The sequence below is a fragment of the Hyaena hyaena genome, unplaced genomic scaffold, assembly GCF_003009895.1.
Source record: "Hyaena hyaena isolate Hyena2069 unplaced genomic scaffold, ASM300989v1 scaffold_536, whole genome shotgun sequence".
Taxonomy (NCBI): Eukaryota; Metazoa; Chordata; class Mammalia; order Carnivora; family Hyaenidae; genus Hyaena; species Hyaena hyaena.
The window spans coordinates 377,324-448,308 of NW_024081168.1; the positions used below are offsets into that span (position 1 = coordinate 377,324).

The 70,985-nt window shown below is 48.9% G+C and overlaps 1 protein-coding gene and 1 pseudogene across 1 annotated transcript; one reads left to right on the forward strand and one right to left on the reverse strand.

The window, feature by feature from the left end:
- Positions 1–17,281: 17,281 nt before the first annotated feature.
- On the reverse strand, positions 17,282–18,475 carry LOC120247628 (annotated as a pseudogene).
- Positions 18,476–20,397: 1,922 nt separating this feature from the next.
- On the forward strand, positions 20,398–33,363 carry EFNB1 (ephrin B1). Its single transcript, XM_039255641.1, has 5 exons — positions 20,398–21,261; positions 29,946–30,223; positions 30,992–31,084; positions 31,273–31,401; positions 31,537–33,363. Exons 1-5 carry the CDS (start codon positions 21,134–21,136, stop codon positions 31,947–31,949), a joined length of 1,041 nt encoding a protein of 346 aa, XP_039111572.1. The 5' UTR covers positions 20,398–21,133; the 3' UTR covers positions 31,950–33,363.
- The last annotated feature ends 37,622 nt before the right edge of the window (positions 33,364–70,985 follow it).

The window sequence follows — 70,985 nt, forward strand, 5'->3', positions numbered from 1 at the left end:
ACATTCCATGCTCATGGGTCAGAAGAATAAATATAGTTATAATGTCATTACTATCCAAAGCAATCTACACATTCAATGCAATCTCAATCAAAATTGCACCAGCATTCTTCTCAACACTAGAACAAACTATCCTAAAATTTGTATAGAACCACAAAAGACCCCGAAGAGCCAAAGTAATATTGAAGAAGAAATGCAAAACGGGAGGCATCACCATCCCAAACTTTAGCCTCTACTACAAAGCTATAGTCATCAAGACAGTATGTTATTGGCACAAAAACAGACACATACACCAATGGAATAGAATTGGGAACTCAGAATTGGACCCAAAAGTATACAGCCAACTAATCTTTGACAAAGCAGGAAAAAGTATCCAATGGAAAAAAGACAGCCTCTGTAACAGAGGGTGATGGGAGAACTGGACAGCAACATGCAGAAGAATGAAACTAGATCATTTTCTCACACCATTCACAAAAATAAACTCAAAATGGATAAAGGACCTGAATGTGAGGCAGGAAACCATCAAAACCCTAGAGGAGAAAGTAGGAAACAACCTCCTTGACCTCCACCGCAGCAATTTACTTGACACATCCCCAAAGGCAAGGGAATCCAGAGCAAAAATGAACTACTGGGACCTCATCAAGATGAAAAGTTTCTGCACGGCAAAGGAAACAATCCATAAAACTAATAGGCAACCGACAGAATGGGAAAAGATAGTTGCAAATTACATTACAGATAAAGAGTTAGTGTCCAAAATCTATAAGGAACTCACCAAACTCCACACCCACAAAATAAACAATCCAGTGAAGAAATGGGCAGAAGATATGAACAGACACTTCTTCAAAGAGGACATCCAGATGGCCAACAGACACATGAAATGATGCTCAGCATCCCTCCTCATCAGGGCAATACACATCAAAACCACACTGAGATACCACCTCACGCCGGTCAGAGTGACTAAAATGAGCAAATCAGAGGACTCTAGATGCTGGTGAGGATATGGAGAAACGGGCACCCTCCTACACTGTTGTAAACTGGTGCAGCCCCTCTGGAAAACAGTGTGGAGATTCCTCAAAAAATTAACACTAGAACTCCCCTATGACCCAGCAATAGCACTGCTAGGAATTCACCCAAGGGATACAGGAGTGCTGATGCATAGGGGCACATGGACCCCAATGTTCTTAGCAGCACTCTCAACAATAGCCAAAACATGGAAAGAGCCTAAGTGTCCATCAAAGGACGAATGGATCAGGAAGATGTGGTTTATGTATACAACGGAATACTACATGGCAATGAGAAAGAATGAAGTCTGGCCATGTGGAGCAACATGGATGGACCTTGAGGGTGTTATGCTGAGCGAAATAAGTCAGGCAGAGAAGGACAAATACCATATGTTTGCACGTATAGGAGGATTGGGAGGAACTTAACGGAGGACCATGGGGGAGAAGAAGGGGGGAAATAGTGGGGGAGAGGGACGGAGGAAAGCCGTGAGAAACTCGTGAATGCTGAGAACAACCTGAGGGCAGCTGGGGGGAAGGGAAAGGGGGTGATGGCCATGGAGGAGGGCACTTGTGGGGATGAGCACTGGGTGTTATATGGAAATCAACTTGACAATAAACTATTTAAAAAATTAAGCAGAAAACTTAAAACAATGTTCATAAAGGAAGTTTAGAGGAGCGCCTGGCTGGCTCAGTCCATGGTGCATGTGACTCCTGATCTCAAGGTTTGAGTTCGAGCCCCATGTTGGGTGTAGAGATTACTTAAAGATAAAATGTTGAAAAACATTTTTCTTCTTAAAGTTTAGAGGTTGAATTTATATATTACTCCACCAAAAATGTGTAATTTAGTTGTTATCTAGCTATGAAAAGGTTTATACCAATTAGAGAAAAATAGAAGTGAAAAGGAAAAAAAAAAAAAAAAAGAGGCTTTGAAAGCCTGGAGTGATTTACATTAAAAGGAGTAGAGAATGGTCAGAGGAAGCAAAAAAGGCTCTGGGGAAAGATCAGAAAATGACCGAGAAAGAGAAGAGGTGAATGCAGGGGAAATGCACCTTGTGTGTAGAACAGTGGACTGAAATCTGTGTGCCTGGTTTTTTAAAAAAAGTAATTCTGATCTTAGCTCAGACATGGCCTCTTCATAGTCCCCCTGATGGCCACCTCTAAAGGAACTCCACCCATCTCTGTCTCCATTTTCCTTTCCATAGTTCTGATTACTATCTGAAAGGATCCTGTCTCCTCTCACTGTGATGTGAATGCCATTCCACAGCCAGGGCCTCCTCTGGCTTATTCACTGCTCTACTGCAAGGTTGAGAACCAGGTATGTTAACACGGTATTGTTCAGAAAATGAGAACTGCTGTTGCTGTTGTCATTCATTAATTCCTCTCTCTTCATTTATCTCCACTTTTTCAAATGCTATTCATCCTTCAAAGCCTCACTCAAGACCCAACGGTTCTGAGAACTCATACCTGCTGGTGGGAAGTAAGCTCCTGATCTTGGCACATGAGCCCTCAATTACTCTTACACCTGTATCATAAGACTTTGGTCCTAGGGTCCATTTCTTATACATCACAGCAACAAATTTTACTGAGTTTTTGTGTATGTGCATGCCAGGAAGTAAGCACATAAGGAAAATGGTAACTTCAGACTGTGGTAACTGTTAAAAAGAAAATAAAACAAGATAGTGGCCTAGGCAATGACTAGGGTTGGGGCACTGACACTAATTTAGTCTGGATGGCTGGAGAAATTTCTCCAAGGAGGTGGCAATTGAGCTGAGACTTGATTGATTAGAACTAGATATCTTTCTGTACCTCCTACAATTCCTTGCTCAGGGGTGGAAGGTTCCTAAAGGTTATTTAGACAAGGTCCAATCCTACATGGGTTTTATCTTCCAACAGTAGGTTACAGATCCCAGGTAGAATAACCTGCCTCAAGTTCCCCAAAGCTTCACACTAAAGTTGTTTTTCAAGAGTCCCTCATGGATAGCTGTAGAACCAACATTTTCTAGGCATGTGCTGTGTGCCAGGCACGTGTATACCCAGTATCTTACCTAACTCTTATCTTGTAGTACTATTATTATGCCCATTTGAAAGATGGAGCAGAATTAAAGAGTTTATAAACCTGCCCAAGGCCACACTGCCAGCAAGCGTGCAGTGAATGTGTTGACTTTAAAGATGGTTCATACTGCTACCATTCCTTGCCCCCCAAATTCTGAAGTTTAAACCATCCTGTTCAGGCTAGAACTTCTTTGAGATTCCTAACCTCAGAACAGGCTTTATTTCATCAGATCATTCTCACTACAGCTATCAGCTTAACTTTTTCCACATGTTAACCCTATAGAGACATGAAGCTTTACTGTCTTTATTTTTTTAAATTATAACATGAAGACTATGATTTTAGTATAACTCAAAACGCTCCTGGCTGGTCATTCTCATGCCTCACTCATGCTCCCCTTCATAAATCTGGGACTCCCTAATAATTTCTCTGTGTGTGTCCGTGTGTGTGTCCGTGTGTCCGTGTGTGTGTGTGTGTGTGTGTGTGTGTGTAATAGACTAATGTTTACCTGCCTAACCTGGAGGCTAAGAGGTAATTTCAAGCCCCTGTATTGTGACCTCTTTCTCCCTGCCTCAACCTGCAAACGTTCTGAGCCAGTTCTACTATCCCTTTTACTCCATTCAGTTGGTCATTATAAGGTATCTTTTGTGCACCAGAGAAGATCCTGTTAATCCCCTATCCCTCCTCTCTCCCTCCAACAGCCTCCTTCTCAGTCACTGGGCCTGGGCCTGCTGCCCTAGAGGTGGAAACAAGGGTGCCAGAGCCTGAGGCTTCTCTGCGAGTCTCTGAGCCAGCCTGTTGTGAGGAGCACACGCCCTCGTGTGTTCACCTAATGTAAATTCAGGCTGATATGACAACCTGTAGCCCTCCTGTCAGTCTCCAGAGCCTAGCCAAAGATCCTAGCTTTTCTCTGCCTGCTTGTACTGTTGCCTTCCTGGCGTTTGAATCAGCCTAGGTCTTGGAGACTCCATCTGGTGTCACTCCAAATGTAAGACCTCCTGGTCATTTCCTCCTCTGTCTTTCTTTCTCTCAAACCTGTAACTATACCACAATAATAACAGCCACTATTTGCTAAGCCTATAGTACATGCCAGGATATTTATATACATACCTCATTCGATCTGCACAGCTTACTGATAGGTAAGTGTTATTTTCTTGGCACATGGTGGGCATTTAATGAATGAGTAAATGATTTCTCCCTAGTTTATCATAGGGCCAACAGAAGCTCAGGGAGATCACATAAGTAATAAGGGACAGAGAAAGAATGGAAACTCAAGTCTACTCAACCTCAGAGCCCAGGCTCCCCAAAATCATATGAAGATGCTTCTAAAACCATGGCCAGTGCATTCAATGCAAATCCCCAGGCCTGTCTGAGGGGGAAGCTGGACGTTGTGGTTAGAGATACTGGATTTGAAGTCAGACGGCTAGTAAGCAGGCACACCTTTTCTTGGCTATGTGAATGTGGTCAAGTTGTTTAACTCCTCTGTACCACAGCTTCCTCCTTGGCAAATGGGGATAATAAAAGTAACAACTCAGAGGGTTGGGCCACTTTAATGAGATAATGTACATAAAGGACTTAGCATGGAGCTTGGTACATGGTAATCACACAATAAATGTTTGTGAAGGTGATGATGGTGCCTGAGATAAACACAACGTAACAGTCCCTTCCTATACCTTCTCTGAACCTTGCTCTTTACCCCATTACCTCCATACCTTTATCCACTGTACTGGCCTGAATGGTAGCCACCAAAAATATAGGCCGATGCCCTAATTCTATTTAAACTACAAATGTTACCTTATTTGGAAAAAGAATCTATCTCTGCAAGTATGATCAAGTTAATGAGGTTGAGATTAAGAGATCATCTTGGATCATCTGGGTGCACTCTACATTCAATGGCAAGAGATAGACAGAGGAAGATTTGAGTTTCAGTATTATAATTTTACATCATATTATTTAACTTATGTGAATATCATGAGGAGAGTAAATATCACTCAAGGACTTTACCCCCTCATCTGGGAAAGGTGTTAGTGTGCTTTTGGTTGTAGGCAGGATAATTGTATTGTGCTGGTGGAATTGTCAATAACCTCACTATTGTCTTTATTTGGAGTTTAAATATTGTTTAAGAAGATGGATATGGGTGCCAAGTTGATAATTTTATGTGCCAGCTTTATTGGGTCATGGAGTGCCTAGATATTTAGTCAAACATTATTCTGGGAATGTCTGTGAAAGTGTTTTTGGATGAGATTAACATTTAAATCAGTAGACTGAGTAAAGCAGATTGCCTTCCATAATATGGATGGACCTCATCAAATCACTTGAAGGCCTGAATAGACTAAAGAGCTTATCTCCCCAATCTTACTTGATTTTATCCCCAATAAAGGAATTTTCCTACCTGCCAGGTTTCAAACTGGAACATCATCACTTCCTGCTTGAAGGCCTTTGAACTTGGACATCAGCTCTTCCTGGTTCTACAGCAGTTGCCGGCCTCCTGACTTGAACTGGGACACCAACTCTGCAGATTTTGGACCTGCCAGCCTCCATGACTGCATAAGTGAATAAGCCAATTCATAAATATATAATATTGGCTCTATTTCTTTGGAGAATCCTACTACAAAGAGGGAATACTTTTCAACTTACTCAGTGAAATAAATGTTACTAATATTAAAAGTAGACAAAGATATTATAAGAAAACAATGGACCAAACCATATCCAGTAACATATAAATAAAAATGATTAAGCACTATGAACCAGTGGAATTTATCCCTGGAATAAAAGGTTTATTTAACATCCATATTAATTAAGGACATAGACCACATGATCTTCTCCATACATACATAAGAAGTGCTTGATAAATTTATTATCCTTTCATAAAAAATAAAATCCCCCGAACTCAACAAACTAGGATGAGAAGGGAACTTTTTTCAACCAGATAAAGAGCATCTACCAAAAAACTCACAATTAATATCTAAATTAATGGTGAAAGACTGAGTTCTTCCCAGAGTTCAGGAACAAGACAAGGAAGTCTGCTTTTGCCACTTCTTTTCAACATCTTGCTGGAGGCTCTAGCCAAGGAAATATGGCAAGAAACATAAATAAAAGGTATCTAGATAACAAAAGAAAAAGTAAATATTTATCTCTATTTACAGAGTACATAATCTTATGTATAAAAAAGCATAACAAATCTACTAAAACTCTATAAAGTAACAAATGAATTAAGCAAAGTTGCAGGATACAAGATCAATGCACAAAAATGTGTATTTCTATATGCTAGCAATGAATAATCTGAAATAAAATTTTAAACATATCATTTATGATAACATCAAAAGAATAAAATAGTTAGGAAGAAAGTTAAGAAAAGAAGTGAAAGACTTATAATCTGAAAACCACAAAGTGCTATTGTCAGAAATTAAAGAAGACCTAAATATGTGGAAAGTCATACTCTGTGTTTATGAAATGGAAAACTTAATATTTTAAATTTAATTCTTAAATTGATAGACAGTTTCAAAGCAATCCCCATGAAAATCCCAGCTGGCTTTGTTTTGCAAATTTGACAAGCAGATCCTAAAATCCATATGGAATGCCAGTGACCCTGAATAGGCAAAAACGATATTGAAAGATAGAAACAAAGAAGATTCACACTTTCCAATTTCAAAACTTACTGCAAAATCTATAGTAATCCAGACAGTATCATATGGGCACAAGAATAGGCATAGAGATCAATGGAATATGACAAAATAAATATTCACATGTGTGGTCAATTGATTTTCAGCAAGGGTGCCAGGACAAGTGAATGGCAAAAGAAAATCATGTATTTATTTATTTTTTTATTTTTAATAGTTTATTTTTGAGACAGAGACAGAGCATGAGCAGGGGAGGGGCAGAAAGAGAGGGAGACATGAAATCTGAAAGAGGCTCCAGGCTCTGAGCTGCCAGCACAGAACCCAGCGCGGGGCTCGAACCCATGAATCGTGAGATCAGGATCTGAGCCAAAGTCGGACGCTCAACTGACTAAGCCACCCAGGGGCCGCAAGAAAAGTCTTTTCAAGATGCTCAACATCACTTATCATCAGAGAAATACAAATCAAAATCACAATGAGATACCATTTCACACCTGTCCGAATGGCTAAAATGAACAACTCAGGAAACAGCAGATGTTGGCAAGGATGTGGAGAAAAGGGAACCCTATTGCACTGTTGGTGGGAATGCAAACTGCTCCAGCCACTCTGGAAAGCAGTATGGAGGTTTCTCAAAAATTTAAAAGTAGCACTATGCTACGACCCAGCAATTGCACTACTAGGTACTTATCCAAAGCACAAAAAAATGCTGATTTGAAGGGGCACATGCACTCCAATGTTTATAGCAGTGCTATCAACAATAGCCAAATTATGGAAAGAGCCCAAATGTCCATCGACTGATGAATGGATAAAGATGAAGTGAATATATACATATATATGTGAATATTACTTAATGATCACAAACAATGAAAGTTTGCTATTTGCAACAACATGGTTAGAACTAGAGTGTATTATGCTAAGTGAAATAAATCAGTCAGAGAAAGACAAATACATGATTTCACTCGTATGTGGAGTTTAAGAAACAAAATAGGTGAACATCAGGAAGGTAAGGAAAAATAAAATAAGGTAAAAACAGAGAGGGAAACAAACCATAAGAGACTCTTAAATACAGAGAACAAACTGAAGGTTGGGAAGGGAGGTGGGTGGGATGGGCTTAGTGAGTGATGGGCATTGAGGATGGCACTTGTTGGGATGGGCACTGGGTGTTATATGCAAGTAATGAATCACTACATTCTACCTCTGAAACAAATACTACACTATATATTAACCAAATTCAATCTGAATAAAAATAAATAAATAAAAATCTTTTCAACAAAAGTGCTAGGATACCTGAATATAAAAAGAAAAAAAAAAAAGAAAGTGGACCCCTAACACATACCAGATACTAAAATAAACTCCAAATGGATCAAAAGATCTAAATGTAAGAGCTAAAACTACAAAACTCTTAGAAGTAATTTAGGAGTAAATCTTTGAGACCTTGGGTCATGCGGTGGTTTCTTGATGTGATGCCAAAAACATAAGCAACAAAATTTTAAAAATGATAAATTATACTTCATCAAAATAAAAAATGTGCTTTAAAGGACAATATAAAGTAAGTGAAATGACAACCCACAGAATAGGAGAAATTATTTTCAAATTATATACCTGATAAGGGACTTGTACCCATAATATATAAATATACTCAGAAGTCAAGAGTGAAAATACACAAAATCCCAAGTAAAAATGAGTAATTTACTCATAAAGTAGTGAGTAAAAACATTTCTCCAAAGAAGATATACAAACATCTTATAAGTACATGAAAATGTCCTCAACATTACCAGTCATCAGAGAAATCAAAACCACAGTGAGAGACCCACTAGGATAACTATAATCACAAAGAATGGAAATAATTGTTGGGGAGGATGTGAAGAAATTGAAACCTTTATATATTGCTGGTGAGAATGTAAAATAGTACAGTTGCTTTGGAAAACACTATGGCAGTTCCTAAAACAGTTAAAGATAGAATTACCACATGACTCAGCAATTCCACTCCCAGGTATATGTAACCAAGAAAAAAAAGTGTAAGTACATATCCACACAAAATTTTGTGCATGAATGTTCATAAAAGCATTATTCATAATATCTAAAAAGTAGAAACAACCTAAATGTTTATCAACTGATGAATGCCCAAAAATTGTGTGGTATATCCATCCATGCAATGAACTATTATGTGGCAATGCACTACAACATCGACACACCTCAGAAACATTATGCTACATGAAAGAAGCCAGTCACAAAAGATGGCATGTTGTATGATTCCATTTATATGGAATGTTTGGAATAGGCAAATCCACCAAGACAGAGAATAGATTAGTAGTTGTCAGGGGCTGGGAGGAGAAAGGAAGGGGAATGGGGAGTGGGTGCTAATGGTTATGGTATTAGGGGAATGATGAAATGTTGTGAAATTAGATAATAATGATGTTCATACAACTATACAAATATACTAAAATATACTGATTTATACATTTTAAAGGGGTGAATTTTATGGTAAGTAAATTATATCTCAACAAAGCTATAATAAGGAATAATCTAAAAAGCAAAAACATAATAAAAATAATTTGGGCTCCAAGTCCAAGAGAGTTTCAGCAAATAATTGATATTCTTTTTTAAAGTTTATTTATTTATTTTGAGAGAAGGAGAGAAAGGGGGGGAGAGAGAGAGAGAGAGAGAGAGAGAGGGAAGGAGGAAGGAAGGGAGGGAGGGAGACAGAGAGAGAGAGAAGTGGGGGAGGGGCAGAGAGAAGGAAAGACAGACTCTTAAGCTGGCTCTGTGCCATCAGCCCAAAGCCCGACGCTGGAAGCTGGGGGCTCAAACTCGTGAACTGTGAGATCATGACCTGAGCTAAGATCAAGAGTCAGAGGCTCAACCGGCTGCACCACCCAGGTGCCCTAAATAATTAGTATTCTTAACAGATAAATTGTTCTCACAAGTTAATAAGAAGAAAACCACAAAGGCAAAGGAGAAGAATATGTAAAGCTGAGAAGAAATACAAATTGGTTAATAAATATTTGAAGAGGGCAAAAAGACAATAAGGGCTAACACATTCATGGTGCATGCTGTATAAATGCTTCACATATATTACCCATTTAACCTGCACAACAGCTCTATGAATTAGTCTCCCATTCCCTCATGGTAAACGCCATCAAACCACCCAATACTGTGTGACACTGCCGCCCCATCTATGGTGGTCTGCTGACTTATGTGTGGTGTTGTGTACCCCCACAATTCCCATTTGAGCACCACCGACCCCAGGGATCTGATTTCATCCCTGGGATCATTTAGGGTGTCAGGATAGATTGCTGGACTGCGTGCCTTCATTCAAGGTTCCTGGAGTCCTTATTTCTGGCAGTATAAGTTTTGCTATGTGCTATGTGGCAGTGTGTCAGTCCAACTTCCCTAATGAGCTCCTGGAGTGCAAATATTCTGTGTGGTGGGGTACGTGCACACCCATAAGTCTTAGCAATCAGCTAGGCTGGGGGTGAGGTTATTTGCTGCTGATGGAAGATGGGTTGCTCGGTGAGGGCATGTACGCTTCTAGAGGACAAACACAGCGTTTCTGCCCAGCAGTGGCCCTGGGAGGCCCTGCTAGCAGGGATGAGATTTCCTACAGGAAGCAGTTGTGTTTTGCACAAATGTGAGGGGGAAAAACTGATTTCAGAGTCAGAGGCCTGTGCTTTATTGCCTGGCTCTGGTCATTTCAGACTGGACATTTTTAAAAGCAAGTGTTACCATTCATCTACTTTGGCCATAAAATCCCTTAATAAACTATCCTTTAATAAAAAGTCCAGCCTGAAACCTGCAAGCTCTGCCCCTTGCAGAGTGTGCCTGGGAAACTAAGCTTCCTGCTCTCCAGCATTGTCAACTCAAAGCCACAGCCTCGTTAGAACCCTAGTAATAGGGGCAGGCAAGGGAGGGGGAGCTTTAACCACCTCTGACCTCCTACAATGGTCTTTTTTCCTTTCCAACTCAAGCAGGTACTCTTTGCACCAAAGACTACTAAAAATGTAGTGACTGAAAGAGTCTCAGATGAAGAGTTTACTTGGGGAAAGAGAGAGGGCAAGAGTGGGTTTCCTCTAAGGTCACCAGGCTGGAGAAAGGCAAATGGTTCAAGTTCAGATCAGTGGGTGCTCTACTCAATAGTGCTTCTTGAGGACTGTTAGCTAGGTGGGCACAGCATGGAGAGAGGGGAAGTAAGTCACATCTCTCTCTCATTTCTTTAAACCTCAGATTCCAGCACCTGCCAGGCTCCCAGAGAAGTCCCAGAAATGTTTTTGAACTTAACAGACCCATGTTGTTCTTGGGAGGGTCTAGGTATTCTACTGATAGCAATCTCTGATGGACTTTTCCTCTGTGCTGCTGGATTCTTGACTTAGTCAAGCCCTCGCTGTCTGTAGAAGTCTCCTAGGTGGCCCTAGTCTCCTTGTATGATGGGACCTGGGAGATTTCCCATCTGGGCTTGGCAATCTGTTCTGTCAAATGAGTAAACTAGAGAAAAATTGGAAAGATGTAGAGCTAGTTCTTCCATGCTCTGTGGAGCATATTGTCTTTGCTGTGGCCCACATCATGCCATGTTGTCAGGGACTGAATCATAGTCATCCCCATAACCCTCCCAGGGATAAAGACAGTGTATGGCATGTAGGAGATGGAGATACCTATAACTTGGAGCCAGAGAGACCTGCATCAAGCCTTGGAGACTGCCACTTACTAGATGTGAGGCATTATTTAGGTCAATTGGCTTCTCATAATGCCAGTTTCCTGGTCTGTATATAAAATTACTTTTGAATGAGAAAATGAATACAAAGTACATGGAATGTAGTAGGTACTCAGTAGATGGTAACTGTCACCAATATCACCACATCACCACCACCATCATCATTATCAACATCATCACCGTTAATACTGATTGCACACCTCTTGTATGTCCAACCTTACGCTTGCCTTCACTTAGAAGATAAAGGAGAAGCAGTCAGTGATTTCTGCCCCAGGTTAGTATGTATTGGGAGAGCTAGGAGGCATCCAAATAATGACAATTCAAGTGCCAATCATAGGAAGTACAGTCATGATATGGAGCTCAAAGGAAGAAACAGACCTGTTTTCTAGGGCCTTCCAGGAAAGCTGCCCAGAGGAGGTGGGTGCTGATATAGGCCTGGATAGATTGGATTTACAGTACTGAGAGGGAAGATGAGGAGGAGAAGGAAGGATGTTCTTGGCTTAGCTCAGCCCAGGCCAGCACCCAAACCTGGCAGTGTCCCCTACTTCCTGTTGGGCTGTAGATGGCCAGGTTAAGTGCCAGGTTTGGAATGCAAATACTGGGCTGGCCACTGGGGGTCGACAGAGATTGAGGAATAGAGAGGCTACCAGGGAGAGGGAAGTATTTCCTTGGGGGACTCTATCCCTTTGATTCAACGACCTATCTAATGCCTCATTTCCCCACAATTGAAATCCCATCTCCTCCCTCCCTTGTCTTTAAAGCCCTAATCCCCTATGGCACTCTTAGTTCAGAAGCACCCAGCTTCCTGACTTCCCCTCCTCTTCCTGGGAAACCAGCCCAAGGAGGAAAATTCCTCTTGAGGGTAGGGGCTGATATAGGGTCTACTTTGTGTCCTAGAGAGGGTCTGTAAAAGAAAAACAAACCAGGCAAAGGAAATTCATGTTCCCCTGAGAAGCTGGCTTCCTGTAAGGAAGATGCTGGGTAGTTCTGCAATTGAGGTTTAACCCCAACCCCAAGTTAGGCAGCCCTCTGGGGAGGTGGAGGCATGGTGGGGGCAGGATAGGGGAGGCTAGGTGCAGACTAACGGCTTAGAAGGAAACTGGGCCCTCACTGGGAGGTACCCTCAGCCCAGGCACTGGGGCCCTCCTGACTGTAGGTAGGAAGGTCTCTAAGCCAAGCCTGGGCTAAGTTGTGAGTGGGGAGGGGAGGTTTCAACGTCAGAAATACTGGCTGGGTTGGCTAAGGGGCAGCTGGACGCTGGTGGGCCTGGGTGTCATATATATGCCAGTCATTATTTGGGCAGCTGGATTCAGCTCCTTATCTATCCTCAGGATGCCCCCAGGGGCACATGGCCTCTCTACCAGTAGGTCTGCGTTTATCAGTCAAGAAAGTCCAGGACCTGATCCTTTAGCCTTCATGGTAGGGTAGGATATAGGAAGTTAGCTCATAGGCTGGTGAGAGGTCAAAGCTAGGACTGGAGAGATGAGGAAGCAGCTACCCTTCCCTGTGCTCCTTGGATCGCTCAAATGTTTGCTCTGCTTGGGATGTTCCTCCAAGGGAACTTTATTCCCTGTGTTTAAGGGGCCTGGGGTGTCCAATGTGTTCTCTAAGGAGCCAGGAGCAGGACTGGGCAAAGATGCTATTTCTCCAGCCAGTATCCCCTTCCTCCAGGCCTACTGGCCATCTGAGATGGGAAGCTAGGCTAGGTCAGTGACAGGTGGGGACAGCTACTGCCTCTCCTACTCCAAATTCCTGAGACCTCGACAGTGATGAATGGCCCAGCCTCACTTTGCATAGTCTATAGGTTAACAGGAGTGAGAGAATAACAGGAAGGCTGGGTTGGAGTGTTGTGGGATTTCCCCCCTAAACTGCACCCTGCTGGGCTAGAGGAAGCTGAGTGCAGATCAGTGACACACAGGAGGGCAGGGATATCCAAACATGAGGCTTCTGAGGAACCCAGGGTCCTAGCTGCAATTCTGAGCCTTGTGCTACCTACTCTGCCACACCTAGCCATGTTCTATCTCTCAGATGCCCTATTGTAGGCTCTTTTAAGGGACAGGTGACAGGTCATTTACCTGTATGGGGCCTGAGGGTTTGGGACAGATTTCTAGAAGTCCAGGGTAGGGTGAAGTGGAATAAGGAAGGGATAAAGAGGGAGGGAAGGAGGGGAGCAGGACCATCTCAAAAAAGGGGCTCCTTCTAGCCCTAGTATCGTGCTGACAGCCTGAGCAGGGACCAGGCTGACACCTAGAAGATCAAGGTGATCTCAGTTGAAACACCTATAAACCAGGGGTGAAACTGGGGCAGGGATTGTGGAGGGGCTGAGGGTTGAGAGTCTGGTTGAACCTTGGGCCTTTGGGATCACCCACTCCTTCACCAGCCACTGAAAATTGTCATGGCTGCGGTGAAACTAGACTTGCAAGGTTTACCTACCTGGAGCTTGATCTGACCTAGTCTTGGGGTGTGGTCCATCCAGGAGAGGGGAGGAGGAAGAGTGGGAGGGCTCGGGCCCCTCCCTGGGCTTGCCCTGAGACTAACCCAGAGATAGAGTGATTTGGGAAAAGCAATTTGTTGGGGAAGGACAGCTGGATCCAACACAGACCCAAGTAAATCTCAGCTAGAGGAGCCATGATGGCACAGAGAGGAACAGGAGAGAAATGGACGGTGGGAATGAGCTAGCCAGGCAAGAGAGGGCATTGCAAGCTGAGGTTGGCAGGGATAGAGGATGCAGACAGTTGGAACTTGGAACTTCAGTTTTTTTTCATCTCTAGAATAGGCTCATCAATATCCACTTCAGGGATATATAAGATAATATAGCACCAAAGGTGAAAGTACCCAGACAGTGCCTGGCATATAGTAGGTGTTCAAGAAACGGAGCTCTCCTTTTCCCTGTAGGGAATGACTGTGTGTGTCTGTGAAGAGGGTACATGCAGAGGCTATGGGTCTTTGAGGGGACAGATAGGGGACCTAGGTCAGGCTGGGGATGACTGTAGGTATAAGAGAGGGCTGCTAGCCTTACTGGGTTGTCCCAGCTCACATTGCCCTGGGCCTGTTCTTTAACCTTTGGTGTTCAAGGCCCACCCCTTGGCACACACTCCTTTCCAGAGCCTTGAGATATCAGTGTAGACTCACAAGAGTCATTAGTTACAACATAAGTTGTATAGCTAAATGGCCTAGGTTAGAATCCTGACTCTCCTACCTCCTGGCAGTGTGGCTTTATGTGAGTTAGTTCACTTCTCTTGTCTCAGACTGGAAGCAGAAAAGGAGAGGTCAAGGGCAAGGGCCAAGTAAATTGAGTGTGTGTGTGTGTGTGTGTGTGTGTGCGTGTGTCCATGCATGTGTATGTAACAGTGAGGCGAGAAAATGTGGGGGCTAGACTCTAGGTTCCACAGGAGCAGGAACCAGGCCTGTCACCTAATACTGCATGAACTGATAGGTGAGAAACACCAAGTGTTCTTATATGAATATGTATGTCCCTGTGTGTGAATATACAAGAGGGGCTACAAACTGTTCATGTGTACACAAAACATGTGAACAGGCAAAAGGGAGAACTTGTACGACTAGGAATGAGGGTGTCTCTGGGGAAGAATGAGTTTCCATTTAGTGAACCATGGTGGGCCAGGCATGATGCTAAGTCCTTGATGTACATGATCTCATTCAACCCTCACCACAGCTCTGTGAAGTAGAGATGATCTCCAAATTATAAATGAGTTCAGTGAAATACACAGAAGCAAAGTGACTTGCCCAAGGAGACACAGCTGATAAGCAGTGAAATCTGTGGCTCTGAAATTTATACCTCCTGCCTCCCATGGGTGTGGGAAGCTGAACTCAGAAGGAACTGCTGGGGACTCTTGTGACTGCATGATGCCTGAGGTTTCCTGCAGTTGTCAGAAATTCTTCAGCATCCCTGGATGTAGGAGGTCCCTGCGTGCTGATTTTGGTGTGCTTGAAGCTCCTCGAAGGCAGGGCTTGCTGGGGCTCTCCTTTGGGCCCCCAGGGTAGGCCCAGCTCAGAAGCTAGCACAGCATCAGTGCTTATGTAATACTGGTGGACTTGAGCCCCAAGGGTGTGTGTGTGAGTGTGAGTGTGTGTGTGTGTGTATGTGTGTGTGTATGTGTATGTGTGTGTTTGGTGATGCTGATCTGGGAGGCTTGGGAAGGGGTGTGACTGCCTCTGGAGTAGGGAGGGCTTGGATAAGAGAGGGCCCACATGCTCCATAGTTCCCATCCTCTTCTCAGGCTCCCCTGGGGAGTAATTTTTCCCTACCTTAGGGGCCTGAATCATATCTGAGCCCTGCTAGCGTGGGGCAGGATGTAGGGGCTTAAAGTCACTGGCCCTGGGCTGTGGCAGAGAGTAGGCCCAGGCTGGCTACCGAGGACCCTATAGCTGGAAGGGACAGGTTGAGGCAGAAAGGTTGTGTTATGACTAAGGATGACCAGCATGTAGAGCAGGCCTAGAATAAAGAGTCCTCTCCTCTTTCCTCTACTGCCCTCCCCAGCCATAATTAGGTATTGGCACACTCAGATTTTGCTTCTGTCTTCCCAGGATTCCCAAGTCTGGCACCATAACCTCATCTCCCCTCTCCCCTACCTGGTCTTAGGCTTGCTTCCCAAGGGGGCACTGGGCATGTTGGCAGCAGAATCTGCGGCTGGTTCTGGGGTTGGTGGTGGCAATTTTAGGTGGGAGCTTGGAGATGTGGCCAGGAACACAGATGAACATTCCCAGGCCTGGTAACCTGTGAATGAAGAGTAGAGTCCTGGCCATCCTGAAGGCAGCTGCCTTCTAAGTATGAACCAACTTTTTTTTTTTTTTTAAGGGTTCAACAACACATGATTTTTATTCTGTTCCTTCTGAAAGCTTGTATCAAAAAACCAGATATATATTAAACCAAGGAATATAACTGAAGACTTATGGGCCTCTTGTGCTTTAAAAAGGGAGGGGGGGAGAAAAGAGTAGCCACTAATTTGGTCAGATACAGCAGGCTTAGTGGTCCTGTTACTTTGAAAAGTTTTTAAGAATGGTTTTTTAAGGGAAAGGGAAAACATCCACTACCCCTTTCCAGAGTTTAAACAGAGGGCAGTAGACATTCTTTACACCCAAATAATGCGACCAAGGTGAATGTAGAATGGAGATGTTCTAAACACAGCTAGGACTCTCAGCAAAGCTAACACACTAAAATCATATGATTACATTTTGAAATAAAATGCACAAAAACCAAATAGGAATTTTGAGATTTTTTTTTCATTTGAAGGTAAATCTTAATGCTATTAAATTCATAAATACGCTAATTTAAATACCCAATTCTATTTATCTAAAACACACATTGCAAACATACAAATATCTATTCTCTCCACATGTCAGAGCCCATTCATTTCATGGTTTGGAAAAGCGGAGAATAGATTCCCCTTAAACTGCAAGTCAGCGGGTGTTTCTTTACAGTTAACTTTAGCAAAATTCATACAAAATAGTAATTAACAATGATCTTCTTTGCTTGTTAACTCACAAGGAAACACCTTCAAAACTGTATTTTGTTAAAGTTTCTGTACTAAAATGTAGAAAAACTGAACTACACAAATATTGAAAAGTTAACAATTCCTTAATTTTTTATTCCTGATACCACTATCACAATTTACAGGGCAATATACCTGATGTAATGAAAAGAAAAAGAAAAAGACAAAGCTACAACAGATAAAAGACCTCAGGAATGTACATCTAATTGATATTACATTGCATTAATCAATAGTTGCACTTTTTGCAAACTGTGGCTATGACAATCCTGAACAAGAAGGGTTTCCTGTTTAAGCTTCAGTAACTTTTCTGACTATGGATCATCATTCCTTCTGTGGCAGATTTTTTTTTACAGTTCCTCTAATAATGCATCTGGAACGACGGTCTCAAAGTAACCTGCAGCTTTCCTGACAACTCCTCGTTCTTTCTCCTGCTAAGAACTGTAGCCCTTTTCTTCTGAAAATTTTTAGAACCTTCTGCTACCATATCCACCACTTCCACCACCAGATCCATAACCACCACCATAGGGACTGCCCCAGCTTCTTCCACCAAAATTGTCCCCCTTCATGGGTCCATAATTTGATTGCTGTTGTCCACTATAATTTTCAAAATCATTATAGTTCCCACCACATTGTTATCACCTCCAAAATTTACTCCTTCATTGTAACCATCATATCCTCCACCACCACTACTATATCCACCTCCTTGGTTTCCATATCCTGGTCCACCACCACCATCGCCTCCTCTAGTACTATAACCAGGACCACCACCATAGTTGCCACCATCACCTCCAAATCCATTATATCCACCATCACCTCCTCCATAACTACCTCTGCTGCCACCACCTCCACCACCATAACCTCGTCTTCCACCAAAGTTTCCACCATGGCCAAAGTTACCGCCACCTCCAAAGTTTCCTCCATGACCCATAAAGTTGCCAGATCCATCTCCACGACCTCTTTGCGATCCAGCAGACTGCATTTCTTGTTTAGAAAGGGCCTTTTTCACTTCACAATTATGCCCATTAATAAATAGTGTGGTATTTCGGAACAACAACTTTATCAACTGTATCATGATCATCAAAAGTTACAAAAGCAAATTCTCTCTTTCTTCCACTCTGCCTGTCCTCCATAACTTCCATGGTTTCAATCTTGCCATACTTTTCAAAAGTCTCTCAAATTATATTCTTCTGTATCTTCTTTAATACCACCAACAAAAATTTCCTTCACAGCTAGATGGGCACCAGGCTTTACAGAATCCTCTCTAGAAACAGCTCTCTTTGGTTCCACTACACCAGCCTGGTGTGGTCGAGCACACATTGCTGCATCGACCTCTTCCACACGAGTAAGTCACAAAACCAGCCCCCCTGGAACGTTTTGTTTGGAGGTCTCTCATCACCACACAATCTGTAAGTGTGCCTCATTTTTCAAAATTTTCTCTTAAACTATCTGTAGTTTCAAAGCTCAAACCACCAATAAACAGTTTTCTCAACTGTTCTGGTTCCTTTGGATCATGGCCCTCCTCCCCTGGGGCAGTGGCGACAGAGACGGCCGGAGTCGGGCTGGGGGCGACCGGGAGGCGGTTTTACCTCCATTTTGAGACCGGACTCGCCAGTATGAACCAGCTTTTAACCAGGAATTATTAAATAAGCAAGTAGGCAAGCAGCAGCTGACAGTGTGTCAGGTCAGTATAGGCTTTGGGGACAGATAAGCCTGGGGGAAATCCTGGTTCTGCCATCGATTAGCTCAGTGACCTCAGTACAGCTACTTCTCCTTTCTGAGTCTTATCTTCCCTCTGATATGAAATGGGGGGAGTGGAACTTATTTCATGGAAGCCCATATAACACAGTTCTTGGCACAGAGTAGTCACTCAGAAAGCAGCAGGATTCTTTCCATGCTCAGGTGCATGCACACTTCAAGGGATCCTAGTCTCCAAGGCAGACTATTGGTGTGCCCCTGTACCTTGTTCTCATTTCTCTTTGTTCACACCCCAATAAGGGGTCCAGCTGTCATATGAGAGACCTGACATAGTTCCTTCTCCACCCTGTCCACCCAGATCCCTCTCACCCTCCAGGCCCTGCCCCTAAAGGTAGAAGTGGCCTACCTAGCTTCTCCCTTCTTATTTCCCTCCAAATATAGTTTTACCCTACAGCCAAAGAGAGCATCATAGAATCCAGTGATAAACCCCTACTTAAGTGAGATGACACAAAACTGTGTAAATGGTAGAGAATTTTGGGAATGTTGCTCACCTAATTATCTTCATAAAGCAGCAGCAAAGAGACTATATCCTTGGCTATCCAAAACCGAGATCTTCCTCCTAATGGTTTCCCTTCCTCCACATACTGGGCCACAGTTCTTGCCAAGGCCACTAGGTCTGTCCCAAGGCTTGTGTTCAAGTCATGTGCTAGGTTTGTGTGTGCCACGCTCCAGGGTTGGGGCTTCCAGTTTGTCCCAGGCGCCCACAGTGCTATAGAAGACCAGTAGGGGGAGACATTAGCACGTGGGTACGCCTTTTGGGGTCCGACCACGAGACTGGGTCGGACCGGGAGGGTCTGAGCTATGGGATGGAGCCAAAGTTATAAGCAAGGACGCGAGGAGGGGCGGGAAGAATGGGCCAGGGCTGGGAGACAAAGGCCCAGGAGGGGCCAGGAGGGGCTGGAGTCTGATGTCTTGGGGCCAGGACGCCTGCTTTTGCTTTTTCAAAAAGCATCCACCCTGTGCCTTTTCCTCTTTGCCCTCAAGGTGTCTTTCTTTATCGAGGTGCTCTCTCATCCCTTTGGCCTATTCTGGGGCATTGCCTGCGACTTTGGACAGGACAAGACTCTAAATTTGGGCTCTTGGGTCCTACAAGGCTCTCCCCTAAAACTGAGATTCCAAACGCCTGGTCCCCAGGGGCAAAGAACTTACCTCCTACCCATCTCCATCCCGTACTTGACTTGAGTCTCCATTACCTACTGCTATCCGTATATTTAGGATTACAGGTCCAAGTGCAAGCAGACAATGCATTGTGAGGGCAGAAGGAGGAAAGCCCAGCAGAGCCCTACGTGAGATAAGTCCAAGAGCAAACAGGCTGTTCTTGCCATAGAGAGGGGCACAGAGCAGAACTTCAGGGCTCCTGCATAAAGAGAATGAAAGTACTTTCACGCGATACTTGTGACAGGGCCTGTCTGGCCCAGGTCAATGAGCCAGAGTGTTGACTAGGCGCGCGGGAGGAGGGCAGACGGACAGCCCTTTGAGGAGCTCCAACTTCCCACGGGCTGAGCGCTCTGGGAACGGGACTAAACTGGACCCACCCCTAACCGCACGAGCCACACTCTCAGATTGGTGCCATCGAGAGCACCGCGTCCTTAAGAGCTCCCAGAAGCCCCGCCCCCTTCCTGTTCTGGGGGCGTGGTACGGGACGAGGACCCCGAGACGGAGCTCACTATTGGCTAAGAGGAGTAGGGTTGGCCTTGCGTTCGCCTGAGCAGGGGAGTAGACAGCCCAGCGGCAGCGGAGGGAGTCTATGCGCGCTGGACAGCAGTGGGAGGTGTGTGAGGCTCGCACTGGCTGCAGACCTTCGGGCGCAATCGCCCGGGAGCTAGGACTCGGCGACGGGGCTGCGGGGCTACCCAGTCGAGGCTTCAGAATCGCAAACTGATGTGACTGGCCCTCTCGGCTGAGCCTTCCCGCTCTTCTAAGTACACTGAACGGGGCCCCCACTGAAGTAGAAGCTGTTGGGGGGCGCGCAGCCCAGATTCCCAGTGTGGCCTGGAGGAACGGAGACCGTGCCAGGGCGACCCAGCCGGGAGCCCCCGGATTAAGCTTGTGTTGTGGGGAGACTCCCATTTCTTCCGAGGGGCGTCGATTCCAGTACTGTCGAGGCGTCGGGGCGGCCACCGAGTCTTCAGCGGGGAGACCCGGTCAGGGAGAGGGCGCGCAGTCTCGAACAGTCTCCGGGAGTCAAGCGGAATCGGGCCGGATCACCCGGGGGCGCAGAGCCCCCGTCGCGCCTCGTGCGGCGGAGAGACCAAGGGAGCGAGCCCTCGGAGGCCGCGGCCCATGCCCAGGTTGGGGACAGCTGCCCAGTGAGTCCTCCTGGCCCGCCGGGCGGAGAAGAGCGACACCGAAGCCGGCGGGAGGGAGCACTTCAAGGCCGGCGACTGCGGAGGATGGGCGCCTGAGCGGTTCAGAGCGCAGCGCAGCACGGGAAGGCGAGGCCAGTTTGCTGAGGAGGCGCCAGGGGATCCCAAGTGCAGCCTGCTCCCGGGAAGATGGCCCGGCCTGGGCAGCGTTGGCTCGGCAAGTGGCTTGTGGCGATGGTCGTGTTGGCACTGTGCCGGCTCGCCACGCCGTTGGCCAAGAACCTGGAGCCCGTGTCCTGGAGCTCCCTCAACCCCAAGTGAGTAACTTATTGGCTCTGATCCCCGGGGGTGGGAGGCACTCCTGCAGGGTGAGGCCACGCGCCCCCGAGTGCGTGTGGGGAGGTGTTCGGAGGAGGAGCGGCGCCCCATTTTGTCTCTGTCGTTTTCGAGTGTGTTTTCCTGCGGGCGGGCGGATCAGGGTGCGGCGGGGTGGGGTGGGGGCACTCGGCTGGGTTGGGTGGGGGCACTCGGCTGGGTTGTGACCCCTTGGCTTCCCCGCCTTCTCCTCCGCACGTCCCGGATCAAGTCGGGATGGTCGCCCCAGGCGGAGCTGGGAGTCCCGGCGCCGCTCGAGGGCACACCCGAGAGCTGGGTGGGGGAGAGAACGCATTCCCCTATGGGGCCCCTGGGAACGTGGCGGTTTTTCCTGAGAGCCGCTCGAGGGGCGAGTTTGACCTGGGTGGGGGCGAGGCCGGAACACAGGTTCCTCGTTTGTTTAGCTGTGAAGGGACCACGAGTGGGACTCCGCGCTTGGGGTGGGTGGCAGCGCCTATATCCCCATTTGGGCTTCTCCCATTTTCATTTCTCTTTCTTCCCTGTTTGCCTCGCTAGCTTTTCGCTTTGCTGTTTCTTCTAGCCCCTCTTTTCTCCCTGCCCGGCCGTGGGCGGGCGCCGCTCCCAGGCTCACAAAGGCGGCGGGTGGAGAGGGGCGGAGTGGGAGAGGGATCTGGGAGCGGGGGGGTGGTGGGGGGTTCGATCCAGCGCCCGTCGGGGGTCTAATGGAGCTGGCGGCAGAGCTTCGGGAGCCGGCCCAGGCAGAGTGGCGTATGAGCTAGCGAGGAAGGTGGGTGGGGGTCGAAGGATTCCTGCTCAGACCAGTACTGTTGGCCCCCCACCCTGTGTCCCTTAGATTGGGAAGCTATGCTTAGCTTTTCCCAAGGGGTTGGGGAGGTAGCTATGTAGAGAAGATCCTTTCTTTTCTTCCTCCTCCTTCCCCGTCACAATTCCCCCTACCTCGAAACAACACACACACCTTTTAGGGCGGTGGCTCAGTGGTTTCTGGGCTGTTAGTGAAGAGTTGATGGGGCTGTGTGGTGACCTCTGGAGCTTTTACTCTTGGCATTCAGGACTGGGGTTGAAATCCAGGGTCAAGATAGCTCTTCCTGTTTTGTGGAGGTCCCGGCAATGTGCAGACACCCTACTTAGTGGGAAACTGGGGGGCTTTGGCCTGTTTTCTGTGCTCTCTGATTTTTGTATCTGGAATCTCTTTCTGTCCACTCTCCTGGGCTCCCAGCTAACTTCCGTGGCTCCTGCCTCCCTTGGCCTCTTAGGTTCCAGGGACAGTGCATCTCTTAGCCCTGGAGTGGGAGAAGGCAGCTTCTCTAGTTCTATTCTCCTTGTGTTAAGGTAGAGTCCTATTTACTGGTTTGTGGGATGGCTAAAACAAGGTCAGTGTAGAGGGTTTCAGAAAGAGAACAAGGTACAAGGAAAAGGATTGACAAGAATTTCTCCCCCCACCCAGAAGCCAAACTGGGTGCAGAGCTCTTCTAACAAACAGCAGGCACTCAAGATAGTCCGGGGGCTCCTGAGCTGCTTAGCTCAGGGGGAAAGGTTGTGAAGAGCCCAGTTCCCCCGTGTAAGGGTGGAGGCTGGAAATGCTCTCTCTTGAGCCAGGATAGCTGAAATCCGCCTGGGGAAGCCCATTATAGGGGCTCATGGGAGTGACCTAATTGCTCTCTCGGGTCTCTAACCAGAGATAGCATGCAGCTCCGCAGCTGGAAAGGAGCCCTCCTGCAGAGTTGGGGGGCGTTGTAGCTGGGAGAAACAAGATCTTTCTGAGCTTCTCCCTTTTTGTGTTTTGAGCCTTTAGTGCTCTGGACCAGTTTACAGGTTTTTGAGTTCTGCCCACGGCAACCATCCACTTCAGGCTGAGGGCAGGCATCCTGGGGGGGGGGGCGCGTTAAGGTGGGAGGGCGGCTGAGGACTCAGTAGGACCTGCACAAATTCTATCCTGTAATTGAGCAGATCCTGAGAATGGTGGGGGACTGATCTTGGCGCCCCTGGGCGCGCGCGCGCGTGTGTGTATGCGGGCACACACACACACACACACACACACACACACTCCCAGTTCCATCTATACCCAAGGGTCTGTGTGTGTTGACGCCTGGGGTTGGACAGGAGGGGCTGCACTGCCTTCAGCTCCACTCAAGCTCTGGGGGCTGCCTCTGCCACCGCGCCCGACCTTCAGGCTGCCACAGCCTTTCAAATAAACAGTCTCTCTCTGTCTCTCCCTCTTTGCCTCCTGCCTGAGTTCTCCCTCTCAGGTCTGTGTCTGGTTCGCCCTCTCACACCCTCTGTGAGCTGTGCTCACTTCCCGTTTCCAACTAGGTTCGCCTGCTCTCCCTCTTTCTCACACTCCCTCTCACTCTTAGTCACTCTCTGCCTCTTTTTCTCAAGTCCTTTTGTTTCTCGCACATGCCCGTGCTCTCCCTCACAGGCTCATTTTCTCTCTTCCCTCCCCCTCTTCCTCCCTGCTTTTGGTCTCTTTTCTCAACCTTGTCAGGAGCTGGCACCCCCCCACCCCTCAAATCTCCCAGTGCCTATAAACCTTGCTTAATTGCTTCCTTCTTGGGGAAAAAATCAAAATAAAGAAGTGGTAGGGCTGGGGGTATGTTTCCAGGTTCCAGGGTGCGTGCAGCCCCAGCCCTGACTGGGAAGAGGGGAGCTGGAAGGGCCGGCTTAAGACTTTCAGCTTCTTTCCCAAATTGGTGCTGGAGGCTTTCAGCGTGGTAGTCCCTGGGTGGCAAGAGCTTCTGCCTCCTTGGCACCTCTTATCAAATGCCCCTGATGAGCATAGAATGGGGAAACAGGTTTAGTCCCAGTAAAGGTTGGGAGAAACCAGAGTGTATGCATGTGCTTGGGTGGGTTGGGGGCTGTGGTGGAAGGTCCCAGAGCAGTCCCCTCCCCCAGCCTCTTCCCCTGAGAGCTTGGGGCAGCCGGCAGGCCTCACACTTGAGTCTTCAGCCAAGTCCAGCTGCTGCAGTTCAGTCTCTCAGTCCCATTCTGATCCCTTCCTGCCCTCCACTCAGGTTCCCCCACCTCCAGGGAGTGGGAATGTGCCTGAGATCACATTACACCTTCCCTATAAGGGGGTGGGGGTGGGGGGTTCAGCTTGGTGTCCAGGACCCTTGACTCCATCCAGCATGGGCGGGGGCAGCTGCAGACCCTAACCCAGGCTTGCCTGCCACAAGCCAAAGTGTTGGTCCCAGCCCCCTCACAGCTGTTCCAGCTCACAGTCCTGGGGAGGCCAGCTCAGGAGGCCCCTTTCTGGGGCAGCTAGGGACCTGACCTCTCCTACTCTGTGGCTGATTGGCCACAGGTGGGGCCTGAGAGTGATGGGAACCTAGCAGCTCCTAAAGTTTCCTGTTCCCCTTCCTCCCCACCCCCACTCCAGGCAACGAGGCCAGGCCAAGAAGGGCCTGTGAGGCTAGGGTGCAGGATAAATTGAGGGTTCCCTGTGTCCCCTCAGGTTCTCCATTGCCTCTTCAGCTCAGGTGGATGGGGACAGCCAGGCCCTGGCTACTACTCTTTTCTGGGGTTTGGACTGTAGAGGAGGTGGGCCAGCCAGGAGGCTGCTTGTTGCCATGAGAACACCAGGTTTGGGGGAGGGTATACTCTATGATTATCCGGGAAGCTGAGGTGGGGGATGATGCTTACCAGCCACATTCTGGGTTCCTTGCCTTGTGTACCATAGCAACCCCTCCTGGGTGTGTTTTCATAGTGGTCATTTGGGGTGGGGATGCTAGCAGCCAGGAGCATGAGCACCAAATGGTACTATGCTTGACATGCTAACTAACAGTCAGGCAGCATCTTGCTACTTACAAAGCATCCTCATATGTAAGTAAGTATTATTGGTTGCTCCCAACAGCCTGGGGAAGTAAGAATTGTGCCCATTTCCAGATGAGAAGGCACATGCCTGGAAGAGGGAAATGACTTGTCTAAACTCAGTCAGCTTATAGTGGGTAGAGCTTGCTGTGTGCCATTCTTTCCATGTCATCCTGCTATACCTTGGAATCTAGGAGAGACAGGAATTCAAGGTGAGGTTTGGAAAGGGGTGCCGGCTCCCTGCCCCTGGGTTTCCCTCTTACTTCACAGGTGTGCTTGCATCTGTCCTTGTGACTCAGGCCCTGCCTGTGTGGGATGAGCAGTGCTCTGGCTTCCTCATTCGATTTTGCTCGGTATACCACGAAGCACAGCCTGCTTGGGTGACATGAACTAGAGGCAGCCAACTTACTGCCTGGCACTCTCCCTCCTGAGAGCTGAACAGCACCTTTGGTTCCTCTCTGGGCCAGGAATCTCACTTCCTCTCAGGGATCCCCCAGAAAGCAGACAAGGAAGGGCGTGTTAAGCCCCCAGTGGGCCCTAGTGTTAGCCTGGTGGGGAGGAGGAGAGGGCATAGTTCGGTGTAGGTGGAGAGGGCGACTTCCTCTGGGACTCTCCTGGCTTCCCTGCCTCCGACAGTGCTGTGTGTGTGCCAGGACCCAGCTGCTGTTCCTACCCACCCACGCCTGGGCGGGCACTGCTGGGACATGCCAGGCCTGCTCCTGCCGCCTCGGGGGCTGGGTGGAGCTGGGGGAATGAAAGAGGAGCCTTTAATTTGGGGGCTCCCCACCCTTGCTGGGATGAGAGCAGACTTGAGCTCCGGCTTGGGGTCTGTCCTCCACTCATCCTGCCACTCTGTGGGTGCAGGCACAGTGCTGTTGGGGGTCACCAAATCAAAGCTGTGGCTGGGTCCTTATCAAACTTGCACTAGCATGGCCAGGGATCACACTCTCCCCTCAGCCACTCTCTTGACCACAAGTTCCTAGAGCCTGGGGGAAGGATGAGAGGGAAGGAAGTATAGATCTGGTGGAACATGGGCACCATTCTGGGCATGACCCCCACAGCTGCAAGCTAGCCCTACTGTAGACTGTATGTGTTTGGGTAGATAGGGTCTCAGCTGGACCAGAGAAGCAGGAGGGCAGTTGGCCTCTGACCAGGTTACTGCCCCACACTCTTCAGGATTCTCATATGGCAGGATTCTTATTAGTAGTCATGGCGGCCCTTCTCAGCTCAGTAGGAAGGCTGAGGGACAGACTTGGGCTAGGGTGGAAGGGAAGAGGCAGGGCATAAGACAGGGGCTGGAATGCTCAGGCTGCCTCCCCCCAAGTTCCTTTACTCCCTGGGGTGGCTCACTGGGGTCCTGGGGCTATCAGAAGCTAAAGAGGGAAGGCCTCAGGGGTTACCATGGCGACCTGTTTCAGGCTTCCTGCTGGGCCTTGTCAATCAATCCCCTTATTTTCCAGAAAAGGGCTTTGTCTGGGGGTGGCCCCAGGCAAGAAAGCTTGGCTTGATAATGGGGGAGTAGTAGTTTTTGAAAAGTGGGGGATAAAGAGTTTAACTTGGAGACAATCTCTTCCTCTTCCTCTCTTGCCCCTATTCCTAACCTGTTATGTAGGAGGAAAGACCTGCAGGGTCCCCCTATACTGTAGGATTAGTGTTGTACCTGGCTTCAGGTTTCACTCTCTCTAGCTACCTACCTGCCTCAGCAAGGTCCTCTTGCCACTTGCCTGGGCTTCTCAAAGGCCATGAAGCAGTTTTCCTGGTGGCACAGAAGATGCTGAGAAGGCACCATAGTGGGGGATCAGGGTCAGGGAAGGCAGGTCTCAGGCTCCTCTCCCTTCTGCACTTTAGGGGAAGGTGAGTTTCCCCTCTGCCAGCTGCCATGCAAATTAACTAATGAATATTTATGAAGTCGTCTCTGAGGTTGAGGAGTGTGAGGGGCGTTAGGGGCAATAATCCTCTTTTCTTCCCCCTCCCCCATCCACTATATCGACATCTGCTTCCTAGTGTCTCTGGATTCAAGGTAGAACCCCAAGTAGCTGGAAGCCCTGTTTCACTTCTGGAGCTCCAGAGCCTGAGTGGCCACAGATGTGCTCAAAACACATAAGACTCCCTGGTGAGGAGGCCAGGGCCAAATGGTTAGAAAGGTGAGCTGGCCTCTACTCGTTTTCATGCACCCTGTATACCTGCTGTCACCTCCATGTAGGGTCTTGTTGAGGTGCAGCTGTACAAGGTTTCAGCCAATGCTTTAGGTCGTCTTAGACCCCCAAAGGGGTCAACGTCCTGGGTAAGGTTAGCCTCCTCTGGTTGGCTTTGAGAACTTCTCTTCAATAGGAACATTCATCTGATCACTCCCTCCCTCATATGAAGAGCCTGGACTCAGTGGGTCTCAAAAGTTCCTCTGACTCTAATACGTTGGAAGTTGTCTAACCCTGCTGTCTGGATGGAACCAACATGAGGATTGGAAAGTAAAAAATGCCTTGGGAGTTATAGGGGGTCTGGTGAATCTTCTCGGCTTTCTGTGGTTAATGGGGTGACGATGTTCCTTCTCAAATGTTTATATGGGCCTTCATCCCATGCCTGCCTCCTTCCTGGCCCTCTGGAGTGCAGTAAAGCTAGATACTAAGGGAAAGACCTTCTCATTGTGGTTTTTACCATTCTGTGCATCAAAATGGCATGCCCAAGCTTGTTGAAGCCACCTTTAACATGGAGGGAGGGCTGCCTTTCTTCATCTACTTGGTCTAGACTCACCTCCTGGGGTATCATTTCCCTCCCTTGGGTGAGGGCACTGAGTGCCCACTAGGCCCTCCTACCTTGTGTTCCCCGCTGTGGAATGGGCCTCCAAGAAGGGGAGCCATGCTTTTCCACTGTGAGCTTTGTTCTCTTGAAGGACTGCCTTCAACCCTTCATTGTCCTTACTAGAAAGTCTGTCTGCAGTGGAATGAACCCAGCACTGCTTGTTGTGACCCTCAAGGCCTTTCAGCCTGGCCCCAGCTGAGCTTTTTGGCCTCTTCTTATGCTTCTCTCTACCAGTTGTGGGGCCAATCACTGGCCTGGGGTTTGTGTCCCAGCCACCCCTGTCCATTCTTGCTCTGTGTTAAGCTGTAATTCCTTACCCAGGCCCCACTTTCATTCTGCTTCTTCTGAGGAACCATCTTTGACCATCCTGTCAGATGAACTGTCTCCTTCCTCTCACTGCCTCCAGCCCTTGCCATTTGAACCACCTTCCCCCCCACATCACCTGCAGATAGCCTGGTCCTGTCTATTGTTAAAGCATGGACCATTTTTACTTTGCTGGCCCACAGCAGACAGTAAAATCCTTGAGGATGAGGCCATAGCTCCTCTTCCTATTCCCACTGACCCGCAAACAAACAAACAAACAAACAAACAAACAAAAAAAAAAACCACACCAACCAACCAACCAACCAACCAACCAACAAAAAAACCCAGAAAACAAAAACCCCAAGACTGGCCTCATAGGTACTTGCTGTTAATCTGGCCTCCTGCCTCTTGGCAGACTAGACTGTTTCTAAGCAGGAGTCAAACATGTTGAGTGCCTACTGTGTGCTAGGCACTCTGGGTGCATCATTGCATCCCCTTCACAATCCCAGGAAGGTAGGGCTCTTACCTCTTCCAGTTTATAAGTGAGGAAATGGAAACTCAGGGTGATCAGGGAGCTCATCCAAGGTTGCAGAGCTCGGAAGGGCCGTGTCTGTCTAATTCCAAAGTCTGTCTGCTTCTTCCTTTCTTCATGCTGTTGCCTTGCCCCCCGCTCCAGCCTACCCAGGCTCAAACATGGCCAAGATAGCACCACCATTTTGCTGTGTGCTTAGGCAAGGACACTGATATGAATAGATGGCCCTGGGCAGGTGCCCTCTCCCTACTATTCCCTGTGCCTGGCCTTCAGGATTAGAAGATGAACCTGGCTCAGAAGGCATCTGTCCATCTCCCTCAGGATCTAGAACAGAGGCAGTGTGGTGGTGGGGGGATTAGAACACAGATGTATGAGATTCCTGGGGCCCTGTTTTACATAATCTGTTGCCCCTTCTTGGGCCCCTTGTCCCCTCCCTCTGTTCTTTTTAGGACTGAGACTGGTCAAGTTTGGGGACTCACGTTCTTGCATTATGGGAGTTGGATGGGTCTCCTATAAGACACTGGGCTGTGGGAGTGGGAGGTGGGGAGAGCTATATGGAATTGCTCTTGGCTAGAGACTATGCCCATCACCCTTGGTTCCAGGTGATGACTATTTATATCTCCTCATTATGTCCGAGATTAGCAAGGATGGCAGTGAAAGCATGGGTTCCAAATAAGTTGAGCTCCCCCAGTTGTTTTCTGGGAGCTGCAGGGGTGGTGGCTAAGGCATATGTGGGCTTGTGTGTGTGTGTGTGTGTGTGTGTGTATGTGTGTGTGCATGCGCGTGCATGCACAATGTGTTTGTGAGATGGTAGCAGTGGGCTTTGAAGGAATGTGAGTGTGATGGGGGTGGGAGGAGCACAGGGCTGCCACCTCCAGGTAGCCCAAGCCTGACACCATTGGCCACGTCAGCCCCCTGCGGAAATGCCACATTAGGACAAAGGGCTCCCCCAGCTAGGCAGTGCCCCACCCTGCCAAGCAGTCAAAGCCTGGCAGCCTTGCCCATGGGCCACCCCTTCCATACCCTGTTGGCCGTGTGATTCTCTCTCCTCACCCCCAGCCTGAGGTTGGAGGAAGAACAGAATGCCTATTCTTGCCATCTCCACCCAGTAGGCTCAGCCTGGCCCCTCATTGTTTGTGCCTCTGATTCTGGAGATGGCCCGGGACCCCTGACCCTGAGGCTGACCGTCTCTTCCCTTCTGGGCAGGTTCCTGAGTGGGAAGGGCCTGGTGATCTACCCAAAGATTGGAGACAAGCTGGACATCATCTGCCCCCGAGCAGAAGCAGGGCGGCCCTACGAGTACTACAAGCTGTACCTGGTGCGGCCTGAGCAGGCAGCTGCTTGCAGCACTGTGCTTGACCCCAACGTGCTGGTCACCTGCAATAGGCCAGAGCAGGAAATCCGCTTCACCATTAAGTTCCAGGAGTTCAGCCCCAACTACATGGGCCTGGAGTTTAAGAAGCACCATGATTACTACATTACCTGTGAGTCCCTTCCCATCATATGGTTCTCTTTTATCTAGGAGCTTTCTAAGTAGTGCCATGAGATAGCAAACAGGCCACCCTGATCTGGGTCCCCTCTGAAGACTGGCATGCTCTCCTTCCAGCCTGGCCTTGGAATTCTGGCCCTAACGTTCACCAAGGGGATGGCTGCCAGCTCACCTTGGCTCCAGGAGTTGGCTGGGAGAGGACTCCAATTCGTGGTGTTCTCTCTTATTTCCTTGGCTTACCTAAGATATAATCTTGGGAATGGCAGAGTGGGCAGAACCCTTTGGGATCAGCTGGCTGTCCGGCCTTTCTCTTCATGGGAAACTGGCCACAATAAATGAAGGAGCTTCCTGCCCTAATATCATTCATGGAGTTAGGGGTAGGATTGGGACTCTAACCCAGTTCACCTGACTGGATTCCTTCCAGTCTGTGTAGAAGCCTCCCCCATGATTCCAGTTCTGACTGTTTTGCCTCTGAATGAGATCACCCAATGAGAAGATCCTGAGAAAGAAAGGCTAAGCCCCGGCCATGATAAAGGAGCAGCACCCTTAGGGGAAGGGCTACTTTCTGACGTGGCCTGAGCTGGGCCAGCTACTCTGTCCCCAGTGCAAGGGAGATAAGTAGAAAGGTTCACAGGTAGGTGGGAGCTGCTTGCCACCCCCCCAATTCCCAGCTCTGTTCTCATGGGCTAAGACAGCACTAGGATTTCTAGGTAATGAGGACAGACCTTCCTCTCCTCCTTACTTCTCTGGCCTCTTGCTACAGCTACATCCAATGGGAGCCTGGAGGGACTGGAAAACCGGGAGGGAGGCGTGTGCCGTACACGCACCATGAAGATTGTCATGAAGGTTGGGCAAGGTGAGTGCCCAGTTGCAACAGATGTCCCTGGCTGGGTATGGATGTGTTTGGGAGTAGGGGAGGGGCAATGGGGTTAGAATATCTGAGGTCTGGTATACAGGCCATTGCTGGCCATGCTAGATGATAGAGGTATGTACTCTAGTGAGGTCCCCCATCAGTCTGTCAACCTGTGCTCTCCCCACCCCCAGACCCCAATGCTGTGACGCCTGAGCAGCTGACTACCAGCCGGCCCAGCAAGGAGGCAGACAACACTATCAAGATGGCCACGCAGGCCCCCAGTGGTCGGGGCTCCATGGGTGACTCTGATGGCAAGCATGGTGAGTGTATAGGTGTCTCCCAAAGGGCAGAAACCATCACTTAGCTGCCTTTTCAGGCCCTGTGTCTGAAGTGAGGCAGAACCGGGCCCTGGGACCCCTGACTGACCATTTCTCTCTGCCCTTCTCCTTCCTCAGAGACTGTGAATCAGGAAGAGAAGAGTGGCCCAGGTGCAAGTGGAGGTGGGAGTGGGGACCCTGACAGCTTCTTCAACTCCAAGGTGGCATTGTTCGCGGCCGTTGGTGCTGGCTGCGTCATCTTCCTGCTCATCATCATCTTCCTGACAGTTCTGCTACTAAAGCTGCGCAAACGGCATCGCAAGCACACCCAACAGCGGGCGCCTGCCCTCTCACTCAGTACCCTGGCCAGTCCCAAGGGGGGCAGTGGCACGGCGGGCACCGAGCCCAGTGACATCATCATCCCCTTACGGACTACAGAGAACAACTACTGCCCCCACTATGAGAAGGTGAGTGGGGACTACGGGCACCCCGTCTACATCGTCCAGGAGATGCCACCCCAGAGCCCAGCGAACATCTACTACAAGGTCTGAGAGCCCAGTGCGGCCTCGGGCCCTGAGGGACAGTCGGCCAGGACTGCACCTCTCCTTTCTCCCCCACACTCCCTCCCCTTACCAGCTGTGCCCACCTTTGTATTTAGTTTTGTAGTTTCTTGGCTTTTATAATCCCCCTTTTGCCCTGCCCCCTGGGCTTCGGAGGGGGGTGCTTGTGCCCCCAGCCCCCATGCTCTTGTGCCTTCCCCCTCTGGCCAGGCCTCTGGGCTCTGCAGGGGCGCCCCTTCTTGGAGGGCAGGGTTGGACGCTGATGGACAGCAGGCAGGAAGATGCCCCCCTGGCCCTGCCCCCCACCCCCTTTCCCCCTTCCCAGGACTGTTTGTCCGCTATCATCACTGTTTTTAATGTTTTTGTGTTCATTTTTTAGCTGTCAACTCATTTGCATCTGTTTTTTAAAGAAAATGGAAAAATGGAAAAGGCACCCCCTCCTTAGGCTTTCTGAGCCTGGCTCAGCCCAGTTTAAAGGAACTGGGGCAGGATGTGGCCAGCCAGGAAGCATAGGATGGCAATTTCTTTTAAAAACTCCTTGGTATTTGGGGAGGGGTGGCAGGCCAGAGCTCTTCTTGCCCATGAGGGAAGACGAGAGTGCCATTGGGCAGTCTTTCACCCTGTCCTCCTGACCCTCCTTCTACAAAGCTGATCTTGGCAATGGGGTAGTGGCTGCCACCCTTCCACCAAAAAAAAAAAAAAAAAAAAAAAAAAAAACAACTCTTCCTTGTGGGATTCTTGGGCATCTCCTGCCTCCCTCACTCTCACGGTAATTAACGTCTTAATTGGCTGTTGCCTGGGGAACAGGAGAGCTGCTGCAGGCAGATGACCTCATGGGGGTGGAGGGAGGTGAGGTGCCCAGGTGGCTATTTGCCCTGCAGAGCTGGGAGTTCCCCTTCCCCAGCCTGTTCTCTCCTCACCTTTGGAGGTGGGGAAACAGAGGCCCAGGGCAGAGACCTACGTGGGTATAAGGCCATGTGGCCTGCTCCTTTTCTGGGCTCTAGCACAGGTGGGTGCCCCCCTCAACCCAGCTTCCACTGGCCCCTCCAATCTTGGGCTGGGGCCTGGAAAGAGGAAGAGGCCGCCCATGGCTGGGCCAGCACGCCGTGCACTTTGACCCCGGCTCCTTGCCAGCACGGCTGCTAACAGACTGCCACTTGAGTGCGCCTTGCAGGCGCTCCCAGAGTGGCCATGGAAGGAGCTGGGCCTTACACCATCCACCTCCACACTGCCTCTTGGCCAGCTGCCCACCCCAGTGCCAGGTGGGAGAGGGAACAGAACAGCCAGCCCCTTCCAGGTGGCAGTCGGAAGGGTTTTTTGTTTTTGTTTCTGTTGCCATTTGTGTAAATACTAGTCTTTTTGGAAAAAATAATGTAAAGATGTTTTGTATAAACTCCGAATTATTTTCTTGTTGCTTTTTTCTTAGAAAAAAAAATGAGAACTAAAAAAAAAATTAACCACACGGAGAAACAGGTGTAAAATGGTGTCATGATGTTGGGGAATGAAGTGTGAGTATGTGAGTATGAGTGTGTGTGTGTGTGTGTGTGTGTGTGTGTGTGTGTGTGTGTATGTGAGAGAGAGAGAGAGAGAGAGAGAGATTTCTTGTGCTCAAACCACTGAAGGTCTGGGCAAGTATAAGAAGAGGGTGGCTTTCCTAGTGGAACAAGATGTTTCAAGTGTCCTGTGCCTTTCCTCTTCTCCCCCCCCAAGTTCCTCTGCCCTCTTGTTCTACTGGAGCCTGTGACAACTTCTCCCTGTCTATCCTGTCACCTCTGTGGCATAGGCCTTGAGCATCTGCCCAGTCTGTCATTAGGCTCAGCTAGAGAGAGTTGATGGGGGAGGGGGTGTTCCCATGGAGATCTGGGTGTGTCCGCAAGTACCGCCACCACCTGGCTGGAGCTATGTCTGGGACCTGCTGGCAGGCCCAGCCCTGCCCTGCCCCAAGATACCTGAAGGTGAAGAGAAAGAAGTTCCTAAGAGCTGGGCCTCAGCCACGGCCCACTGGGTACTGGGGTTGCTTCAGGCTGCCCAGTTCTCTTCCTAGCCAGAAGATTCTTCCTCTCTTATCTCCAGAGCTGGGCCACACCAGAGTCTTCACCATGGCATACTTAGGAGTTTCTGGCTGGCAGTTGAAGCCTTAGAGCTAGAGCAGCCCTGAGCACCCAGTCCCCCCACAGGCTGGTGGTCCGGGAGTGTGGCAAGGGCCCTGAAGAGGATTTGGCCTCAATCCCACAACAGAGATATAGACTGGTGGGCCTGGGGCCTCCGTGCTCCAGTCTGGAGGGATTCCCTATAGAGATGGCTAAGGCAGAGGTCAGAAGAGAAGGCCACGTGAGATCCCACTAGCTAGACATGGGTGAGAAGGCACTAGAGGAAAGGAGAGAGAGGAAGGAAGGGGAGGGTTGGTTAGTGATCCAGAGCAGGAAGCCTCAGAGAAGCAGCCAAGGAGCAGGCCAAGGAGTAGGCTATGAGGGAAGTGGGAAGCGCATGGAGAAAGAAGGGGGAGGAGAGCCACGGGACCTGTAGAGTGAAGGGAAGGGAGGCTGGGCTGGAGCAGGGCTGGGCCCGGCTGGGGTGCTCCTGGAGCCAGCTGGGGCAGAGGCTGTTTATTTGGTTTCTCATTAACCAAAGGAAGTGCCTGGATCAGATGGGGCCTCTGCTGCTTGAGTGCCTGCCCAGAGTGGGGCCCCCAGCCTGGCTCAGGGGTCTTTAATCAGGACTGGTTCAGGCCAGGTTGATATCTCTGAGGTGGAGCCTGACTGGGGTTGGGTGAGCAGTCCCATACTTTTGCAAGTGAGTGTCCCCCACCCCACCCAAGATATCGGCCGCCCTCACCCTATTGGTGGGGGGTTGAGTTCCTGGGGGCCCCTTGGGAGTAGCTGTGGGAGTATGAAGTAAAATCTCTGGGAGAGAACAGAGGAAAGTATGGGGCAGTCTCTCCCAACAGTCCAGGTTTTTGGCTGACTATTCTCACTCGCCCCGGCCTGGGTGCTGTGGCTGGCGCTGATGTGAGCTCAGAGTCCGAGCCGTGCTGGCCACACAGTGGTGCTCAGTAGCTCATTGTGGCAGAGTGTCTTTCACCTGGCCAATGCCTGCCACTTTTTTCAAATACTTACTTACTTACACACGCTATGTCACTGAGTCTTGTAAACCTTCCTGTGAGGGTGGACAGTGGGGAATTATTTGCCTCATATTTGAGATGAGAAAACTGAGACTCTGTGAGGGGCAGTAACTTGCCCAAGAACACATCAAGTTATCCAGAGTGCTAGGATTGGAGCCCAGGCCTTTTTCTATGCCACAAGCAAATAAAAGTTCCTTGATGGTGATTCCCCGTCTCCCCACACCCCTGTTCCTTGCCCTGTCCCTGGTGAGACTGAGGAAGCATGCTTCCTTAGGGATCTTGACGAACAGGAGACTTTCCCCGCCCCCTTCCCTTCCCATCTGTGTGGGTCAGAGAGAGACCAAGCCTAACTAGGTGGAGGCAGGAGGTGTGAGCCTCCGGTGGTAGGGCCCCAGACCAGCTCCACCCTCAGCTCTCCTTCCTGTCCCAGCTGGGCCAGGCTCCTGGTGAGTCAGGGATAGAGGATGCTTTCCAGGTGAGGGTGGGGCTGCCTGGCTTCCTCTGCAGGCTGAGCCCAGATCACCGATGAGGCAGGCTGGGCAGCTGCTAACCAGGCCTCAGTTTCCCTAAAGGGACAGGCCATGTGGAGGCTGGGAAACTGGGACTCTTATGATTTATTGCGCTGGTCCATTTTATGCTCACAAGAGGCCTCCCTGAGGATGTGGATGGCCTGGCACACTCTAGGCAGGGACCTGAGGGGGTTGGGGGGTGGGCGAAGAACCCAAGGAGAGAACCAGGCCCAACTGGGATCACCCTAGGTTTGACCCTGCTGAGCAAGTGGCACTTTGGCCACCTGGCATCAGTCAGTCTCAGAAATCCACTGTGCCTGCCTAGCTTTCTGTCCTGCCCAGGCACGTCACAGTCCCACTGACACCCCAGCTGAGTCAGCCCCAGCCGGCCCGGGGACCCTCCTTGCCCATCTGCTGCCAGTCTCCTGTACAGCTGGCCATTAGATCTGGGGGGCTGGGGCCCCAGCTGGTGCTTGTTAGGTTGGCTCCCGCTTTGGGAGGCTGCTGAAGGGGAGACCAACCTCCACCCAGGACAGGGGTCACAGATCCCAAACTGAAAGCAATTTAAGGGCATCGGGGAGACAGTAATTATAGGTTCTGTTTCCAATAGTTAATTACCCAGCTGGCAAAGATAAAGGAAAGAGGAAAAGCCAGGAGGGGGTGTGGGGAGAATAAGGAATGTGTGAAGGGATATGGGAGGGTGGGAGGAGTTTGCTGCAGGGCCCTTTGATACAGGGGATAGAGCCCCAGGCTGAGAGGCTAGAGACTGAGGGCCTGTCCCAGCTCCAGCGTGACTCTTTTTGACCAGAGGCAGGCAGGTCCCTGCTTCTTTGGACCTCAATTTCCCTGTCAGCGTAATGAGGAGTAGAACTAGATGTCCTCATTCATTCAGAGAATATTTACTGAGCAGCCACTATATGTCAGCTAGTAGTCTGGGCACTGGGATGCAGTGAGGAACAGAATGGATAAGGTCCCTGCTGCTAGGGACCTCACGTTCTACGAAGGCCTTTAAATGCCTGGCTAGCTCTTAACTGTGCTTGTGTGGTCATGGCTCATGGGAATATGAGACGCAGAATAGAAGATACACAGATTAAAACCTTGGGTTCTGAAGTTAGCCTTTCATGCATTCATTCATCCATCCCCCCCCCCCAAAATGCTGAATGCCTGGCATGTAGTAGGCACCAATAAACAGTAACTATTGTTTTTCTCCTGAGGCATGGAATGGGCAGTTCACCCGGGCTTCCTGGGGACCTCAAGCCCTGGGCTGTTCTCATCATCACTGACCGAAGATGGCCTTTTGCAAAGTTACTGAATATCCTCATCAGACGTTTTCCTGAGGCTCCAATCCCAGCCCCAATCCTGGGATACCTGGGCTGAGGGCTGGGCAAAATATACCCATGACAAACACTTCCAAAGCCAAAGTAGGAGAGATGCGTGTCCTTAGTCCTTGCCTACTCCTGTGGCTCCATGGGTTCATCTCTCCCAGCCTCCCTAGAGGCAGAACATGAGGAATTAGCTTCTGAGAGAGAATTTTCCCCTTTTCTCTAGCCAGGGCCCTAGGGAGAGACTCCAGGTGGCTTCTTTGCTTCCAGGTTACCAGAAGCCAAGGAGATCCTGGAATCCACCTGACATCACAGGGACTTCATGCTGGCTGGATTCTGCTGGGCAGTCTTTGCTCTCAAGGGGTACTAGCTGGTGGTTTCCCTGGCTGCCCTCATGCCTGTTCAGCAGATTCTGAGAGATGAGAGACCAGGAAATGGTAGACCTCGGAGTATCCTGAGAGCTCCTTTCCAGACCAAGCCACTTATGGGGAAACTGAGGCCCAGACAGCAGAAAGGACTTACTCAAGGGCACATAGGGAGTACTTGCTGGCAAAGTCAGACATCACAACCAGCCTCTTTTGCCTCACAGGCCACAGTTGTGTGCCCTTCTTTGTTGCAGACTGTTGCTTTGTTCTTCCAGAATCCCCAGGAGTTTGTGTGTGTGAGTGAGGCAAACAAATCTATGTATACACAGTATTTATATTGACGAAGTATGTAAGTTTACACAAGACAATTACCAAAATGACACATTATAACCCTGAGGAAAACATGGCCCTGGGAGGTTTAGGCCCGGGCAGAGCAGACCTTGAAAATGCACTGACAGTTCATCCCACTCCCTAGGGGCCCCCTCTCCTGTGGCACCTCACACAGCTCTGAAGTCACTCAGTACAATAGTTTGGGGACAACTGTAGAGGCCAGGCCTACTAGTTCATGGCTGGGACCCAGAATTGGGCATCTCATTTGGGTGGGGCCTTAAAGGTCGTGAGGTTCACCCTTCCCGGGGAGCCTAGTGAGGCAGTACAGCCTCCTGTGCACACCTCCAGGACTTTCCTCCCTCCCTCCCCAAACCAGGCAGCTAGCCTGGGCCTTTCAGGCCAGCCTGACAGTTAGTTGTCCGTGCTCTGTCTTCAGCCCCCCTGCACACACTAATAGCCATAGCAGTAACATGCTTTCACATGCAAATTGCTATGGAATTCTCAGCCCCTGCTGGTGCCCCAGCCCCCAAGGCCTCCCCCTGGGCAGATTCAGAGAACAGAATGGAATCTTTCAAGTTGTTAGGGCGTTTAGAGACCTTCTAGTCCAGCCCCCTTGTTGGATGGATGGGAAAACTGAGGCCTAGAGAGGGGGAAGAAGGAACTGCCCACAGTCACACAGAAAGTTCACCAGGACTGGCCTTCACCCAGGTCTTCTGACTTCTAGCCCATTGCCTCTTCAAACCGCCACACAGCCTCCCAGTCCCCCTGCCCCACCCCCACCATGGGTTGTTTACTGTGGACTCTGGGATCCCTCCCTCTAGCACAGACACTCCACCGATGCACCTCTTAGTGGGGCCTGGGAGTGTTGAATCCAATTGAAGAAAAGGCCAGAGGTGTCTATGACTTAGGGGCATTGCCTGGGGAAGGGAGCCATTCTCCTTTGAAACAGGTGATAAGCAGGATTTGCTCACTTCTCTCTGTGTGCAACACGCCCCCAACTCCCATCCCCTGATCTAGGCCAAACTGCTCTTGCCACCACCTCCCACCCCCCACCCCAGCATGCTTGCCAAGCCATGCCAAACCTTCTCCTGGGCCCTAGCCTCACCAGATCTTCCTAGCTTTGTGTATCATCACTCTGCTGGAGTTGTCACCAGTAAAACCTGGGCCCTGGGAAGCATGGGAGCCCGGGCCCCAGGTCGGGTATGGAAATACCTCACTTTCAGTTCAGCTGAAGCAAGATAAGAATTTTCTGAAATGAACTTTACAAGGTAACAAAACTAAACAGCCAAGGGGAAAGAAAGACCAGTTTACAGAGCACAGGTGTCTGTTCCCTGCTCGGTCTTGGCACAGATGGGTCTAAGCTAGAAACTTTAGGGTTATCCCTTAGTTCTGCCTCTGAAACAGCTCTTGACTCTGCTCATTTCTAACCACCCCTAAAGCCACAACCCTGGTTCAAGCCGCCTTCATCTCCTGCCTGGACTATCTCTTAACTTGTCTTCCTGCTTCCATTTTGTCCCCCTTTCTTGCAGAACAGCAGCCAAAATGATCCTTCCCAAACTCCCTCCTGATCCTGTCATTCTGTTTACCTTTCAAACTTGCCCATCATCCATCAGCTCCTCAGCATGGCTATCAGGGCTCTGGATGGTCTGGCCCCTGCCCATATTTTAAGCTCTGAACCTCTCATCCCTCGATACCATATTCACCTTATATCCTAACAGCACAAGCCTCCCCACTGGTCCCTGACCAGGACGGGCACCCTTAAGCACCTGAGCCTTTCTGGATGCACTTACATCAGCCAGAAATGTCCACCCTCTTGCCCTTGCTCTGGAAAACTCCTATTGGTCCTTCATGGACACTTCTGATCCATGGATCCAGGCAAAGTTAGAGCTGCCTTCTCAGTTCTCACAGCACTTCTGCCCACACTATGTGGCCTGTGTTGGTTTTCCTCTGTAACTCACCTAGAGTGAGGCCCAGTACAGAGTTTAGCACAGAGGCAGTATCCATAAACTTGGACTGTCTGTCCAATTGAATGGACTTGAATGGACTGGGACAGTCATCCCAGAGCTCTGTCCCTGCCCCTGCCTGCTTACATTACTGTCCAGTTAATCTGGAGAGTCAATGACTTATTACATTACCCTACAATAACAGTGAACATTTATTGAGTGCTTATTATGGGCCAGACACTGTGCTCAACACTTCAAATGCATTACTCACTCTGTTGACACCTCAGGTCTCAGTGAGGTCTCAGGGAGGGCCTTATCTGAGGTAGGACTATGATTAGCCCTGTTCTATCAGTGCGGAAACAGAGACTCAGAAAGGGAAAGTCCCTTGTCCATGAGCACAGTTGTAGAGCAAGGACTTGAACTCAAGAGGCCCAAATCCAGAGTCCAAATGCTTAGGTACTTTGCCACTCTAGTGAGGTGAGGTGCTATTGCCAACGAGGGGAGAGAGTGAGGTTGGGCCCTGCAGGTTGCACTCTTGATGTCAGTCATGTGGCTTCAGAGGCTGGTTGCTGTGGTAGTTAAGAGCCCAGGCCCCGGAGTCAGGCTGTCAGGGTTGATACCCAAGCTCTACACCTCTCTAGTTATGAATTCTCTAGCAAGTTACTTAAACTCTTCTGTTCTTTTGTCTTTTCCTCCATAAGATAGGGCTGGGCATAGCCACCATATTCATGAGATTGCCATGAGGATTAAATGAACACACACATAACAAGCCCTGAGAAGAGTACCCTGGTAATTGCTCAATACAGGTTTTACTAACCTTTAAGTCCTGAGGCAGCCTTTGGTTCTTCTCACCCAGCTGCAGGCAGCCAAGTCTGCTCCAGGCTGGTCTCTGTGTGGCCACATGAATCAGGGCCTCAGCAGCCAGAGATTCTCTGGTCTCAGCCTCAGCCTGGGTCACTATGATTCCAGTGGGAGTCCAGTGGTGGTAGGCTGCAAGCTCTCCAGGCCCCAGCCCGAGCACTTGGCTGGCCTGGCCTTGACTTCCAAATGCCCGGAGGAAGGAACACCCAGTCTGTTGTGCCCCCAGAGGAGCGTGGACCCAGGGTCAGGAAGCCTGCATTTGGGGACTGACTCTGCCACTAATACTTGAATAATTTATCTCTTGGGGCCTGGGTTTCTTCTTCCTCTGTTGGGAATGGAACGATGTGAGCAAAACTGCTTGGTAAAAGCACCAAGTGAACTTTGATGGAAGGAGCCACCACCTCCCATCAGAATGTGTGTTCCTTTGGGGCAGTGAATCTGGTGCCGAGCAAAGACCTGATGAATGAATGCCTAAGCGAGTGTCTATCCCACCCAGCGTCTATGCCCATCCCCAGCCAGGCTCCAGCAGCCAGAGTCCAGTTCCAAAGCAGGAACTCTCTGGTAGTTGTCTTCAGCGCTTCTGGGAAATCAAGAAGCCTGTGTTCGCCTGTTCAGGAGAATAGCCCATTAACCGAAACCTGAGATCCAGAGACTGTTTTGTTCAGATCCTCAGCAGGGTTACTGGAGCTTCCAGGTACCACTGAAAAGAAAGACACTACACTAAACAGCTTCTTTCTACACTTATTATGCTGGTAAAGTCTAAGCCAGTGCAGCTTTTCTGGAGGCCGCATAGATAATAATATACATATCACAAGCCTAAAAGAGGTGCAGACCCTCCGACTTAGCAATTCCAATGTGGGTTAAGGGCCTGTGTAAAGGATTTTCATCGCATTTGTACATGTTTTTAGTGTTCTTCTAATAATGGAAAATGGGAGAAACCTCAAAAGCCACTTTCTCTGGTAAGTTTTCACCACGCACACACACACCTCCAGTAACAATGAACATGTTTTGAGGTAGCATATAGTAACTGCCTTCTCCATTCAGAAACCTTCCCAGTTCTTGGGGCACCTGGGTGGCTCAGTCGGTTAAGCATCCAACTCGTCGTATCGGCTCAGGTCATGATGAGTTTGGGCCCACGTCAGTCTCTGTGCTGAGCAGGGAGCCCTGCTTGGGATTCTCTCTCTCCTCTCCCTGTCAAAATAAATAAATAAACATTTTTTAAAAAAGAAATCTTCTCAGTTCTTTGTCTGAGCCCTATGGGTGACACATCGAATCACAGTTACTGAGTTCTTCCCCTCTCAGTAATTCAGTTTTCTCCTCTGGAAAATGGCACTGCTGATACTATCAATAGTGTTGGGATGTTAAAGAGATGCCATGTAAAGCCCTCAGCACAAGGCCTGGCATGTCATAATCACTCAATTCATTTTATTATGACAATTACTATCTCACTGCAAGATAGTTGCATGACTGCCTCTGTCATTACACCATGATATTTTCAAGGTGAAAATTATGCTATATTTTTTTCTCTCTGAATCTATAGGGCCCAGTACAGAGCTTGGCACATAGTAGGTGCTGAGGGAGTTTGATGAAAGAAGAAATTAGGTCCAAAGCCCTCAACATGGAGAAGAGGCCCACGGAGGGGACAAGTCAAGGTTTAGCCTAGAGCTTGGGTCTTCTGTCCTTAATTAAATGGTGGTGCCTTGGGGATTTGGGGGTGAGGGTAGGAGTTGGGGACCTTCTGGATCCCTTGAGCTGAACTGCCTGGGCTCTTTCAATGCTTTGGGTCTGGGATCCTGTGATCATAGAGTCTCCAAAGGCCGGGGCAGTTGTGCTGACTCTCCGCCTCTTTCTCGCCCTCATTCTCTCCATTTCAAGCTCTAGCCTGGCCCAGCCAAACAGGAAGATTCATTAACCATCTAAATATACAGAGCCCAGGGGCCATGTGCAGCCTGCAACAGAGCTGGGGTCCCAGCAGGGCCAGAGCCTGAGGCAGTGGTGCAGGCAGAGGGCTGGCTGGGAGGGGCCAGGCAAGGGGGAAGGGCCTGGAACAGCTAATGTGATGATTGATGGGGAGGTGAGTGAAGCCAGGCCAGCGCCAGGCCCTGGAACTCCCCAGTCTGTAGTCCCATTTGTAGCCATCTATCCCTGCACCAGCCCCCTAGGTCCAATCCTGGCCCTCATGCCAGCTTTGGTACCATCCCCCTCTCCACGATCCCCAAACCCCTCAGTCCAGGTTTCTGAGCCTCAGAAGTATGGAGCTTAAGAGGTGGGCAACCAGGAGTGGGGGTGGGTTTCCCCAGGCTCCTGCCTGCTTATTATTGTAAGGGCTATTTCTCTAATCAAAACTCCCCAATTACCCAAGGGCCCCTCTGATTAATATTCCATGATAACAGGAACAGGTCACATCTGGCTGCAGGAGCTGGAATTCGACACTCCAGGAGCCCCATGATTGGTCTGCAGGAAGAATAATAAACTTCCTTTATCCTGCCCCCTTTCCCTTCCTTTCCATTCAGAGGCTCCCCTTTTCTTCCACCTCCCCTTCCTCAGCCCCTTTCTGCCCCTCTCCACCCCCATCCAAGTTCCCTGCTTTGCCCTCTGCCCTCTGTGGAGGTAGAAGTCACCTTCCCAGCCTTGGTCAGACCCTGGTCATTATCTACCCCTGCTTTGCTAGGCTGGCTCTTTGGCCAGGGAGCATCTTATGCTGGGGGGGTGGGGTGGTCTGAGCAGGGAGGGCAATTTCTGAGTGGTTGTGGGTGCTCTAAATATATCATTTCATCAAATTCTCATTACCATCTCCTACAAGGGGGCCATACTAGCCCTGTTTATTGACAGGGACACAGTGCATCTGAGAAACCTCTGGACTTGCCCACATCACACAGGCTTTACATGACAGAGTGGAGATTTCAAACTCAGAGCTTTCTGCTTCCAAGTCTTCTTTTCTCTCTACACCCCACCTTGATCTGCTAAGGATGATTTCAGTCTCTGGATGCTTGGATTAAGATGGGACCCGCTGATATGACATAGAGTCAGTGCCCACCAGACTCCCAGGCTTCCATTGGATTACAGTTGGACTTTTAGGAAAGAATGTGCTAAGACATTTTAGTCAAATTCCACAGTCCAGGCAGGGGAAAAGACGCTCCTTCATTCATGTGGGAAGGTGGTGGTAAATATGGGATTTGGCCCCAGGTCTTCCAACATGCATATGACAACCATTTGCCATTTGCCATCCTGCAGATGGCTCTGAGAGAGAGGTTTCTGATCACAGCTACATGTGAGAGACTGCCAGATGCCACCATCCTCTGACCTGACCTATAAACACCCAGACAAGGGCATAGCTGCTTGTGTTTGTTCAGACTTCACCAAAGAGCCTGGGAAGAAAGCAGTCTCTCGTTGGAGTGGGATAGGAGCACAGGGCAAGGGGTTGTGGTCACCACTGAAGACCAGAAAGGGTTTGCTTTCAGCCAGCTCTCCCTTAGGGTGTGTGTCCCTCTGGCAACTGCTCCCTCCTTTTCCACCATGATTCTCGGTAGCCAGGAGAAGAAACAAGCCCTTGTGGGTCAGGGGCACAATTCTCCTCTGTTGTCCCTTCACCCTCAGTGGTGGGGCATACATAGGCTTTATCAGTGCCTAATGGCCAAATAGTAGTGTGACTTTACTAAGGAAGGGCAGGACAGTAGAATGTGCCTCCCATCCCTCACTCTCCCACCTGGCATTTTCCTCTGCCTCTCACCTTGCTCATACCTCCTCTGTGTGCTCCTTTGCTCAACACTATTCAGAAACACCCTAAAATCACCTCCCTAATTCATAGCCTGGTAAACTGAGGGCCCCGGATGAGGAGACTGGCTAACACTTGACTCAGTCAGTGGCCCCTGGATCCAATGGCTCTTCCCACTCCATTTTCTGGCTGTGATGATCCTGGCCAAAGGGCTAAAACATGGGGCTGCTCAGTCCTAGTATTCTACCCCTTGGTGAGGTCTGAGACCCACTGTGCTTTGTAGGAAGTCATGAGGCTTCTGGTACACAACCACCTCAAGATTTATGGAGGTCCACACAGGTCTGGTGGGATCTTGATCTCTGCCTCAGAAGCAGAGGCCCAGGTCTCTCTCATCCTTATGTTTTCTCCCTGCTGCTGCTCCTATGGCCTCGGCCCCTGTCTCTGAGTCCTCCCCAGTCCCACTTTACCATCCAGTTGCCTTTTTAATTCATCATCTATATGCTGAGGCCAGGCTGACCTTCTTAAACTCCAGATCCAGGTTATTTGCTTACCTTCTCTATTCCCCAGCTTCCTCCTCTGTGAAGTGGGGATAAAAATCAGTCCTATCTCATGGAGTTCTGGAAATGAACCGAGAGCATGATGTAAAGCATTTACTCCCATGCTTGGAGTAGAGAAAGCACTCAGTATTATCATTTCATCTGCTAATAATGAAACAGGCTGTCACCAAGTGAGTGGTGACTATGTGCCAGGCACTGTTCTAAGTACTTCACATGTCATAGTGTATTGAATCTCCAGAACAACGGTTTTACACGAGATCACTGCTATCATTCTCATTTCACTGAGGCACAGTGATATTACGCAACTTCCCAAATTTCACGTTGTTAGTAACCTGCTGATCAAGCATTTGAATCCACATTATTTGACTCCAGAGTTTGCCTCTTAACCACTCAGCTGTTTTGCCCCCCCCCCACAGCTAGAAACAGTCTATGACTCCCTAGTACCTAGAGGATAAAGTTTAAATTCTTTCAGCTGCCACTCAAAGCTCTCTTCTCCTCATACCACAAATCACCTTGTGAACTGAGTGACTGCTTTCAGAACCCCAAGGGCACTTACCTGCTTCCCAACTCTGGCTTAGGCAGTTTCTTCACCTTGGAATGACCCTCTCTCCACCCCCCACCAAAAAAGAATCCCTGCAAATATGAACACAAACCCTGCCTTTTCAGGTGTTTATTCTGAACCCATCTCCAAAGCAAGCACCTGGAGAGGCAGGGTTTGTGGGGCGGGGGGGGGGAGTGGTTGGGGGCAGAGGCTTAGATGGACACTTTACATGTGACAACCCTCATGAAGCTATATAGGGTGCTCAGTGCTAGTGGTCCTTGACCGTTTTGCCACCTAGGACCATCTTTTGGAATTATTCCTCCTCATTCCTCTCTTCTCCCTGCCCTCAATACTAAAGCTTTGAAAGATCTTGTCTACCAAACATTCTGCATTTAAAAAATATAAAGCAGGGTTAGCAGGGAAGGCAGGTCTCCTGGGAAATCAGATACCACATTTGAGAGGTGTATGGATTTTGCCTTTTCTACACATCCCACTTCTTTTGAGCTTGAGTTTGAATGACTCCATGCGACTTCTGGGCAAAGGAGAGGCTGGGCTGGGCCCCCTGCAAATGAGAATAGAAAGATCAGTATTTTTCTCTCTGCTATTGATACGACTTTATTGTCATGCTGTAGGATTGACTGCAGCAGACAATTGATTCTACTGCCCAATTATTATCAGAAAGTAGACCTTAAGATCAACTACTTGAAAACCCAGATCATCAGCATTGGCAGACAGCCCCCAGCATTCAGTTGGTTTCTCTCCAACAGTTTAATACAGCAGGTCAAATCATTTAGTTACCTGGGGGTGCAATTTGCAACTAATTCATCTTGGAGGCTTCACCAGGAAGCTATATTGCCTAAATTAGATGTTCTAGGGGGTGTTTTATTGAGTTTTTAAATGGCCACAGTGGCAATTGGTAACGCCTGCCTTGAAAGCATTCCAGACAGAAATGGCTGCAGGCCTGGCTCGATGGCAGAGAACTTTGCACATTGGAGGGGATTCAGAACTGTTTTCAGGAGAAAGCTGCCCTTGCACATGGGTACCCCTCCAGGCCTCTCTGTGAGAATCGCTCCTAGGCCCTTTTGACCCATGTAAGCCCTCCCCTCTGCCTAGCTCTCCAGCCAAGCGTGGGGCTCTGCCCTGCATCAGCGACTCACAATTGGGACACTCCAGGATCTTCCTCCAGATAAATCAGCCTTGAAGCCCCTGATGCCCCAACCTTATCAACAACTCTGTTGGAAGAACTAATATTTATGGTGGACAGTCTGCAGAGCAGAGTGTCCAGCCTATGTCCTGGGGTCTCATATTATCTTTAGCTTAAGGTAGCTCATCAGAGGGCTGGGTATGTGGAGCATAGCCCTGTGGCCTTTCCAGAGGCAGGAGAGTATAGTGATTACATATCTGGGTTCTGGTGACAGACTGATCTGGGTTTGTCTAGCCCTACCACTTCCTGCCTGTCTGTCATTGAGCAAGTGGTTTCACCTCTCAGTTTCCTCATCTGTAAAATGGGAATAATAACATTTCTCACCTCCTGAGTTCGGGGAACTCCAATGCCTGGCACATAGTAAATGATGGCTGTTATTATTTATTGTTATTCTTGGAAAATTGCTTTGGGTCCTTGTAGTAGGTGGCTAGAGGGAACACTGTGAGAAAGTCAGCCTGGAACTCACTGGCTACAGGGATGTTGAAGACATTGTGTGGTCATTTCTCCCAGGGTCCTCTTTGCGAAGGGCCAAGGAAAAGTTGTAATTTCTTTTCTGACTGGGGAAAGCCATGCTTCTCTGGAATACTTGGTTTATTTTTATGTTACAGATGTCATGAAGCTTATAATTGATGATGTTTCCCTCTTTTATGAGGCTACCAGAAGAGTTGGGAGCTAAATTCAGGCTCCAATATCTGTATAGAACTTTAGAGACGGCATTGTGTGTGTGTGTGTGTGTGCATGTGTGTGTGTCTATCTTACTTCTGGCTTTATTATTTTCCGAACCTTATTTTATCTCAATTTCTCTCCAGTACATATTTTATCATTTTATATTTTATAGCATTTGTTCAGTCCCAAATCCTTTGATGAATAACTTGTGACATAAATGACTGTTGTAAGAGCCACCATCATTTAGTGAATGTGTACTGTCACCAGTCGTCACCAAGAATTAGCTTACTTAATCACACAACAGCCATACAAGAAAGGGGCTATTATATTATTATTCAACTTTTAGACATGAGAGAATTCAGGTTCAGAAAAGCTAAGTGACTCATGCCGGGTCATATGGCTTGGTAGATCTGGGTAGGAACCTGTGCCATCCTCGTCCAGAGCTGTATCCTCACTCTGAAATGAAAGGTAGGTACTCAGGTAGGTATCTAGGGGATACATGTATACAGATGACAGATTACATACATAGATATAGGCAGATATGATAGGCATAGATGGCAGAAAGACAGTGAGAGAAAGATATGATTGGTTATGGAAACATAGGATAACCAGAGTTGCCTCGTCAAGGTGATGCAGTTCTAGCCCAAGGCAAAAGGACTTGATGTCTTAGCTTGAACAATCCTACTATAAAAAGGTGCTCATTTTCCCTTAGGGCTCTTGAAAATTGAGATACTTATGGATGTTCATGAATGCCTTCATGGACCCCTATTTATTCGTGCATTCATCCATCATGCAATTACTATGTGGCTGGACACTAGGGACACAGAGATAACTAAGACATGGTGTGTCCCCATCCTCAAGGGTCTCCTGACTCACTGAGTGAGACGTGCATCAAGACTAGAGATCACAATGTGGATGATAGAACCCAGGCTTCTTTAGTGTGTCTGAGAAGCACAGAGGCATCCAGGGGTGGAGAGCAGGAGGTCCGCGAGAATCAGGAAATGCTTTAAATTATCATCTCATTGGGAAATGTTTCCAATGAGGAAGATTGAGCAAAGAGTGGAGGATGATTAAGAGTTTGCTAGGCTGCAGAGGCACCAGAGGACAGGTGGAATTACATGGACGAAAGCACAAAGACAGGGGAGACCAGGGCACGTTGGGAAGCTTTAAATAATCTGTTATGGTTGAAAGGCAGGGGATGTGTTGGGTGTCAAGGAAGCCAGTTAAGTAGCAGTTTCCACCACTTAGTTCTGAGCTGCTACCATATGTGTTGCTGCTTTAGCAAATACCTATTGAGTGCCTATTAAGCACCAGGCACTGTTGTAGGCATTGGAGATGTGGCAAGAAGTAGCATGGACAAAGCTCTTTGCCTGCAGAGACACACAATAAACAATAGACAAACAAATTAGGTTAGAAAGTGATAAGAGCTAAACAGAAAAAGAGAAAATAGAGCACAATTAGGAGAATTGAAATTGTGAGAGTGGGGCTGGCTTACAACCTTTTTGAGAAGATGACAGTTAAGCCAAAAATGTGAAACAAGCAGAAATAATATTAAGGACTCCACTCATGCCTGATTCCTACAGATTTTCACAGCCCAGGCCAATGGATTTGGTATCTGACAGACAGTCCTGGGCTCAGGTCCTAGCTCCTTGGGCAGGAAACAGCCTCTCTGAGCCTCCATTTCTCCTGTGCACCCTGCCTTCTGAGGCTGTGGTGAGATTGATGGACACGATGGTGGTGCTTTCTAATCTGACAGGCAGGGCCCAGAGGTAAAGGGGTTATTACGAATCTTCTCTCTGGCATCCCTTTCCAGGCCTCTGGCAGCCCCAAGGCTCTTTGCGCCTGAGGAGCCAGTAGAAGAGACGGCTGTGGGAGAGTTGCTGACAGCCTCTTATTCAAGGGAGGGTGAACAGTTTCTCCTACCTCCAGTAAGGATGAAACCGGGCCATGGGCTGGGCCTGTGGCATTGTGGCTGTTGCCTCTGACATGCACCACTGGGCATGAACCCACCATGTGGCAGAGCTGGACGAAAGCCCTGACAAGTAATCCAGCTCAGCCCCTATGGGATAGATGGGGATGCTGAGTCCAGGGGTGGCAAGGGAATGACCCATGGGTACATAGTGAGTGAGTTAGAAACACCTGGAACTAGGGTCTAGATGTCCTGCCTCCCAAGTGGGTCATGGTTGAGCTGGGAGGCTGCTTTGACCAGAGTGAATTTGTTAATAGTTATAACCTGCCCTACAGCTTTTTATTCCCCCCCCCCCGGAGGCTTCCTTTGGGGGCCTGGAGCCCACCGCTATAAATTATAATAATAGTTAACATTTATCATTCTTCCAAGAGATTTCCAGTCATGATCTCACTGAGTCAATAACCCTATGAACTATTATTAACCCTATTTTTATTGGTGGGGAAGTTAGAGCTCAAAGCAGTTAAGTGACTTGTCTAAGGTCACACGTTAGGAAGTGGGGAGCTGGCCAATTTTGGCAGTTTTGTTGACGAGTCTTTGTATTTAGCCACTAGGTTATACAGGTGTGAGATGAGTGTGTGTGCATTATGATTTTGTGTGTATGTGTGAATGTATGTGTGCACACATGATGGTTGTGAGTTGGGACGGGTTCTTGGCTGACTCCCAATTACTCTTTCATGCTCTACACAGGGGCTGTCTGGGGCCCAGGACAAGCTATCTAAGACCGGAGGTTGGGTGCCAGAGGTTCGAAATAGCTGTGACTTCGTCAGGATCCCCTTATCCCTCTGTTATAGGAAGAGCAGCACACATTAACAAGAACATGCACAGATAACATGGTGGATGTGTAACCCTTTGCATGTGGTTCTCCAAACTGTGTGTGGTCCCAGGACCAGCAGCATGAGCATCACCTGGGAACTTGTTAGAAATGCAAATTCCTGGGCCCTACCCCAGTCCTACTGAATCAGAGACTCAGGGTGGGGCCCAGGAATCTGTGTTTTAACAAGCCCTCCAGGTGATTCTGATGCAGCTCAAGTGGTAAGCATTAGATACAGGCAGGAGGGGCCCAAAGCATGCTGGGATGCATGCTTCCATGTACATGTACACACATGCCCGGGGCACAGTACTTTACAGTTTCCAAAGGGCCGTCTCACCTATAACCTCCTCTGATCCTCTCAACAATGGGGATCCCGCCCACTTCCCAGATGAGTAAACTGACTTCCGGGGAGGTGAGATCATACAGCAGCTAGTCCTTGACAGATGCCAAGCATGGAAGTCTTCTCCATTCACCCAGTGCCTGTCTTGGATCCTCTCACCCTTGCCCCCTGTGCTGGTCCAGGGCTCTTTCTGCCCACAGCAGCCTCCCAATCGAAAGAGAGTAGAGACATGGCTGGTCTTGGCTTTCTGCCCACCCTACCTGCCCCTCCTGTCGGCAGCACCTCTAGAACAAATTCCCTCTTCCCCAGGTGAGTTCACCTGGCAAGGAAGGAGAGCAGTGTCCACAGGCGTGAAAAGGGCTCCAGGGCCCAGGGGCTATTTGCTAGGAGATACCTAAAAGTGGATCTGGGGGCAGCAGAAAGTTTGGGCTCAGAGTTGCCTCCCCATTTTCTCCCCTTAAATGTGGAAGCTTTATGGGGTTGGCCCAGCCCCAGTGGAGGGTGAAAGGTGGGGTCTCAAGCTGATTTCTCCCCAGGCCCGTCTCCCATTCTGACCACACAGCTGCTCTGGAGGTGCTGGCAGGAAAGTGGGAAGCCTATCTAGTCTGCCAGAGGGTCTGGGGTAACAAGAAGAGACAGGGAGAAGGGGCATGTCTGGGTCCGTGGAATTAAGGTATATACACAGCCAAGAGACCATAAAAGTAGGCATAGGTCCAGAGCATGTTGGCAAACATCTGGCCCAGTGATTCTCAGCCTGGGGTTAGTGCGATTTCGGGGGGGGGGGGTCTATTTTCAGGGGTCATAAGTTCTTTGAGAATTGAACTTTTATGTTCTTATTTTGATGGTAATCTAAACATGATATTTCTTACACTTATAACGACAGCTATAATTCACACTAGAAGACATTTTCATATCCTATGTTCAATTCTGAAGACATTTCTCAAATGAAGGACATGCAGATCTCGGGGTGAGAGCTGTAATTGTTCAAAGATATCATTTCAGGGGTTGGTTCTGCTGGAACTTTTATCCTGTAAGGGGAATATCTGTGGATTCCACCCAAAGGTTGAGAAGCACTGATTTGCTTCACGTTTCAGCTGAGGACACTGAGACCTAGAGAGGACCAAGCACTTGCTTGAAGTCTTCCAGGAAGTCGGAAGTAGGGCTGAGACTGGAGGGCTGGGATCCCACAGTCTGACCCAGAGCTCTTCCTGTCACACTTGCAGGGGTCATGGTTCAGGCCAGGGCAGGGGCAGGCAGTGTGGCAGAAGTGTGTGGCTCAGACGTTTCCATTAGGATTTGTCTAGTTCTCTTTCTGTTCATGGGATTGCACGGAGTCATTTGGATCTCTTTAAGAGATAATCAGCCAAAAGGTGAATGGGGGAGAAGGACACACAATTTCATGCCATGGTGACTACTGTGTCTCCATTCTGTGAGACAGACATGGATGGGCAAAGTCTAGCCTCTGCTGGCGCCCTGCTCCTTCACTGTCTGGGGAGGCAGATGTAAAAATAATGGCAATGCCTCACAGTCTTCAAAGTGGACTTTCTCATCCACATAGCTAACAGACATGTATTGAATTTTTACTATATGCCACGTACTTTACATGTAGGATGTCAAGATGTCATTGAAGGAAGTGTGGCCCTACTTTGTAGATGGGGAAAATGAGACCCAGGAAAGTTAAATAAACTGCTTCTAGGTGACAGAGCCAGGTGGACTGATTCCTGTGCACATTTTTCTTAACATTTCCTTGTGTCATGTGGTCCTTGTAATAGCCCTGGAAATGGGCCTGGATGGCCTATTTCACAGAAGAGGAACCTGTGGCTCAGAGAGGGGGAGCAGTTGGACCACAGGGTATGAAGCTAGGAAGTGTTCTGTCTGCTTCCTGATGTAGTGTCTGCTCATCTGAAGACCAGAGACAGTGAGATCTTTGAGGATCTGGTAGCATATCAGAAACAAACTTGTGATGGGCGCCTGTGTGGCTCAGTCAGTTAACCATCTGACTTCAGCTCACGTCAAGATCTCGAGGTTCTTGGGTTCAAGCCCCGTGTCAGGTTCTGTGCTGACAGCTCAGAGGCCTGGAGCCTGCTTCAAATTCTGTCTCCCTCTCTCTCTGCCCCTCCCCCCTCTCAAAAATAAATACACATTAACAGAAAAGGAAATAAACTTATGAAAAATCAATGGCAACAGCAAATTAGTTAAAATTATAAATTGGCTAAAAATAAATATTTCCAAACAATGGTTTCCCATGTATTAATAATTTTCAGGCACTATGGGAAGATTTTTGCACTTTGAACATGTTTGCCTATTTTCTGGATTTTCCAATTCTTTTATTTTTGGGGGAGAATAATTTGGGGATTCATTTTCACCTCATTCTTCCTGCTCTGGTTGTTCAACAATATTTTCAAAAACTTTGAAATCTTACCTCTGGTTCTAAATAAACTGCCCCGAAAGCAAGTAAGTTGAAACTGAAATGTTTCCATCTGCTAGTTCCAGCTTGCATAAGTCTGTGCAAGCTAGGATGCATATCCAGCCCTTCAGTCCAATGCAATCTGCTTTTCAAGTGATTTGCCTTTAAGTTCTTCAAATTAATTTTTTTCCTTGTCAGTGATGCTCATGTTCTTTATCTTTAACCAGTGCTCCCACCAGTTTCAACGTACACCCCTTTTCAACGTAAGCAGCTTTTGCTTAGCATCTTTTCAACTGTGCCATGATAATCGTTTGCTCCCACTGGGAATGCTGATTGCTGTCAGGATTGAAGTGCTGTATGGTTTCTGGGACGGGAACTGACTTAGGCTGAGCTTTGTTGGTGTAATGGTGCTTGAAAGTACTGGCAAGGAAAATGCCAGCAGGCATATTGTCTACACACACAGCACACCAGGTGGGGTGTGAGGTGAGGGAAGCATCTGAAGCCAGTGAAAAGGATCAGGGTGTATGGTTCATTGCAGCCCACATGCTGCTGCCTCAGTGGTGGTCCGCATTGTCTGAGCATTGGTGCTTTCAACACCGCCTCTCCCTCAAAAACTGATTTGGGCTCCTTTCCTAGGTAGCAACAGTGTGGCGTCTAGGCTCAGAGTAGTTGCCCCACTGGCCCTGGATGCGTTGATCCGTCCACCAAAATAAGACAAATACCCTTCAATGATGCTGACCAGGAAGAATAGGAGTTTAAATGAATTAGAAATAACGCCCCACAAATGAAGAACAACATGAAGAGTGCACAAAAAATGCCTCAAATTGTCAAAAAAACTTGCTGAAACATCTCACAGTATGTCAAAGTGACCAATGACTGGAAAATCAGTAAGTTAGGAGTATATAATTTTTCTCTAGTTTATCATTTAGAACCAACTTTATTTTTCCATCATTTCACTTGGAGCCAGACCAGATGGGCTGGAACAAAGGTCCTCATCTTATTCTCCATGGAAGTGCCCAGAGCACCACTGGGTCCACGCTTGAATTGAATTTAGCTGGGCCCCATGCCTCCCTTTTCTATACGCTTGCATTGCAGTACCCATCTTGAAGTAGGTTCTCTGGCTTCAGAATTCAGAGAAGAGATGCATGTGGACAAATTGAGGTCAAATCAACCCTATGGCCACTATGGATTCAAAGTAGGTTTCTTCCTTTTTTACGGGTTTTCCTGTGTTTTCTACATTTTCTACGATTAGGAAATTCAAATATTACCTTTATAATTAGCAAGCATAAATCCCACAATAAGAAGCTGAAAGCACATATTCAAAATGCAGACCCAAACCATGTATCGAACACTGTGATGGGTATGTTGGGGTTGGGATTATGGGTTCCTGTCCTGTGCAGTCAGGTCCTCCCGGAGGCTTACTCTCCCAGCTAATAACTGGGCTCCTCTCATACCTCCTCTTTCCACAGTGGCTTCATCTACCAAGAGAGCAAAGAAAGAGGTGGGGAACTCAGATCTCTGTCACCAGGGGAGTGAAGTGATTAGTGTAAGGGCACACATAGTAAATTGAGACTAGGTTGGGATAGGACAGTAACGCTCAAGACAAGAAAGTATTTCCACTCTGAAGACTAACGACCTCTCTTGGCAGGTACCTCTTCTCTTGCCTCCCTCTTCTTTGACCCTCAGGCAGGCCTAGAGCACCCCCTCCTTCTCCCTGTCCCCTCCCTCAGTCCAGGGAAGACCTCTTTTGCCCCATCCTTACAGTCTGTCTGGGCCAGTCTGTCTCCCCAGCTCCAGCAAAGCATTAAAAATTGAAAGCTCCTTTGAAGAGAAAACAGTTTAATAAAAGCTGTATCTATTTTTCATGAGAGGATCAGGAGAATGATGGCGCAGAGAGGAGAGGCAGAATGAGGGAGACGAGTGGGGGTGGGGACAGTGGGCAGTGAGGGTCTTGGGGAATCCCTGATGGGGGCTTAGCAGACCAGGGGCCAATAAGTGCTGCCTCCCCCTTACCCACAGCCCTGATGGTCCCAGTGTCCTCTTCTTTCTCACTTCCTCTTAGCAGGATCCACACCAGGCCTGTCAACACTAGGAAATATGGTTTGCTTTTTGAGGGAGTCTCCTGCCTTCTCTTCGGGGAAGGCATCAGAGGACCTGGGCTGCACTCTGTCAGAGAACTGGGAGCGCTAGATAGCCTCTGGCTGGGGCGGGGGGGGGGGGGGGGGGTTCCAAAACTGAGCAGCTTCCCAGGTTGGGCAAGAAGAGGCCTGTTACTTGAGCCCTGGCCACATATTTGGCACCCAGAGGACTGAGCAGGGCAGGGCCAGGCCAGAGCACCAAGCTGGTCACCGGGCAGAGGGATGAGCTTTGGGAAGAAGCACAACAGAGTGGTTAGGGTATGCAGGGGGAGGGCTAGGGGAATTAGATCCAAAACCCTGGCTCATGTTTTTTGGACCCTAGAACCTTTTCCAAACACAAGAGACACAGTCACATTCACTGTCCCACTCAGCCTCCACCTTTTCTTATCAGTTGCACCTCAACAAAGACAGGTCTATCCAGGGAAAAAACTCACAGACTGGCCCTGGCAGGAGTGATATGTGCCTAAGTACATACCTAATTGGGTCTATCTCTGCACAATTGTCTGTGTGTCCATGAGTGTCTACATGTGCCAGTGTGTGTAGTGGCGTGTGAATGTATAATAGCACATATGCGTGCAGTGGTATATTCATGAATGTCTGTAACTAGGGTGTGTGTGTGTGTGTGTGTGTGTGTGTGTAAGCAAGGATGTGGGATGGTGCTGATGTGTGAGAGTACTTGTTCCTACTGCTCCCTGCTTCTGAACAAAAACGAGCCCTTCCCTGAGTACATCCCAGAGGACAAGTGTGACAGCTAGGCTCGGTAAGAGGGGAATGGGAAGCGTGGAAAGGAGGGTAGGCCCCAGAGAGCTGAGCAGGCTTTGGGGCCTGGAAGACAGGCAGGCCAGAATGTGCTGTGCTAGCCACAAAGCTGTTTCCTGTGGGCCCTGGGAACCGAGAAGGACTTTGCGTCATTAGTGTTACCAACTTAGGAGGGCACGAGAGAGAGAGAGAGTGTGTGTGTGTGTGTGTATTTGTACAGGAGCAGGGGCTTTTGTTTCATCAGCAGGGTTAAGAAGGCTTCAGGGGACATTCCTGGAGTGATGGTTGAGGAGGGGAATGAGAGACTTATTAATGGTGCCTCCATGGGTTTTGGGGGTCCAGCTTTTAGTGAAAGACCCGGGCCAATTTTGGCAGAGCTTCCTCTCCACTCTTCTCTGCCCCAGCAGGAGTCAGGTCCCCAGGGTAGTGGGGTAAAGGAGTGAGGTCCTGGATCTGGGAAAGGACTTGGGACCAGTGTTGGGTATCCTGCCTGGGCCTTTCTCTAGGTTTGCTCCAAACATGTATCCACCTAGTTGTTCTTCCATCCATGTACTCAACACACGTTTACTGAGCCTTGATTCTTGTGCCAAGGATTTTATCAAGACATTGAAAAGGAAGATATGTCCCTGCCCCCCAAAACCACTGAATCTAGTACATTCTTATCTATTTTTCTCCATTACTTCACATACTTTGCCTCTTCCATGGCTCTGTCAGGCAGGTCACCAACCGTTGTACTGGCAGTTCACTCTGGTAGCGTGACAAGAGGAAGCCAGAAGACACAGAACCTCACTTTCGTTCACCATGTGACCTTGTCACTCACCCTTCCAGGTTCTTTGTTTTCCCATTTGTACTGGGACTGGATGCCCTATGATGGACTCAGAGGGCCTTTCCTGCTTCAGTGACTGTTCTTGCCTTTGGACACATGCTATAAGTTCTAGCACTGACAATTCCTGGGGAATTTTCCCCTTGGCCAATGGCTCTGGGTGGTCTTAGGCAATTGATGACCTCTCTTTAAGCTTTGTTTCCTCAACTGAAAAGAGGGCGTAATAAAGCTACGTACCTCATAAGGTCTTTGGAGGCATTAACTGTGAGTGCTCATGTATACAGAAGTCCTGACAAAGAGCCTGTGGGCCTAGAGCAGCATAGAGGCCATTGAGCTGGGACTGGTTGTAGCATCCCTGATGGTGTTCCCAGTCCCAGGGCTATCCTTAGCTCCCCCTCCTCACTGAGGCAGGAGTGTGAGTTAAGGTGATGGGCATGGGAACTGGTCATTGAGGAAGCCGGTCTGGGTCTTGAGGAAATCTGGCAAGGGAGCCAGGGAGAGAGGCCATACCAGGTGTAAGCTCCACTTGTCTTGTTCACCTGAGCCCAGTGTTGGGAAGCTCCCATAGGCCCCAGTGCAGATCAAAGGAGTGGTTGCAATACCCAACTTCATTGCTCTTCCCTGCTCCCCCCTGCCAGCTATCTCTTAAAAGAGCTGAAGAATAGATGCTGGCATTGTCCTTTGTGGCTAAAGCATAGCAGAACAGGGAAATGAAGGGATATAGCAGGAGGCTGATGGTCATGGGCTTGAATCCTCTTTCCCTTCTTCCTTCTCTACTGCCCTCCTCTGCTCCTTACCCCTATCCTCCTCAAAGGAAAGAGTGGCCCTTCTCCTCCAAAGTCAACTAGCTCATCCCTTAGGGTACCATGCTTCAGTCATCTTCTCCCCTCTGCTGGTTCCCTGCCTTCAGCCTGCAAATACATTACAGTTTTTCCTGTCTGAAAAAATCTTCTCCTCCATGTTATATACCTCCTTGGGCTCCCACCCTTCTACTTGCCTACCTGGTCACAGCAGAGCATCTACATGCATTGTCTCCTGGCTTGAACTGCCTCCCACTCTGCTCTTAATGCAAAAGCCAATGTTGTCTGTGCAACTCAAAGTCATCTCCTCCCACTTGGCCTTGACAACACCCATCTGGTTTTGACACCATTGTCCAGCCTCTCCTTGCAGTGCCCCTTCCTGGGTTCTTTTGGAATTGTGCTCTCTGAATCCTCCTTTCTCTCTAATAGTCCTTCTCAGAATTCTGCATGGTTTCCCTTGGATTCCTTCTCTCCTTTCAATATCTCACCCTGGGAAACCCATCTATCCCTGTGACCTCAACTCTCTCCCCTGACAGAGGAAGAGAGAGCATGTGAGGCCAGACCAGGAAGGGAAATACTCACGCCTCAGTAAGGAGACACGAGTGCTGAAGTAGTGACTGACTCTGAGCTCCTCCAGGCCGTAGGCCGTGGCTTCAGGGAACTGCTGTATCTGAGTTTCCAATGTTTCTCCTCCCCCTCCCTTTCCGCTCTGCCCTGTCTACCTCTATTCTTCTTTTTTATCCCCACTAACATCTTCTGAGTGCTCACTACATTTGAAGTGCTTTGTCATGTTGGAGGGCTCAGCAAGGAAGAGGTTGGTGGCATTAGAGGTGAACAAGCAAGGGGAAAAATGGTGAGGACTGAGTGGGAGAGCCAGGTAGGGCCCTGTAGACCATGAGGAGGACTTGGAGATTTATTCTAAGCCATCTGAGAGGCCAATGGGGGCTTGTGAGCATGAGAGTGACTTCATCTAATTTGCATTTTTAAAAGACCCATCGTGGTCTCTGTGTTGAGAATAGACCATGGAGGTGAGAGGAGATCCATTGGGGTGAGTGAGGATAGTGGCAGCTTGAGTCAGACTGGTGAAAGGGGAGGTACAGAATAGTGGATGGATTAGGATATATTCTAGGGGAAGGCTAGCTAGACTGGCTCATGGACCAGATGTAGGAGGTGAGTAAAAGAAAAGATTCAAGGATTTGGGGCTGGAGCAACTGGCTGGATAGAGATACCATGTACAGAGCTGGGGAACATGGGAGGAAGGAAGCTTTAGGGGAAACTCAAGAATTCCACCTTGGCTTGTTAACTTCAAGATCCTATTAGACATCTGGAGGTGTTAAGTTGGCAGTTGTCTTGGAGCCCAGTGGTATGGTCAGGATAAGAGATATAAACATGGGAGGGATCAGAATTTTTACCTTGGGCCTTTGAACTTACTCTTCTCTCTGTCCAGCATTGTCCTCAGACGGGTCTCATCTCAAATAGCACTTCAGTCTCAAGTTGCCTCCCACCTCCTGCCCCAGGCATGCTCTATCCCATACCCTGTTTTATATTCTTTTCAGCAGTCATCACTAGCTGAAGTAGTCTTGTTCACTTACTTATCTACATGCTTCTTCACTACATCGAGATGTAAGTTCCATGAAAGCAAGGGTTGTCATCTGTTTTTGTTTGTTGCTATATTCCTATGGCCCAGAACAGTACCCTCATGTAGTAGATGCTCACTAAATATTTGTGGACTGAATGAATAACCACTTTATAACGCATCAGCTTCCTTCATCCTGACAACAACCCTGTGAGAGTGATAGTAGTTACCCCCAGCTTTCAGGGCAAGAAACTGGGGCTTAGGGGGCTCACTGAAAGTTCTAGGCCACCCACTAGGAGGTAGTGTAACGGGGATTCAATCCCAGGTCTCTAGCTCCAAAGCCTGAAAGTGCCTTTGAAAGAAGGCTTAGGTTAGAGCCCTCCTCTGCCACATGTTTGCTCTGAGATTGTGGGAAAATTCTTAAGTAGTTCTGACTCTCAATCTTTTCTCTCAGCTGGGCATAACAAGTATCCCTTACTTACAGGATTATTCTGAGGATTCCATGTGGAAACATATGCTAAAGAGCTTTGTCCACTCTATCAATGCATACATATATAAAGGATTACTAACCTCTTTGAACTTCAGTCTTCTTATCTGAATAGTGGGTGGGGGTTTAAGAGCATGTAGAGAGGGGACTGGATGACCTGTGACCATCTTTCTAGCACTGACATCTCAAGAATACTGGATCTCCAACTTTTGTAGAGATGAATTGAGCTTGTGCACTCCAACTGTGAGCATTGTGAGCACAGGGGTCTCTACTTTGGCCACTAAAGCTTTAGCTCTGTGGATGTGGGAGGGCTCTTTGAAGCTTGAGGGAGTAAATTGAGGACAAATCAAAGGAAGTCCTTCCTCACCCCAGCTTAATGAGCTTATGGCTTTCATAATGCACAGGAGTGGTCCAGGCAGGAAACAGGAATGGCTTTGGATAGAATGATAAATGCCAGAGACATGGATGGCTCCGAGCAGGACATGGCAGTGCTGACCTCTAAGGTCAACGGGAGGAAAGTGGGCCCTTAGGGCCCACAGACCAGCCTTGGGCTTCCAGAGTGGCAGTTACGGGTGGTGGGAATTGGGGTGGGGAAGTCACTAAGACCATCTACCTGGACTCTCTCTCCTCAATTCCCTGAGCTTAGCCCCTGACTGATGGTTTGTAGGTAGAGGAGGGGTGAGAATTACAGGAGAGGCAGTAGGATGCAGAGATTCCAACTTTGAAGCTCCACCCACCTTCTCAGGAAGGCTCAGGCTGGCTATGCCAACACCCACCAGCTGCTGTGTGGAACGTCTGGCATATGATTTCCCTTTCCTTCTGCCTCACCTCCACCTGCACCTGGTGATGTCAACTGGAAAGAAGGACTCTGTTCCTTCCATACACCACAAGGCAGGAGGAGGTTGGTAGCACTGGGAAGTTGGTGGGGTTTGGCCCTGATGTCTTTCAAATCCTCTCTATTTCTACTATTTCTGTCCTCCTTCCAAAAGCCAGCACTGTAGGGTCTTACTCTCAGCTGGCTGTCAACTAAGGTGTTAGCTGTCAACTAAGGTGTTAGCTGTCAACTAAGGTGTTAACTGATATCTAAGGTGTTACCTGATAACTAAGGTGTTAGTTGACAACTAAGGTGTTAGTTGATAAGGCTTAACACCCCCAAGGGGTATGTGCATTTTAATAGGGGATTGTTGAAAAGGACTGGCCTTCAAGGCTCAAATGATATATGCTATATTGGTGGAATTGCTGGCAATGGTGTTGATTATGGGTGGAGGTGTGGGTAGTCCCCTCTAAATCATACCACATAGGTAGTCACTTATTCATAAGGTCATATGTGTGTGCATGCACACACATACACACACATCTCTATCAGTCTTGCAGAAAGGTTCTGAATTGTGTGTATATAGGTGTACATTTTTATGACATGTAATATTAACAAACACATACCATTCTATGATAGGAACTGTTCTAAGCATTTTACATATATTAACTTATTTCATCTGCACAACAGCCTTATGAGGTAGATACTATCATTATCCTGATTTTACAGTTGAAGAATTGAAGGCTCAGAGAGGCAACATGACTTACCACCCAGCTAGCTGGAGCCAGACCATGTAGATAGATTGCATTTAGGGTCTTCACTACTATACCTAACACTTCTCACCTTAGTACGCAGTAGGGTGCATTCACGATAGTATGGCCATATCCTTGGATGTGAGAATGGTGATCTTGTTTGTAAATGTGCATCCCAAGTTTTTAAATCCTAAAATAAAGGGACTGGGAGAGGTATCTTTGAATAGAGAGAACACATGCATTGTGTGAGATACAGGTCTGTGAACTGGCTGTGTGGTGAGAAGGCTCCAAGGGCTGAGGGAAGTGCATGTTGGCTACTATGGAAGCATATACAGACACTGCAGGGCTGCATGTGCAACTGTCTTCTGAGCTCACCAGTCACATGAGACAGACCTGTGATATCTCTGACCCACACCCAGGCCCTACTTTGCAACTCGCCCTGCTGCCCTTTGGAATTGCCTGCTTTAGGAGGCTGGGCTCTTCCAGAGTCTACTACTGAACAACAAGAATCAGCCTCTGATTGGCCAGGGGAGAAGATGATCCTGGAACCCAAATGAGGGCAGACAGGAGAAATCGATTACAAATGAATAATGGGAATGCGTGTAGGGAGGGTGGTATGGATTATGTTGTGGTAGAGCTTCTGCCAAGTAGGGATGGAACGATAGGAGCAAAAGTGGGAAGTATGTGTGTGTTCCTCCTCCATGGGGGAGGGGACTCTGGGAAATGAAGTTTCCAGAGAAGCTGATAGCCCATAGTTCTTTTCCTACGTGGGCACTTGGGAACCACTGATTTATTTTACAAGTGGGAGAGACATGATTGGATGAACCCTTTAACAAAAGTTGTCCAGATTGCAGTGTGAGGAAGGTGGGGCAGAAGGGGCAGGCCAAAGGCTGCAGTAGCCCGATCTAGGAGTGGCTGTGTGCTGTGGGGAAGCTGGGAAGGGCATTGAGGTCAAGACTGGAATTAAAGTTGTCTCAGCCATAAGAGGGGGAGCAGCCTGTGGTCCTGTGGAACAAGGAAGAGTGGGTTTTGCAGCCTGGAAGTCAGGAGAGAAGTCTGAGTTGGAGATGAAGACTTTTTTTTAAATGTTTATTTATTTATTTTTGAGAGAGAGAGAAAGAGAGAGAGAGAGAGAGAGGAAGCAGGGGAGGGGCAGAGAGAGAGGGAGACAGATAATCCCAACCAGGCTCTGCACTGTCAGTGGATCCCTGCCAAGCAGGGATCGGACTCACAAACCATGAGATCATGACCTGAGCTGAAATCCAGAGTCAGATGCTCAACCAACTGAGCCATGCAGGCACCCCAGAGATGAAGATTTTTTAAAAAATATTTTACATGTAACTTTCTTATTGCTTTTTCTTATTACAAAAGCAATATATGCTTATTAAAAATATATGGGAAATGTAGACAAGCAAAAATAAGACGGCAATAATTTGCAATATCCCTGTCAGATATAACAAGCGTTAACATTTTGATGTATTTCATCCTTCTGGTCTTTTTTCCTTTGTATGTGTTTACTGGTTTGGTTTTTATAAAGTGATCTTTAAGGTATATTATAAACATTTTCTGACACTAAATTTAATCTACAAATTTCTTTTGCTACAAAGCATTCAACACAATGGGTAAACTAAATGTATATAGTCAGCCCCTATTGTTAGGCCTTCACATTGTCTTTAAAGTGTCCACATTGGGGCACCTGGGTGGCTCAGTCGGTTAAATGTCCGACTTCGGCTCAGGTCATGACCTCACGGTTCGTGGGTTCGAGCCCCGCGTCGGGCTCTGTGCTGACAGCTAGCTCAGAGCCTGGAGCCTGTTTCGGATTCTGTCTCCCTCTCTCTCTGACCCTCCCCTTCTCATGCTGTCTCTCTCTCTCTCTCTCTGTGTCTCAGAAATAAATAAAAAATTAAAAAAAATAAAGTGTCCCCATTAAAATGATTGTTGTAATGAATATCGTTGTGGTCAGTGAGGCAGAGATTTGGTGGCTGTCAACTCTATCCCTCTTGGCCCCCTCCCTTCCCAGGGCCCTTTAGCTGAGGTGGGGTAGTGATAGTCTGGGCTTGGGTGTTTAGAACCCTGTCAAGGATAGGCTGTAGGGTCTTGGGCAAGTCTCTTTCTCTCTCTGGTGCCTCAGTCTCTTTACCGGTGCAATGGAGGAGATTAGACTTGGTGAAGTTCTTGTGTTTTCCTGGACAACGTGGGCAATGTCCTCTCTGAATGCTTTGCTTTCATTCTCTTTAGTATTTTTCTTTGGTCTCCATCGCCTTCCTTTTCTGGGCTCACTTTTTCCTTTTTATCACTTCCTCACTTCTCCTCAGCCCTTTTTGGTCCACTTCTTAGTTTTCCTGCTGTGTCAAATTTCCAGTGTGCCATGGCCATTTCCCACCTGACCTGATGGTGCAATCCCTCTGTTCCACACCAGCCCTGCCTGACAGAGACCTACCATGGATGCCAGGGCCCTGGGCAGTTCTTGCTACCCAAGTGGCTACAGTGACACTAGACTTTCCTGGCACTTGCTGTCAGGTAACTGGGTGGGTAGGCAAGACACTCCTGAAGTAAAAACGGAGGCTCTGGAAGAAAAGTTGAAGATTTCTTGAGTTTATCATAAAGGGATAATCTTTCCCAAGACAGTTGGCACCATGCAGGGAAGTGCCATCGGATCAGAGTTTCTGGATCCAAGGTCATGACCAGGATCTCTGAACAACTTCCAGGGATATGGGGACTAATTCTTTGAAATGAATTGCAAACAAGTGTGGGCTGTGTTCCCAATTCCAGGCTTTTCATCAAGAGGCTCAAGAGGCACGTGACTTCAGAAAAGGGTTAAGAAGCCTGTTCTGAAGGTCCTCTCGTCCCTCCTGCTGTCTTCAGGCAGGTTCCAGCCTCTGGTTCCCAAAACAGACACACATACAGACACACACACGTTCAGACACTGGAGATTTACTCCAGTGGTGTCACACATCACTGGGAAGGTGATGTCGTTGTCGCTTAGGGCTGTGCTCCCCACATACTACTTTTCAGAATCACTGTCCTTCTAGCCACCACCCAGTGCCTTCTGAAACTCCCAAATTTTCTGTGATGGGCAGAAGTTGTTCAGCCAGGAGGCCAGGCTTGGTTCATCTGCAGGGGAAGTAACAAGGGCAAGAGCATCTGCTGCCTGGGGCCTCTGAAAGTGCCTGAGGACGTGAGCGTGTGGAGCAATGCAGAGCTGGAATGGAGAGGATTAGATAATTGACCTCATAATTGACCTAATTAGTGAGTGGCTGTGTGGAGAGCCCTTGGGGACTCTGGGCCCGCAGGTGGCACAAAGGCCAGGCAGAAACACATAGAGGCTGTGAGAGCCAAATCCTGGGCATTTGCCAACGATGAAGAAGGGGAAGCATTGCAGGGAGAGGGGCAGGACCTGGGGCCACCAAGAAGAGAGGGGCAGGGGTAATGGGAGGTCCCTGAAAGGGAGAGGGGCCGGAGAGACCTTGAGGGCAGAGGCATGGCAGCCAGTGAGGGGAAGGATCAAGATCTGGGAACACCAAGGGGAGGGAAGCAGGGACGGGGGGGGGGCAGTGAGGGGAGGGAACAAGGTCTGGGGAAAGACCGTCAGAGGAGGGAAGAGATGACCTTGAGGATAGAGAGACAGAGGCTAGGGGGCCTGGAGAAGAAAAGGGAGTTATTGGGGGAACACAAGCAGCAGGTGAAAGAAATTTAGGAGGGGAAGGGCAGGGCCTGGGGGCTCTCTGGCGTGTGGTGGGCCAAATGTGGAACCAAAGAACTCGGACCCCAGTGCCCACATTTGGGCTGTGTGTGCGTGTGTGTGTGTGTGTGTGTGTGTGCGCGCGCACATGGGCACGTGTGTACATGGTCGGTCTAATCTTATTCGGGGCTGTGAGGAACTTTATGGCATCTTGGTAGGAGGAAAAGTGGTTGGATAGTATTGGAAATGAGGACTGGAACTCCTAGATCCGAAAATAAGCTTTAGGAAGAACTTGGCCTTTGGGGTTTCCTCCCCAGGATGCATCTAGTGTGCCTACTAGATGCCAGAAAATGTTTTAGGAGCTGGGATACATCCGTGATTAGATCTGACAAAGATCTCATGGAGCTTACTTTCTAGTGAGGGGAGACAGATAACAAACAATAAATGAGAAAATCATACAGTGCACTAGAACATGATTAAATAGTATGGAGAGAAAAAGGACTAGATTGTGGAAAATAGAGTGGGGAGGGCAGGGATCTGCAATTTTGAATAGAGTGGTCCTGGTGGGCCCTATTGAGAGGGTGACAGAAGGCATGTGAGTAAATAATGAAGGGGAGGGAGTGAGCCTTGTGTATATCTGGGAGAAAAACCCTCCAGACAGAAAGAGTAGCAGGTACAAAAGCCCTGCGGCAGGAGAGTGTCTGATTGCTGGAGAAACATCAAAAAGGCCTGTGAGGCTGAGGGCAGTGAGCAAAGGGGAAAGTTAGAAGAGAAGGTCAGAGAAGCAATGTCAGGCAGGGGAGGGACTATCTTGTAGTGGCATGGTAGGGACCAAGGAAAGGACAGTGGCTTTTACTGTGAGTGAGTGAGATGGGAGCTACTGCAGGGTTGGCAGCAGAGGAGGGACTGAACCTTACTTTTAACAGACCCCTCTGACTCATTTGTAGAGACTGTGCTTTGGCAGGGTCAAGGGAGAAGGCAGAGAGCAGTGAGGAGCTTCTGTAGTAATCTTGGTGAGACAGAATGGAGGCTCGGCCAGGATAGCAGTAGTACCCACCTGGGTAGAAGACCTCATCATTGCCAGCCTCCTGTGCTTGCCTGGCCCTGGCTGGGGTTAGTCAGGGCAGAGTGAAGAGCCCTAAGAAGAGAACATGAATCCAGGTCTAGGAGTTCCTGCTCATCAGGAATTGGGCAAGTTTGATGCAGAAATATGTCTAGGGATGCTGTGTTGGAAACTGTTGGTATACAGGGCTTGGTCCTTGGCACTTGGTGGGTAATTTACAGGAGAAATGGCATCCACAGTCCCTGTCCCTAGGGTGCTGGCAGTGTGGTTGAGGAGACCAAACATATACATGGACACACCAGCTAAGGAAGAGCCTGTCCCCAGCCCTAGTGTCTGCTGGGAGCAGAAAGGGCAGCGAGAAAAATGGCTTTTGGAGATGGCTAAGGAGAATATAGGGAGTCTTTCTGGAGGAGATGGCTTTGGGCCCTCCTACCGACAAATATGCACACACAGAAGCACACGTTCAGATACAAAATGCTCGTCACAAAAGTGGCCATCATTGCATATGCACACAAGTGGAGATGTATACTCAACTCATGACTAGAGGGATGTGCACACATGGACACTAATGCATGGCTCACACTATCATATACACATGCAAAATCTTCACCATGGGCTACAACCCATTCACGGCCTCATCTTCCACTAGCTTCTGCCTCTCTCCGTTCCCACACCAACTAAGCCACCTTCTTCAAACAGGCTGTGTGTTTTTACACTTCATTGTTGTACTTTTGCACGTTTCCTCTGCCTGGGGTGATCATCTTCTTTTGCTCTGACCTTCAACTACAATTGACAAGCCCCCTGCTGCAGCATGGAACACACAGAACTGTCAGTCCCTGTGCATTAATTTCTCTTCTACCTTGTACTGGGAACCCGCCCCCCCCCCCAGGGCCTTGTCTGTCTTCACCACTAGGCCCCAAGATCAGTGTCTGCCACACACCAAGTGCTCAATCAGTTGCTGAATGAATGTGGATCTTTACAGAGTAGAAGGTCTGTGGTGGGTTAAAGGGGAAAACAGACGCAAGGTAAGGTGGCCAGAGCAGACTGTACACGTTTCTCTGAGAAGCAGACGTGATGGCAAACAGGAAGGCTTTCTGCTGGGGCGCCTGGGTGGCTCAGTCGGTTAAGTGTCCGGCTTCGGCTCAGGTCATGGTCTCACGGTTCGTGGGTTTAAGCCCCGCGTCAGGCTCTGTGCTAACAGCTCGGAGCCTGGAGACTGCTTCAGATTCTGTGTCTCCCTCTCTCTCTGACCCTCCCCTGCTCACGCTGTCTCTCTCTCTCTCAGAAATAAATAAGACATTAAAAAAAAAAAAAAAAAAGGAAGGCTTTCTGCTTCCCCTGCTATAGCTCCACAAGCCCCAGGGCCTGTTCTCCCCTCCATATCCATGCCTGAAGGAGCTTCTTGGGGCTGGGGAGGCAAAGGTGCAGGGGAGGGGACATGAAAGAGGAATGGATTAATCTGAGGATTAATTGAAGGACTTGGCGGCCTGGCAATGCATGCTTGGGGTAGCGGTTCTAATGGCTTAATCAGATTATAGGCCTCTGCACTTGGTCTATCCCAGCAGTGCCCAGCTCACCCTCAGGAGCATCCACATTCCAGGGCTCTCCAGGATGGAACCCACACCCTGTGGTCAGAACTCACTCTGAAGCTTGGCATCTTAAGCATCCACTGTGGAGACTCCCTATCTATCCAGCGTAGCCAGGTCCAGACCCACTAAATGAGCAGATTCAAAGGGCGTGTATGTGCCGTTGAGACAAAAATGGGTTCAAAGCTAAGCTCCACCACTGCTAAGCTGTGTGATCTTGAGTAAGTTATACAACATCTTTGGGCCTCAGGTTTGTTTGTAAAAGGGGATAGTAATATCTCTCTTGAAGCACTGATGTGAGAAACAAGATGTAAGTGAAAGCATTTTTTGCAAGAGTTCTTTACTGCTGCTAGAGTTGGTCAACCCTGTCCTCCCACTGGTTCAATCTAACCGAGGCCAGAGGTGAAGAATACAGAAAGGGCAAGATAAAAACAAGAGTCTGGGTGTCTGCGTGGCTCAGCAGGTGAGCATCTGACTCTTGATATCAGCTCAGGACACAATCTCACTGTTTGTGAGATTGAGCCCCGTGTTGTGCTCTGTGCTGAGAGTAATGAGCCTGCTTGAGATGATCTCTCTCCCTCTCTCTGACCCTTCCCCGTTTGCATGCACATGTGCTCCTGCTCTCTCTGTCTTTCTCTTTCAAAATAAAGATGAAAAACATGAAAAAAACATGATAAGCATGAAAAAAAAACCCAACAATAATCATCAGCCATCCCCCAAACTAACCTGTGTCTGGCACTTCAAAGTCTAGGAAGTATTTTCCTGTCCACAACCTTATAGCTAGTAAGTTGAGGGCCTCCAGGCAGAGCTCCTGAACCAGATAGCCTGCAGGCGGGAGCACTTGGCCTTGCCGTGTCTCCTTCCATGCCAGGTAGAGCTGGGCTGAGCCCCTGCGTTTCAGTGAAGATGAGAGCCTTTGGCCTGGAGGAGCCCCCGTGGTTCTGAAACCTGGGGAATCTCAGATCCCAGGGCTAAGGCTAGGGCGGGGGGCTGGAGATATACTCTATGTAGGCCTAGAAAGCCTATGGCTATCCTGGGAGCGGCCAGGCCCACCAGAGCACAGAAGGAGGTACTACTCTGGGAACAGGCTGGCTTCTGGCCTCCCTTCCTCTAGCCCCCAGTACCTTATTAGGAGTAATTTGTTAAGCTGTTCCAGCTTGTCATCAGCCACTTCAATGCCTCTGCCTCCTGCTTGCTTTTTGGGGGGGTCCAAAAATGTCAAGAGCTGAGGGGCAGGCTAGAAAGGAGGAGGTCACTTGAGAAACAGGCCTTTTGAGGAAGGGAGTGCCCAGCCTCACCTCCACAAGATGCCATGTCTGAAAGGAAGAGAGATGGGACAATTAATCTATTGCTCTCATACCCCTGCCCCAGTTTTGCTCTAGTCTCAGGGAAAGAGAGGTATCCAGAGAGGAATTGGTGGCTGAGGTGGGGGCAGCCAGTCAAGGTGCCTTCTGGTGGATAGGGGTAGGGACTGGGCTTGGAAAAGAGGTGGAGATGGCTAGGGGGCCTCGTGCTGTTCTGTGGTGCTTGGCCTCACGTGGGATGTTAGGAACCTGCATGAATAGAAAACTAGACAGGATCACATTGTATAAGGCACTGAGTTCTAGGCTTCACTGGAATTGACTCATTTTCTCTTCACAACCTTGTCACTTTACAGGTGGAGAAATGAGGCTCAGAAAAGTAAAGTGACTTGCCCAAAGTCACACAGCTTGAGAGTGGTAGGACCGAATCTGAACAGAGATCTGGCCGGCTCCAAGGTCTGCAGAGTATTTAGGACTGCTCTGGATTAAAAAGAAACAAGAGACTCAGTGAGGCAGGTGAGAGAGTAGCTCGCTGGTTTACTAGGACTCTGGCCCTGACCCGGTTTCCTGCCCCTATGAGAAGTGAGAACCAGAATGGAGTATCCTGGAGGATTCCGCCAGCTCTGATGGTTAAGGATTTCCCAGACCGGTCTTTTACTTCTTGTGATGGTCGGTCTGCTACCCAGTCTGTCTGGGTTAGGGACAGGAAGACAAACCTAGAAGAGCTTGAGCCACCATGGGATGAGGGAGGTGTGGAGGGGGGAGTTTTCGTGAGACAGCCAGGCTTATAGTACCCAACCAGGTGCAGCTTTGGGCAAGACTTGGCAAGAGGAGACAGGTCTGAGGCGAGTTTTGGCTCTTAATCACTGCTTCCCTCCCTCCTGCACACCCTGCCACCCTCCCAGGAGCTGGGCACCATGGGGGGCTGGGAATGGGAAGGGCCTGCCTGCCACATCCCCTGCCCTGGCCTTGCCCCATGGACTCTGGGGGAAGCTCATTAGCTTGGGGGGTGCCCTGGCCCTCCCCTCACAGCTTGTCACACAATTAGCCACCCTCTCTGCACAAGTTGCTGTGTAATTATTGGGTCTTGGCGGGCTTGGGGCCATGTAATTAGGCTGCCCCAGCCTCCAACCAGCTCTCAGGGTCATTAGTGGGCTCACTGGGGGCGGGTGGGTGGGCAAAACATCTGCATGACAATGCACACATTGTGGCCCCTCTGCCTGCACCCAGGGCAGAGGGGCAGCTGGTGTCACTGTATGGCCGGGCCCTGGGCACATCTGCTCCTATCCTAACTGCCTGATCAGAAGCACTTCCAACAAACCCTTTCCCATCCTGTCTCCTCTGTGGGCTTCACCACAACCCTGGAGGTAGGTACTCTGCTTATCCCCATTTCACTGATAAGGTAACTGAGGCTTAGAGAGGAGCCAGGATTTCTCTAAGGTCACTTTTAGCTCACAGGTGGTGGAGCCAGGTTTGGTACTCAGATCTGTGTCACCCATTCACTTTCTCCCCGTGGTAAGCCTGGGAACAGACTGGCTCCTGAGGGCAAGTGCTTGATGCTGAGCCAGAGGCTTCCTGAGCAGCCTTGTTCGCTCCCAGGGGCCTCTGGGGGGCCTCTTTTCCAGGCCATGAAGCCCTCTGCCAGCTCCTGGGCCACCCCAGCCTCTGCCAGGACCCTCCTTCAGGAGTTCTTGGAATTCTCCCCCAAGCCAGCATGACATGGCTACTGCTCTAAGCATTCAGACTTCCAAGGGGAGACCTGCCAAGATCCCCTTGGTATTCCTGACTGTTTGGAAATGTCTCTTCTATTTGTATCCAGTTGCAACCTTGGAGGGCTAATAGTGGGCACCCCTGGCTTTGCGATAATATTCCTTCACTGAGACACTGTTCCCCGTCCCCCTCCTAATCTGCTTTACCATGCCTCGAAATGTCTTTCACCATCTCCCAACCTAACCTGCTATCTGAGAGCCTGGGTTGTGCTGTCCTCCATTAGGACCTCTGACAGAGGTGGGGAGGGATGTGGTGAGAGCTCCTGGATGCTTAAAGCCACCAACCCTGCTTTGCAAAGGTCTTAAGGTACATTTACCATGGGACCTTGCCTGGTTTATAGCTCTTTACTTCTGGCCATTTAGAGCTGTGTGATCTTGAGCAGGTTCCCTAACCTCTCTGACCTGCCTAGGAGTTATCGAGAAGACCAAAGGACAATAACTTTGCAAGTGCCTGGCTCTGCTAGTGCAGAGCACAAAGTGGGAAAGTGAGTTATCTTCCCAGTTCTCAGCAGCTACTGCCCTCTGAAGCCAAGCCCATCTTCCATTTCTCCCAGGGCTCTGAACAAAGTCCCCACAGAGCCCCAGTATTTTGCACCTTGCCCCCTCCCCTGCTGCCTGTCCCTGGCGACCCCCAGCCACCTTCTAGCTCCCCCTGAACTCTCTCCCTGTTTTGAAGGCTGCATTATCCTGGCTGCAGGGAAATTAGTTGATCCCTTGAAACCCCCTGCCCCGCCCTCCCTGCCCCCCTTCCCAGGGCTGGTGACAAGTATGTGGGACTTAATTGGCTGGCATGAAAGGCAGCACTGACATTAATTG

Excerpts from the sequence above, each read along its gene's own strand:
- EFNB1 (XM_039255641.1), top strand. The coding sequence starts at position 21,134 with ATGGCCCGGCCTGGGCAGCGTTGGCTCGGCAAGTGGCTTGTGGCGATG. Across the intron at positions 21,262-29,945 it reads TGGAGCTCCCTCAACCCCAA|GTTCCTGAGTGGGAAGGGCC; the intron begins GTGAGTAACTTA and ends CCTTCTGGGCAG. Across the intron at positions 30,224-30,991 it reads CCATGATTACTACATTACCT|CTACATCCAATGGGAGCCTG; the intron begins GTGAGTCCCTTC and ends CTCTTGCTACAG.